The sequence below is a fragment of the Cupressus sempervirens genome, chromosome 7 (assembly GCF_028749045.1).
Source record: "Cupressus sempervirens isolate cs-2001-9-10 chromosome 7, ASM2874904v1, whole genome shotgun sequence".
Lineage (NCBI taxonomy): Eukaryota > Viridiplantae > Streptophyta > Pinopsida > Cupressales > Cupressaceae > Cupressus > Cupressus sempervirens.
The window spans coordinates 575920298-575992386 of record NC_143124.1 but is presented as its reverse complement, the minus strand read 5'-3'; positions in this window follow the sequence as shown (position 1 = coordinate 575992386).

Here is a 72089-nt window from a genome sequence, read left to right as displayed (position 1 = left end):
AATTGCAAAGGATAATCTTGCTAGAAGTTTTGGTAGAAAATCAAGTTTTTAGAACCAAAGTGCTCAGAATTCTAGATAGGATTCACAGTATTCCTAGTCCTTAGGGAAGGGACAAGCTCAATCTGAACCCTCTCAAGGTGGTAGTCATCATTTTTGATCAAGGGGAAAATTCCTTAAAGGTAGACAAGATTTTGGTGCCTCAGGAAAGAGAGGAGATAACCAAAATTGAGGACAAAAAACTAAGCAAGATCGTCCTCTTTAGAGTGCTCGACAAAAATCTAGCAAGGGTAGTACACCTTATCCTAGTGCTACCCAAGGTGGTCATAGAACAAGTTCCAACTTTGTTGGAAACTGTTATTCTTGTAGCTAGCCTAGCCATAAATCTTTTGAGTGCTCCATCAAACCATCTTTAGGACCTAATAAGGGCGCAGTGAGATCTAAGCCTACTGTAGGAGATGTGGGTAGGAATCATAGAGTCTTTGTGGTAGTTGACAACCGTTAAGAAGATCATCAAGATATAGTAGTCAAGGCTACAGGTATGTTGCATGGTATTTCAACTTTAGTTTTCTTTGACTCTAGTGCTTTAGATTCTTTTATATCACCATCTGTTGTTCAAAGATGTGGACTAGTGGTAGTGCATTAGGTCGATAGGTGGCAAGTTGAGTCAGCCATAAGTTTTAAAGTGGTTGTTGACTCACTGGTTAGGAGTTGCATTTTGAATTTGGGAACCTTCACAACCACAGTGAATTTATGCATTCTTCCTCTAGGACCGTATGACATTGTGTTGGGCATGGATTGGTTAGCCACCCATCAGGCGAGTATCGAGTGCCATCGCAAGATGGTACAATGTGTTGATGACACATATGGGTAGGTGGAACTTTTGGGAGTCTCAAGACCAGTCTCACTTTGGATGATCTCAGCTAATTAGTTGAAGCAGAGTGTGCAGAAAGGTTGTCAGTTGTTTCTTGTTTCTATTAGTGATCTTGAGGAAGCTGAGAGCTGTATGGTGACACTTGATGATCACCCACTCCTTTGTGAGTATATATAGATGGGTTTCTTGATGAGATTCTAGGTATGCCACCATAGCATGACATTGATTTTTGAATTGATCTTGTACCAGGAGTAGAGCCAATTACATGAACTCCTTATTGCATGACTACTCAGGATTTGAGTGAGCTCAAATTGTAGTTGGAGGAATTGTTGGCCAAGGGCCATATTTGTACTAGTGTATCCCAATGGGGTGTACCAATTATCTTCATGAAGAAGGATGGTCCATTGCATTTGTGTATTGACTACCGACAATTGAATAAGGTGACAGTGAAGAACCATTATCCTTTGTCAAGGTTAAATGACTTGTTTGATCAGATGAAGGGAGCACGAATGTTCTCAAGGATTGATCTTAAGTTGAGATACCATTAGCTCCATATCTAGGAGGCTGATATTCATCAAAAAACTTTTCGTACATGGTATGGGCATTATGAGTTCACAATTGTACCCTTTGGGTTAACCAATGTGCCATCAATATTTATGAATTTGATGAATGGTGTATTTTACACTTACCTCGATCAATGTGTCATTATATTCCTAGATGACATATTGATCTATTCAAGGACTATGGAGGAGCACAAAGTCCATTTACATCAAATATTTTAGTGCTTGAGAGACCATCAATTGTATGGCAACTTGAGTAAATGTGGGTTCTTCTAGTTAGAGGTGAAGTATTTGGGACACATCATCACTGGTGATGGAATTGCAATAGATCTAAAGAAGATTCGTGCTATCATGGATTGGTCAGTACCCACTAATGTCTCAGAAGTTTGTAGTTTTATAAGATTGGTAGGTTAACATCATCACTTTATGAAGGATTTCTCATGAGTAGCTCATCCCATCACTTCTCTTCAGAAGAAAGGGAAGAGGTATGTTTGGTTAGACTAGTGCAAGGCAACATTTAATGCTCTTAAGGAGTGTTTAACCACTAGAGCTGTCTTTGTAGTGCCTAATCCTATAGGTGATTTCATGGTTTGCACAGATGCTTTAGTAGAAGGTGTAGGTGTGGTGTTAATGCAGGATGGTAGCTTAATTGCATATGAGTCCAAGAAACTCAAGGACCATGAGTTGAACTACCCCACACATGACTTGGAACTCATGGTCATGGTGCATGCCCTTGTCCATTGGAGGTATTTTCTTTTGGGACATAGGTTTGAGTTGCATAGTGGTCATAGGAGCTTGCAGTATATCTTTACTTAGCCAAACTTGAATGCATGACAATGTCATTGAATGGAGTTATTGTACAAGTATGAATTTGATGTCCATTAAATTAAAAGGAAGGAGAATGTCATCATAGATGCTTTGAGTAGAAGGTGACATGAGGTATCAATGATGTTAATGAGAGTAGATTTGTGAGGCCATATCTTGGAGGCTTTTCCTAGTGACACTTGGTATCAGGAGGTGAGGGTGGAGATTGAATCTGGGCATATCCTTGAGGTGAGATTTTTAGGTTATATGCTTGAGTTTGATGGACTACTATGACATGCAGGGCATATCTATATGCCTATATCAGGAGATCTTCATACCTTGGTTTTGTCAGAAGCACATTGTGCACTTTATTTCACAAATCCTAGTGTTAAGAAGATGCATGCTAATCTCAAACATTTGTACTTTTGGGTAGGGATGAGGTGTGATGTCACTGATTTTGTTGCTAGATGTCTTGAGTGCCAGAGAGTGAAGGCAGAGTATTAGCACTCGGTGAGTCTTTTGTAGCCGCATACCAATCCAGAGTGGAAGTGTGATAAAATATCCATTGATTTTATCATAGGATTGCCTATGTCATCATAGAGACATGATTATATCATGGTGATAGTGGACAAGTTGTCCAAGGTAGCAAATTTCTCACCCATGAGAGCATCCTACACAACTTCTTCTATAGTGCATGTTTTCTTGGAGAATATTGTTCATTTGCATGGGATTCCTCATCAGATCATTTTAGATAGAGATGTAGTGTTTACTTCTGCACTGTGGATGTCTCTCCAGCATGATTTGGGTGCACAACTCAATCACCCAGAGACTGATGGTCAAACTAAGAGAGTGAATTAGGTTCTGGATGATATGCTTCACATGTATGTTATGGATAAGCAGCTAAAGTGGGAGGACTATTTTTACCTTGTTGAGTTTGCATGCAACAATGAGTATCATAGTTCTCTTGGTATATCACCTTTGTAGGCCTTGTACAGTAGACTGTGCTGTACTCCTTTGAGTTGGGATTACTTAGAGGACCAAGTTCTTTAAGTCCAGAGATGATTTAGGATATGGAGTAGCAAGTTGTTCACATTAGGGAGCATTTGGTTACTGCTTAGGACATGTAGAAGAAGTATGCAGATGCTCATAGGTTGGATCATCACATTTTTGTTGGTGACAGGGTGTTTTTGAGAGTGTGTCTGAGGAAGGGCACCATCCATTATGGAAAAGGCTCTAAGTTGGTGCCACATTTTGTTGAACCCTTTGATATCCTCGAGAGGATTGGTCCTATTGCTTATGCCAACTAGCCTATCATGCATCCACAATGAATTTCATGTTTCTTTTGAGGCAGTATATTTTGGATGTGACCCATGTTCTGGATTGGGATGCTTTGCAAGTAGCGGATGGGTAGCTTACTTTGGAGCCCATTCATATCCTACAACACTAAAGGCTGACCTTGCAAGGTTGGGACATAGAGTAGGTTAGGGTCCAATGGGACTCGAGCGATGAGACCTCTGTGACTTGGGAGGATGTTACATGATTGAGGGGATTGTACCCCTATCTTTTTGTTGGCTTTTACGAGTAAGCCTATGCTAGTGGGGGAGGATGTAGTGCCTCTTGTGTTTGTAGTCTATACATTGTCTATTTTGATTTAAGATATACTTGATACTCGTATTGTTATTTGTACTTTGAGATGAACTGAGGGTTAGATGATATACTTTGATTTAGTACCATAGATGCTTTACTGCTATACTGTTCAATTTATCATATTTGCATGTTGAAGGTATTTTGAGATGACAATAGATCTATGATGATATCTAGTTATATGGTTTATTGGACATATTTGTCGATTATGTTATGAGTTGGATTTTATGCTATGGTTATTCACTTCATGCTTGTTCTTTGTGCTTTATGCAAACGTGAGTGATGTAAATAGATTAATTAGTTATTTAATGCATTTTTCTTCAGCTATGATATTATTATACAATTGCACTTGATCATGTGTTTTAGTGTGCAAGAATTATATCCCTGGCAGTGGCACATGGAGTTAGTAATTCAACCATTCATATTTTACCAATGTCATCCTTGTGTGGTTGACATATTCTTATTTAATTGTTCACATGGTCACAAAAGTTATTTAGAAATTTTTTGTGATTTTGGGTTTTTGGGCTTTAAATCTTCTCAAATTTAATTTTTGGCAGCTTTGCCTTAGGTGAATTCTCATTACAAGCAATAAACTATTTTTGTTTGGGTTGATTCAAAGTCTAGCTGCTCTAGTTGGTTGTTTTCCCTAATTAACTATTCACTCAAAAAGTGAATAAGTATTGAAAAAGTAATTTTATTATTCACCTCTCACCTTTTGAAAAAAAATTTGGAGAGCTCTTTTGAGAATCCTCTTCTTTAGGATTCAATTTCTGCTCATTCTAGGAGCTGTGAGTGTGCATTTTTCATGAGATCAGTCTTGTTGGATCTGGCTCAAGGATTTTTTGCTTTGCCATTACTTTCAGTAGTTTTTGCAGGTTATTTATTTTATTGCATAGGTTTCAGTTTTTGCCGCTTTTGCTATTAGGTAGGGCCTTCTCATTTTATTGTTTCTACTCCATTTTAGCTTCTATTTTTTGTAGCAGTTTGTTAGGAGGTTGTGAACTAATGTTTGCCTCTATTTTTGTTTACTAGTTTTGCCTGGTTGGTCAGGTACAAATATTTTCCCTATTTTTAGGATGGGAGTTTGAGGTTTTGAGCTGTTATGTTAGCCATTTTTGCATACGGTGTCCAAACTCATTTATTTTTGGTTTTTGTACCCAAAGGTCAAATGGGTTTTAATTTTGGAATTTTTCTAGTTTTTGTGTTTTTACCTCATTTGGCATGCTGCCCTATTTTCTCACGTTTCCTTGGCATGAGTTTGGTTGTGGACCTAGATGATTTGTTTGGATGTCAGTCTGACCATTTTTGTACTTGCATTGGGATGCATGCTACATCTGTCCTACTGAGTCTATTTTTGGTTGAGTGACTTTATGCATTATTTTCTCATTTGGTCCTTATGCTTTGATCTTCCTAATAGTGGTGTGCCACACATGAGTACATGCACATACATTTATTGAGTGACTTTCAAGTCTCGGTATTCTATGCTATTTCTAGAAATAAGATCATTGGGGTTGGGTTGGGAATTTTAATGCCTACGGCCACTTATTGTTGGATGAGCATGGGTAGGGTAGGGTAGCATATGGAGGGGCTTCTATCTTGCATCCTGGTGACCATTTCCTAGTTGGTAGAAGAAGTTTTATATAAGTGATAACTAAATTAAACACTAGGTGGTAATAAAATATAAGATAATTAAAAAGTTGGGTTTGACGCCTTTCGTTGGGAAATTTGTCACCCAGAGTGTGAGTTTCCAATCAGGGAGTTCAACTACCAATACTAGCTTGGGTTTGTTGATGCCAAGCAACTCTTCATGATTTCAGCCCCTACTTAGTAGCCCATTGAGTGTTTGACCAAGACCTATAGTTTATGCATTGTCTATGTCTTGGATTCAGTCACCATACTGCCTGGCGTGTGTGTTAGCCATGGATGTTGCTTGTGTGTGTTTGTGGTTGGATCATTATCTCCATCAACATGGTGGGTGTGGACCTATAGGTGCCACATAGTTGGGAGGCATAGCTACCCATACCATTTCTAGGGAATGGTGTACAAAGATGGTCTATTATTCTAGTGTGACCATTGCTGGATGTTTTTACTTGGTGCTTCAGGTTCTGGAGTATGCTTTCTTGTGATTTATACTTTCATTAGAATGCTTGTACATCATGTTTAGATGATTTTAAATTTGATGCATTTCCTTATTATGATGATTAACATGTGATAGGTGATGTTATCTACTTGTAGGATTATCTTATGCTGTACTTTTATAATGTTAGATTTCCTTATGCTTATGTTGTAGCATGTTATAGTAGTGACATCCCTATTATGATAGTATCAATGATCTGATTGGTGGCTTGGGATGTTATGCATGGGGGATGGCTAGGGCCCATGATGGTCTTATGATGCTATTGACGGTTGGCAGGAACCATTTACTTAGTTTGTTTGTACTGCTCACTATGATGTTGCTTTCTGTACTCTATGATGTTTCCCTTCTGTTCTTTTCCTTTGTTGTATGATTAGATGGTTAGGTGTTATTTCCATCTTCCTATCTTTTAGATATGGTTCAAGTGTTCTTGCCTCAAAATGTGGATTCAGTACTCCCCAATGTGGAGGAACTTCATTACTTAGTTTTTGTAGCTTCCTTCTCTATTTTCTATTTTCATTTTCTAGCATGCTGACCTGATTTCTTTTATGAAATTGAACTTTCTTGTGCAAGAGTGCAAGTCCCCATGTGACATGTTGGGTTTCTTCACACAGTTTTGCACTTCTTTGCACGAAACCCAACACCAATTTTTGCTGTTGGTAAGGTACTTTCTCATGTGGCATGGTGCACATCTTCACATGGAAGGCACTTCCTCATGGGGCATGCTACACATCTTCACATGAAAACTAGTAGTTTGTAGGCCTTGTGCGAAAACATGGGTTATCTAGGCTTGTCAGAGAAAAGTTTGGAAGTTGGTTTTGGACACCCTTTTAGGTTTTACACCTTCCTAGTTCAAAATAAGTTTCCTAAGGGGTTCAAAATATACCATTTAAGTATAAGTTTCTTATACTTAAGATATATTTTAATATATGAGACAAATCTTTTGAGATAGGTTCTAGACCTCTACGAGCTAAGATAAAGATTCTAGGAAATTTTAGGGCTTTAGAAATTCAGACTTAGCCAAATTTTAGGGCTTCAGGATTTTAGACTTAGCCTATTTTCAGGAGTTAGCTTTTGTCTTTTAGCTTGGTTGATCTCTTATGTTTTCTTGTTTATGTTTTTGGTCAGTGGTGATGCTTGGAGATCTTTGGTGGTTGGTTGTTTGTTAGTCTTCCATTGTGATCTTTATGATCCATTTATGATGGTTGTCTTGTGCTTTTATACTTGTAAAAAATAAATTGTTTTGCTTATATTTGATCCATTTATGATTGTTGTCTTGTGCTTTTATACTTGTAAAAATTAAATTGTCTTGCTTATATTTCATCCTTGTTCCAAGGATCTCTGGGCGGGGCATTACATAGATCCTTGTTTGATGTCTTTTTGAAGGGTTAATTCACCTTTCTTTACCATTAAATCCTCTATTCAGATACCTTATGTAATCATGTCTTTAAAGGTATGTGGACCTTGAAGTTGTATTCTATACCCAAAATCAGGTAAAAGATTATCCATGAAGATATCAAGTTTTTTAGTTTCGGGGATTTTACATGAGTATTTTGTATACAATTGTCGCCATCTTTGAAGAAACATTAGGAAATTTTTTACAATTCTTTATTTAAGATTAAAAAGATCTTGTATGTTGATTGGATGTTGGATATTATGTGAGTACTACTAAATGAACATATTAGCAATCTCATCAAATGTTTTAATTCCAGCAGGTAACCTTGAAAACCATGCCATGGCCTGACCACCTAGACTTTGTTGGAACAAACACATAAGATATGTTTGATTGTGCATGAATTCCATAGGAAAAGCACCAAACTCCCTCAAGTGATCTTGGGGATTAGATGTTCCTAAGTACTTTTCGTATTTGGGTAACTCAACTCCTATAGGAAAAGGAGGCATGTACAAATATTTGTCAAAAGGAAATGGACAAATAGTGTTTAACATGTATTGTTTATCCAGTTTATCTTTGTCTCTCAACATTTGGGAAAATTGATCTTGCATGGCCTGGAGTTGTTTTTGTAACTTAGAGGTTTTAGTTTCCTCTTCTTGTGTGACAATTATTTCAACATTAAAGTGTTGGGGTAGTTTTTCTCCTTCTTAGGTGAGTTTGACGAAATATTTTTCTTTCTCATCATGAAGTAAGATTTCCATAATTTTCTAGAAGTTTTAATCTTTACAACATTTCTTTATGTCTTCTAGGGGTATCTCTTTAGCATCCCCATAATCATTTGTATAGGTTTAAGAATCCTTCATCCTTTTGTTTCTTTGTAATTCCTCTTAGTTTGTTCTCCTACTATTTTCACCCATTTCTTGATCTTGATCTGCCATTCTAGGGGTGTAGAGTTTTTCAATATGTTTAGGTTGTATAGATGTTTCAAAGAAAAGTTTATCTATTCTATTTAAAGATGTAGTTTTCTTGTCAATGTTTGGATATTCTTGGAATAATGGATTGCTTACTTGTTGCAAGTTTATATAAAAGACTCTCTGAGTGCTAGGTGGACCAAAGGGTGAAAGAGACCCTGAGGACCCTTCACTATACTCAAACTATATGTAGAACTTGGAAAGACCTCTACTGCAATTTCTACCTCTATCTCTACCTCATCTTGGTCTATGGGGAGGAAATACATTTCCATTCCTAGTTGCAATAGTCATAGACAATGGCTTATGTTAAAGTTTGAACAAGGATCACACTAGAATGTTGTCTCAAAGTAAGTAGGTAATTAATACGTGTGTTTTATACCCAGGTATGAGTAGTTAGGGAATTGGCTAGAAAAATCAAGAGTTTTGACTATCGTGACACAAAATATGACAAACACAAAAAGAGAAAATTGGACAACAAAGTAAGAATACTAGTTTTTGTGTGGATCACAAGTGATCAACTAAGCAAGTTGTCTAAATTTTAAACTGCTGCAGATAGAGGAATGACTTAATGTTTTCAAGAAAAGACTAGATTTGGATCAATTTTTAATGAGGGAACTCAGAATAGCTCACCATTTTTGGACAATTCCTAATAGACTCGTGCGAGCAGATGAATCTAAGGCAAGTAAATGTTGTGAATGAGGTGAGTAAAGACCTTTGACAGACCATATTTGAACAAGTTTTGATAGTTTAATAACCAATTCTCATGCAAGGATTATGTAAGAACCATGTGAGGAAGTATGTAGAGTCGTGTGAGGAAACATAACAACAAATTCTACGATGTTTTCTCATGCTAAGTTTCGTATTGAACTACATGAGGAAATGATAATTTGTTAGTTTGAACAATATTTTGACTATATTCAAACAATTGGATAGTGTTTGAGGATATGCTTAAGCAAGGAAACTTAGCCTTCTATTCTAGGAAGTAAAGAGTATCATAGGAGGAAATGTAGAATGATAGACCTATGGGTCCTGGCTTGTGTGAAATTGTGCAAAAATGTAGGTGAGTAAAGGACAAGCTGACATATTTTGACTCAATTTGAAGAGATTATGATAAGTTCTGACAATTTTTGGATAGAGTATCAAAAATGTTTGTAGTTTTTAGTTAGATGTGGACATCATTTTCAGATTGATACCATTTTGGATTTCATGTAGATAGTTGATTTTAAAACAAGGGAATACAAGCAGTAGTCATAAATAATCCAACTAAGGAAAAAGTAATTTAGAGAGATGGCGGGGGCTTCACCTTTTTGTTTGGACAGTTTGGACAATTTGTAGACTTAAAAAAGACACTCTTTTATCCCTATAACTAGAAATGGTAGAGGCAACAAAACCTTTGTCTCAAAACTTATGTGCATGCATTCACCTCACACAACCTTGTCACCCCACTAGAAGGTGCATGTGTTTTTGGTGCATTCCAAATACTCAATAACATATACACTCAATGAACATCCTTGTGGCAGTGGTCAAGGGTGTATACAACCTTCCAACATCTAGGTACATGCCTATGGTGAGGATATACAAGAGAGATTCTTCCCCCTCCTTGCACAAAGATTATGCCCCCTTTTGGAGGTGAACTAGGCAGCAACTAACTAAAAAGTTTATAATAGCCTTCCATTAACATTATCCCTTATGGGTTTGTGAATGAGGTTAAGGCTAACAAACCATGTTGACACCTAGAAGTGCACACACTTGACTAGCAAGACTAGGTGTGATACCACCAAGTGCAAGAGACAAAGCCTCTTCTTGATATGCGATATTAGAATTAAGAAGAAGAAATTAACATGGCTTTGGAGTTTTTGACACTACAAATCTTCTTTATTATAGTGAGGTGGAATCACCAATGTTAGGTGCATGCTCACTTAGGTCATTCTCAGAGGTTGGATCACTCTGTTAGGCCCTCTAAAGGTTGATTCAGATTTTTTCTCAGATTCAAGGGTCCAAGTTTCTAATTTTCCCAAAGGGAAAAGAACATACTCCTCTACCTCATCACCTTACCCAAAAATACATAACATATTCATCGCCAAGTTAGCTTATCAATCTCAACTTCTCTTTTTCCAAGATTTTGATTTTCCTAAAAGGAAAAGAGCATCATCTCTTCATAAAAATATTTTCTTGGGAGAACCACTACCTTTCTTGCCACCCTCGGGTATCGTCTTCCAAAGATGTCTAGGTTTTTGATTTACTCTTGGGCATCACTTTCAAATAGCAAAGAACATACTCCCCTATTCCTTTGTCTAGAGCCCTACGAAGTTCATGAGCCCTATTAAGCTATGTGTATTGAAAACCATTAAAAAATACACATTGTTTGAGTAGGTTTGAATTTGTTCTTTGACAAAATATCTTGCAATCAAACTATTAGTACAGTTTGTATGTTTATTTTAAGGTATCTTCAAAAATCATCCTACAAACCACTGTCAAGTTGCTTCAAAAATTAGATATAATAAAACAAATACTTTAGAAACAAAGGTTAGACCAAATAATCATGAATAAAAAACTTAAAAATGCAAATTTTCCATATTCTAATGTCAAGTCTCGTGCGAGACTCTACAACTTACTGCGTGAGGATTCACTTTGTGCTACAAGAGAAATTGCTTTCACCATGTGAGCATATGCTTTCCTACATGAGAAAGTATAAATATTGATGCAAACTTCTAGGTTTCTTGCATGCAAAAACTTATTGGCACATGAGTATTCATTGTTTTGTATAGACAAAAATACAAAATATTAAGAATGAATATAAATGAGGTCAGAAAATTAATTTTTCAGCTCCACAGTGGGTGCCAAAAATGTGAGTGTTAAATATGGATCTTTGATTCCACACCCACTTCAACATGATCATTATTTTTCAGTAACATCTTGAAATGAATATGAGATTATTCATTCTATATGTGTGCACAAGGTGATATGTTGTCTTCTAACTAGATGGGGTTTTACTATACGCTCTCAAAATTGAGAGTTCAGTAACCAAACCAAACTAGTATGAAGGATTTGAATGAATGCAAATGAAATCTAATCTATGTTTTTGATATTTTTGAATACAAAGATTATGAATTAATCTAAGATGATTTTCAAATTAATTTAAGAACCACGAAAAGAAAGTTAAGCTAAATGAGTGCATTGTAATTTAAATGATGAGCATGTAAAAGCAAAGGAGATTCGAATGCAAAGTGCTTGACTGATCAACCCAAAAATGATTGAATACTCTTCGTATGCATCCTCTTCAAATGAGAGGTTAGGGTATCTTTTCTAGAATCTTGGATCCGATCAACATTTAAGATTTAACTATGTGTATGGTTTAGATTGAATGTGAGATTGAGTCCTCCATTTTTGATGGCGGGGATGACACTCACAAATCTTCAGTACTGTAGTTGTAAAGTGTGGCTATTTATGGATACAAAGTTTTGATCATAAACTATAATCTACCATGTGAAAGATTTGCCCTATTAAAGGCTTACAAGATTGTTAGGTCTCACCTTGACTAAAGGATTTCAAACTCACTATTAAGTAGGAACTCTATTAGGAGATTTATAAAAGTATGTTAGGACCACTATGTTGAGAGATTTACTCTGTATCACTTGTCAAAATGATTCAACACTTGATCCTTAGGTTAGCTTCTTGCTGCTTGATGTTAGATCTCCTCTTTATAGGTTATCTCTTGATCCTCCCAATCATATCCATCTTATCTATCTTTTCATTGCTTACTCTATTCTTATCAAACTAATTTTGCATTGTAGTTCCATAACTTGCCATCATTTCCACCATGAAATGCTCTCTATACTCTTAGCATTCCTCTCCTTCATGATCCTCCTTACCCCTTAAGGTTTACCTATTTAAATAGGCATTTGTGGAGATGGGCTAGGTCAAAATTAATGACTTTGGTTGATCCTTATTTTTGCCTAATGCTTCCCTTAATTTGATTGGCTACATGAATTGCATAAGGATGCATAATATGATTGAATTCTTATCTCTTAATATCAAAAATTCATGTTTATGTCAGCCAAAAATGGTTTACATAGAAGTTTGTTCCATAGAAAAAAATCCATGTCAAAGATTGGTAACTCAAAATCAATAAGCTCTGATGTTCGACCTTGATTGTGCTCTTTATGCTAATACTCGACTTCTGAATAACTTGGCACTTTTCTTACCACCTGAATCAATCAACATACATTGTTTTCTTAGCACTAGAGTGACTCGACAAGCACTGATTGCTCGACACTAACTAGTGCTTGGCACTAACTACCATATTACTCGACATGTATTTTCTTGAGGCTTATGCTCAATATATACAATTCACTTGGCTTGCACTATTCTTTGCTAGATAAAGACCAAGTGTTTTGTCATTGCCTTGTCAAAACCAAAATGATATCAACAATCTCCCCCTTTGAGATGAGTGGAAAAATCTTTTTGTCATGGCATATGCATACTTATTTCATGCATAAGTTAGACATAATATCATCTCTGCTCAAATTCAATACAAAATTTCAAAATCTTCAAAATTTTCAAAATGCTATCATTACCTTAACATATTACTCCCCTCGAGTAAATACTTCATGTAATTTTTGTAACTCCTTTTGAGTAGATCTGCCTTGACAAAATGTTCTCCAAAATTTTTCAATATCCTCCTTTTTTGATAGTTATGTCATTTTGGTGGTACACTTATAGTGTATTTTTCCAAAAATGTCTTATGTAATTCCATTATGATTCCCAATGAGGAATCCCAATTATTACTAGCTGCATCTAAAGAGTGAATCTATATTTCAAGATTTGTTGCTATGAAAGATGATAATCTTTCTTTAACAATGTCTTGGAAAAGGTTAGTTCCTTCTACAAAAATTCCATGTGAGGGGTTAGCATGGACTATATACTGATCATAGTAGATACAATATTATCATATTTTGCTTGCAACTCAACAAGCCTACTTTGTGTATGCAATAACTTCTGAACATTTGTTTGACTACTATTAGGAGATTTATTCAATTGAGATCCTATAGACATAAGATCTCCTTGCAGAAAATAAATTCCTTGTTGAGTTTCTTGAGTAAATAATTCAACATTACATAATTTACTACACTGAGAGTAAATATTATCCAAAACTTTCTTTACATTCTCCATTTTATTTGATAAATCAACTTGTCTAAGTGCAATGACACTTGATATCTTCTCCATAACCTTAGAGTGAAATTTTCTCTCAGACCATCCCAATAACTTAACATTTGACTCTAGGTCCTCATACTTGATCTTATCAACTATATTGACAAGTTTCTCTATAATAGGTTTATTAGAAAATGAATTTGAAACATCAAAAATATCTACAAAATATCTCTAATGTCATGCCAAACTTGTATTTGCTTGTGCTTCCTCCTTAGAATTTATTGTCTTTTCTTCCTTTGTAGGGCCTCTTAAAGAACACTCATTTCTTCAAGTGTGATTGCTGTTAGATCAAACTTAGGTAAAATACTCACCTTATCTAAACTCACATCCTCAAATGATGTAGTTTCAACACTCAATGGTGTGCTAATGCTTGGCCATGATATCTGCAATGAATTCTCTTGTGTACTCAGCCTCTAAAGAATTTGGCTATTGGGAATAGGTGCAAAGACTGGTAAAGTCACTAGTGTCTGTATGGCTACCTATTCCTCTATCTCAATAGTCTTCTTATGCTCTTCTATCTGATCATCCTTCTTTTGATCTTTAATAGGTTTCAATAAGGTGGATGTAGGACTAGCTTCCTTACTCTTTGCTTCTTCATTTCCATCCTTGTCAATGATGACAAGTTTAGGTAAACCTAAGCTGTATAGACTAGGTAGTGATGTAACTAGTGTTTCTGCCTCTTTATCTTTCATCTCAATGACGATTGTTGGCATTATAGATGGTGCATTTGTAGGCTCATCTTTCTTCTCTAGGTTTACACCTTAATATTTTATTAGCTCTTGTGATTCCTTCTCCTTTATTTTTACAACCATGGATGGCACTATAGATGTATCTTTCTATTATTCCTTAGTGGATGAAATCTCACCTATTTTAGATTCATCAATCCTGACCAATATAGGGTTAGTGCATGGCATAACTGTATTGGTGGATTCTTGTTGTAGTTTCTTTATGTCCTCCTCACTTAGTGGATCAACATTTTGTGTCAAGTTATTAGGAATATCATCAATGGTTACAGTCTCTTGTTGACTCTCTTTCTCTGTATGTGGGGGACTAGTGCTCAACACATTAGCATCATGTGCATCTTCCTCAGCTGTGTCATCCTTTCCTTCTATTGTATCCTCCTTTTCTCCTGTTGTAGTTTCCTTTTCTTGGTCTCATTTCTCTTCCACATCTTTGGTGGATAACCCATAGATAAATTTCCATAGTAACATGCTCTCAGTTACCACCTCTTCTACTTTATTCCTCAAAATATTAAATGCTTAGTACTTGGGAGAAAATATCCTTTTGTGTTTTTTCCATTTCCTTATTTATATTTCTCTTGTCAAGTATAGGCATAACTTGAGCTAGAGCAACCTCCATGATTTGCTTTTTAGTCTCCCAGCTCAACTTCCACTTCTACTTAACTCTCTTATATCTAGGCCCTTGGGTATAGAGTTGGCAATCTATAATGGAGTGGTCTTAAATGTGGCCATCATATCATAAATAGCCTCTTCAAGATTATTTTTAGCTCCACTCCCTAAATTATCAAAATCAACATGTGAAAAGCTAGATAAATTTGCATTGGTCTTTACATTTCCACATAATTCATCAATGTCAGATGAAGAGTTGTGGCTTACAACTTTGAATTGACTTAATTCATCAGATTCTATCTTCTCCTCATCTAAGTTATCTTGTGGTTTGTACTTTCTTCTCAGCTTCTTAGCATGCTGGCTCATCTTTGCTGTGGCACTCTCTCTTTTACCTTTGGCCTTTGTCTTTTTTAGCTTTTGCAATAGTAGCCCTTGTGCTTGACCTTGTCAAAGGTGCAACTGGTTTCTTTTTATTTTTCTTTTCTATTTTTTTTTTTTTTTTTTGCATTGGCTTCTGTTGTGCTTGTAGACGCTTAAAATCATCCCTAAACACTATATTAATTAATTTTAATATTGCCCGTGACATTGTAATTAATTATTGATTAATTAATTACATTGCTCACATCCTTCTACTTATTTAATTATATTAATTAATTGAATAAGTTCATTCTCCTAAGTATTTAAATTTAATTTAAATACTCCTAGCTCTAGTGTGTTAAATTAATTTAACACATGATCCTCCATGTCTCCCCCCTTTTAAATAAATCTTGTTTATTTAATCCTCACATCCCATTAATTCCTCTAAACCTATGATTAAATTAAATTTCACCTAATTTAATCTTAAGCTGACCTAGAGCCTAGTCTACACCCATCATTTTCATCCTCCTAAGCCTACTTCTTCTCTAATCCCACTTAATCATTTCTAATCATATCCCTAATCCCCCTCATTAGCCTAAGAGTGTGCTCACACATGTGTGAGATGGCATGCCTACACACTCTTGTCTCCCACTCTTCTTCTCAAGTTTGCTCACACATGTGTGAGCAAACTTTGAATTCTTGACCATTTGCATGGCTTGCATGTCACCTTATGTGGCACCTACTTGGATGCCACCTCACCAAGCCCTCCCTCAAGCTTATAAATAGAGGGCTTGTCTCAAGCATTTGAAATCTCATTTTTATTGCATTGTTATCATGTTGGTTTGAGATTTGAGTTTGCATTCATAGTTTGAACTTTCATGGTAGTTTGAGCTTGCATTGGTAGAGTTTCATAGTGATTTTGTAGGTTCATACTAACAATTTGGTAGCTGATTTAGATACTTTGTGATCCAATATGCTGCTGTACACTCGAAATGTGTCACACTCTAAATATTTCTATCCAAATGATTCCATGAGTTTGGAATGCTTGGATGCCAGCTTAGAGCTCCCTATCCACGGAGTGCAAGAGAGTATATTTCAAGAATAAGAAGGCTCTCAGATGAGCCTTAGAGATACTCTTCTTGCTAGTAAACCATGCAATGGGAGGTTCCAAAGACAAGATGCAAGAATGCAAATGTCCTAAGGAGTTCCTCAAGAATGCAATGCAACTAAAGATTAAACTAGAATGAATATAAAAAGTTCAGCTATTCTAAGCATGGATGAGAGTGTTACAATCCAAATATTAAGCTATGTGAGATAGATTATTGCAAAATAGAAGCTAAACTAACATGCAACATGAATCTAAGCTAAAATGCTATGGTATGAGAGAATGTAGACAAGAAATAGAAGTTCTCCACAAAGCTCCAAAGAAATCTGTTAGAAAACCTGCAGCATAACAATATTCAAAAGATGGATTGATTGAGGGGGAAATCTCTCTCCCTTTTAAAGATGTATGGATGGTAGAGATCAAGATGAAGATGGTGGATGATCAACAGTGGAATTCAAAAAGAGGAGTGATCCATGTGCATACACAAGTCAACCAATAGAATATAAATTGACTTGTCATATAAGACAAAAGTCACAAAGCCTTTTCTTTTAATTGCAAAATAGAAAAAGGACTTTATGTGTGCACTTTAAGTGGGTTAGAAGAATGGGGTCTTTTATTTAATTAAAAGGGGACATGTTCTTTTAATCAAATAATGAACTTAGGATAGCATAGTCAAACTATAGGTTATAATCAAATAAATTGATTATTAGCAATTTGGCTTAGGTAAGTGATTAAATTAATTTAGCCAAAATATTGAAAAGGGGGCTAATAGTCTAGATGACCATTTTTAGGTGATTACATTTGCACCTCTTTGACTAATGCGTGATCGATCTAGGAACACATTATGTCAAAGAAAATCGAAGCCAAGTAGGCGATGATAGATATAGATGTCAAATTCTGAAGAGTGAAATGCAAAAATAGATAGCAAGTCCTGAATGCACAGCTTGATAGCAGTAGTATTGAACACTAGGAAGATATGATGTCAGAATTCAAGAAGAATACTAACACTTAGAAAAGCAGATAGAGTGAGAGCAAGTGAGAAGATCAAACAAATGCTCCTAAGCAGTGATAGAGTATTTCTGCCCCCTCGGGATCGAAATTGAAATGAGGTAAGGGGATGCAAAAACTGGCTAGAAATGAGAAAATTAGAATATAGCAATGTCCAAGATGACAGATAGATGATTAGAACCCAAGAATGACTATATAAAAAAATAGATAAAATGCCCCAGTTTGATTAGAGTTGACCTTGAAGGATATAGCATAAAAATAAGGTTGAAATGAGTAGAAAGGTGATTTTAGACATGAAATAGTGAATTTAAGTAGATATGAAGTATGGAAATGATGAAGACATGAAGAAATGAATATGCCCCAATGATGATTCAGAGATTAGACCTCAAAAGGTCAGCTAACTGCTCAGAAGAAAGTAGAACTTTAAAAGACAATTTTGACCATCAAGATGAACTCAAATTTGGATTTCGATCCCGAAAATGAATCTAGGAAGTCAAAATTATTTAAGAGGTCAAAACTTTATATAATGTGATGACAAGATAGAAAAGAGATGAAGCGAAAGATTAAGAAGGTGAAAAGACATGAACAAGAAGAAAGTAAAGAAATATATGAAAGGAGTTAGCTGATATGTCCACAAAAAGATGAAGAAAGAGAGCTCTCCCCATATGCAAGAATTCAAGACAAAGCTAGAAAATGAACCTAAAATGCAAGCTAATATACAAAGTGGTTTACCAGCAAGAAGTGCATAACATTTAGACTCTTAATTTCATCATTGAGCATTTATTAGGGACATCATGAGATCATACAACCATCACTAGTATAACTATGAGGATATGAATATGATCGATATCAAATAGGTATGTGGAAATCCAATCTAAGCATCAGAGACATGTAAGTCAAGATAACTACGTGATTAGATTCTCTAAGTTTAATTTAGCAAGATTACACCTGTATCAAGGCATAAGCGCTAGGATAAACCCCAAGTGCAGTCTTGCAAAATAGTCAAGGATGATACATTTATAAGTCAAAGTGTTGAATAGGACAAGCACGAATGCTTACAACACTATAGACAAACAAAGTATACCCACAAGCAGAAATCAAGAAAACATGCCCCATGCCCCCAGTCTTCTAGTCAATGACATCCTCGAAAGACTATTAGGGAGGGAACACATGGCAAAGAAATCATCATAGACAACACACAAAGTAGATAAAGATCAGCATAGCTCAATCGTTTAAGTGTTAAAGTGCGTGTGTGCAAGTCACTTGGCCATTTCTTCCAGACTTGATTCTGATAGTGAGAAATATTGTGACATTGGAGACCATAGGTAAACTATCTGTAAAGTGTTGAAAAAAACTTGATGTCAAAGTGGGTGGGGGTAGTGTTGAGAAACACTGTTTTGTGAGTTGTCAAAGAAACCCTAATGCACAAGAATACCTCAATAGGCTAAGTAGCTATGCCCTCGAGACAAGGACAAGAAACAATTCCAAGCTAGGAAATGTGTAGTGAAATGGATGATTGAGATTGATAGACATAGCTGCAAGGGTTTCAAGTAGTGCCTGTTTCCAGATTTTCACCACTTGACAGATTTTTTCAGGATTTTTTTCAAATTTTTTGTATTTTTTTATTTTTTCTTTTTTTGGTGATACATCAAAGCACCTATTGCTAGGTTTTCACTAAGATGATCATTTTTTTCAGGACATTTTTTGATTTTTAGGATTTTTTTTCAGGATCATATATGATTTTTTTTGGAATTTTTTAGAAGGTTTTAGATATCACTAGTTCTCAAGAGAGATCACATCATTTTCTCCAAATGTCTAGCAAGGTATAGGACATCCTGGAGAAACAAGCTGATGGATAAGCAAAGATGCATAAGAAAGGAATGTGAAGCAAGTGAAAGTGATCCTCAAGGACTGACTCCTCAAGAGTACCCAAGCTAGGGAAAGAGGTGAAATAGTCATATGGAGCATATTTTGGATAAGCAATGGAAGTAATAAGAAAGATAGCAATTTAGGATACTCAATGAAGCCAACAAGTGAAATAGCATGAAGCATGTAGTCCAAAAGAGTAGACATGTCAAGAGACCTATGAGAACCATGTTTCATTTATTATGATCAAGATCAAGGGGTCAACTAGATATTATAGCAATGGGATAGAGAAATAAAAATAAAGCTCAAGATGGAGGCTATGAGTGAATGGGAGAGTACAATAGAAAATCTGGTGGATAAGATAGCCAATATGCAAAGATAGCTCAACATTGTCAAGATCAAAGAGAGAAGAGGGGATAGATGGATGATGGAAGAATTACGCATGATGCCTATTTGCCAGGTTTTCATCATGGTACTTATCCAAGGTGCCACAAGAATTAGTTTTCACCATAGGATGGATTTTATTCTCTTTACTTTTGCTACCAAGGTGCCACAAAAAGTGGTTTTCACCAAGGCACATTTTCAATTTTTTTCATTTTTTTTTTTTCATTTTTTTTTCTTTTTTAGAAAGAGCTCAAGCTTTTTGAATGTAGATAGTGCTCCTATAGGAAAGATAAGCCATGATAAGCCAAGACCATAGAAAGGTATGCTCAAAGATGTTGATAGGGTGATGAAAGAGAAATGGTAGTAGGAAGAATATATTGAGGATAAGAGTTCATGTATAGAAAGTAAGTGTAAACTTTAGAGGATTTCATGAGGGTAGTTGAAATATTGGACAAGATCAACATTGACACACACCTTGAAGGGTATTGGAATGATGGAGGAATCATGGATGAAGTAGCTTGAGGTTTAGATGTATGAGGTGGTAGAAGAGATTTAGAAAAAAGTGGAGTGGAAGGCATTGGAATAATTTTAGGAAGATTTTTGGAAGAAGATGGAATGGAAGCCTTTGGAAGCTTGAATGTCAACTTTGAAGTATTTTTAATATTCAAGTCTTCTAAAAGAGACTTGGGAATCCACATAGCTTTAGATTTTCCTTGTTCTTTGGGTGCTTGAGAGTGCATTTGTATAATGATGGATTTAGGAACCCATATTTTCTTTGGTTTAGCTCTTTGAGTAGTGGACCTTTGCGGTCTCTTTTGTGCATTCTCCTTCTTAGAATTCACATGTCGATTAGATGGGACATAGTGATCTTCATTTTTCAATGGATTCTTATGTTTATTCTCACTTCCAAAGGACTTGGGATTTGTGGATGAATAAGGATGATATGACTGGTTTAGATGTATAGATGGGTGAAAAGTCATCAAGGATGAGTGTCTTTGTTGATCTTGAGGTATTATAGGAGAGATAGGGAATGAGCTATGAGTGAATGTAGGAGATCGAGGAACATAAGGCCCCAATATGGATGGAAGGTTTGAATGCTTTAGCTTAGATGGATAAGGACCAAGGATAGATTTAGAAGATGCAAAGGGATAGTGGGAAGGGATATCAACATCTTTAGAGTGAGCAACGTGGTCAAAGCCATCAATAGAATCATGAGTACCTTTGATAGGAACACCATTTTTAATAGGAGCACTTGAAGCTTGAGCACAATTTTTAAGTGGATATGGAGAAGTAGAACATGAGGGGACACTTTGATCTTGACAAGTAGCTTTGGATAGCATATGAAGAGAAATTTTCTCATAATTTTCAGTAAGCTCAAGGGAGATAATTGAAGTGGTATCTTCATCATACTTGGGGGGTGGACAAGATATAGGATATGGAGGGGGAAAATATTGAAAGAGATGAAAGGGTGCTTGATCTTGATCTTTCTTGACATTTATAGCTTTTTCTTTTTGAGAGTCATCTTAACATGGAGCCACTTCTAAGGACAAGGGAGAATGAAGAGTGAATGGAGTAGTGCTTGGATTAGGCATAGTAGTGCATGAAGGTTGAGGATGTTTAGGATTAGTAGCATGGAAAATGTTTGCAGCCAAGTGAAGGTTAGCTTGAGTTTCTTTTAGAGGTAGCCCTTGAGGATACACGTAGTTAATGTGAAAAGCATTAGGTTCTTTATTTGATGGAGGCATGTTGGAAAGCTTTGACGTGTTGGGAGATGCATGAGTGTTGGAAGAAGTGGAAGATGTAATGGAGCCACTACTAGACATAGGTTCATCAATGTAATATTGCTCAAGAGAAGTATCCTCAGCACATGAGTCATTAGAGGTTCCAAGATCAAAAATCTCATCATCAATGAGATCTTGGATTTTATGTTTCAGCTCTATACAATCAGAAGTAGCATGGTCATTAGATTGATGATAGGCACAATAGGTATCCAAGAATGGATTTCCATAGGAGCTAGACTTAGGCAACATGATGAGCTTGGTGCCAAGAAGTGTTCTCAAAATGTCATCATAAGAATGTTCCAAGGGAGTAAAAGTCCTCTCAAAAATATGTCTAGGATCTTCTTGTTGTTTCTCAAGTGAATAGCATGTATTCATGTCTTGATCATTATCTTCGTTAAAGATAAGTCCATCATGAAATTTTGGCATAGGCTGAAAGAAGGTATGACTTGCTTGTTCTCTAAAGAGGTCTTTAGATCTAGAAGATGAAGAAATTTGATGTCTTGAAGTAGAGCATGTAGACCTAGAAGAAGAGGATGACCTCAAAGAAGGTGACTTACATGCATGTAAAGACCTTAAGGAAGATTCATGGAATGATGCAATCTTCTCCTCTAACCTTTTCTCAAGTTTAGACTTCATTTCTATCATGCGCTTAGAGAGATGAAGGTAATAAAGATCATTTGTCTCTTCTAGTTCTTTGTATTGTGCATATAGATCTTGAAACTCTTTAGTGACATGGAGGATATCATGATCATCTAGACTCGATTGAAGTTTGGTAGCACAAGGTTTAGATCCCATAGTTTTAGATGTAAAGCCAAGCATAAAAGAGCCTAGAAGATAACTTGATGTTGAAACTATAGGAGGTAGAGGGTTCACTTGCCAAGATAGTAGAGAGAGATTAAAGTGAATTGTCAAACAATATGTTCAAGAAACTTACGACATGAATGACTCAAGTCAATAGCTAGGCAAGATGCCCAAACAGCCAAATAGATAGAGCAAGCAAGGTGACAAGTGAACAACTTTCCCAACCCAAGAGTGTTGTCAAGAAATCAAGGTAACCATTTCAGCAAAAAGATAACTAGCAAGCAAAAATAGACCATGAAGATAGGAAGACCATGAGCACTAAGACCAAAGAGTCACTTTAAGCATGTTCAAGCACAAGAGACATAGAAAATAAAAATCAAATGATGAGACTCCCCTTAGCAAGAAACACAAGAAAATGTTTGCATTTGATGTTTTGACTTGGTTGACAAAGTTTGACAATAGTTGATAGCATATCAAGTTTGATGTTCAAAAACAATTTCTTTCCAAGAAATATAGTGACACATGGAGTAGTCTTCAAACAATCAAGCAAGGGACAAAGCAACCTTGCATGATACAAGCATATGTGACGTCTCAAAAGAATTCCCTAGAATTATCGTCATGTGTATGTTCAAAAGATTTTCACAGGTATACCACATTCGAGAACACATCAAGCAATATCTACCTAGAAGTCATGGTTTGTTACTCAACAACTTGGCCCACACTTGATGCTCCTTTGCCTCACACCAAGTGGTTTCCCACAAGAGATATTGGCTTTGTCATGGAAATGCCATAAGCATAACCAAGGGAACACATATGGTGAGTGTAAAATCTTGGGGTGATCCGAGTAGTCCACTAGGATCAATCCTTGCACCAAGAAGTTGAGCGGCTAAAAAAGGTAGTCACTAACTTAGGGTGTTTAGATAGGGCTTCCGTTCATAGTGTTCCTCTTGCTCCCAATTATGAGACACCTCACCTTGCGATGAGTAACCGATCTTGCGACCACAAGAGTACCTTAAGCATTCTTTCCTAGTGATCTCCCTATGGTTGAAATCCCATAAGCGATCGCACTAGGCGAAGACAATCACTATGTCTACCAAAGTTTTGTGTCCTTGGTAGCCTTGAGTTTATAGTGGGTTGGAAGAGCTAGGTAATCGGCTTGTCCCCACTTGGGTCATTCCTCTCAGGTTGTCCGAGAGCAGGCCCTCTAAAGGATATTAACTACACAAAGTGGATCAACTTTTGGAAGTCAAGATTTCTGGTTCACCACAAGGGTGAAGAGCATACTCTCCTATTCTAATCATTTTCTACCAAACACACTAGGAAGATTCAGTTACCCCTTGCTTTTGAAACCAAATGGCAAGTCAAGATTTCTGATTCACCTCAAGGGTGAAGAGCATACTTTCCTATTACCAAAAGACTCCAATCACAAGTTTTATGTGCCTCTGAAAAATGAACAATTAGTCAATGCCGCACATGAAAACAAAAAAGAAAGAAAATTTGAGTTTTCATGCTTTGGGCAGCCCTGCAAACAATGTTAGTAGCCCTTACGCATTTGAAGCTTTGACATGCATTCTTTTTATGCAATGTTTCGATTTTTTTCACAAGGATGGCAACCTGAAATCACAGCTTGTTAGCACCAAAATTTAGTATGAAATAATATAAAAATCTGCAATAAAAAGTGGTTAGTTTCTCCAAAAAGACAATTTATCTTCCAACCAAGTACATGCAAAGAAAGTCCAAACTAATCACAAATGCTCTCATTTTTACTCTTTGATTTTGACCTAGTCAACAAGATTGGACTTTTTTGCTATGATTTAGGATCCAAAAATAGAAATAAAAAGAAGAGACCCCTACTAAAAATTAGAGGGCTTTCCAAAAATGTAAGAAATTCAAAAAAATCTCTTCATTTGCTCCCTAGAGATCGATTTTGTCAAAACAAGACAAATTTATCAAATCAAGTTTTTGATCCTTAATACGACCTCAAAATTCAAAAAAAAAAGAAATAACCCCTATTAGAATTGAAAACCATTTCTAGAAATGTAAGTTTTTATGAAAAATGAGCTGATTTGCGATCATAAACAACTTTTTATGAAAATAAAAATAAAAATTATAACTCCTGAAAATCACGTCAAAATGATTTGAAAATTGGACTACGACATTTTGAGCACATAACCAACCTGAAAACAAAATTTTAGAACCAAACTCTAAGTGGTGTAAAAGATATGATCAAATCTTTAAACCAACTAAGTTTTTGGCCTTCAAACCAATTTACTTATGGGTTGGCCTTAAAACCAAAGTGATAATTCTACAAAAGTATTTGATTAGATCCAATATGCTGCTATAAAAAACTAGAGATAAAAAATAAAAGCAAATGGAGCTAGAAACTTGATTCAAGCCCCACGGTGGGCGCCAAAAATGTACACTCGAAATGTGTCACACTCTAAATCTTTCTATCCAAATGATTCCATGAGTTTGGAATGCTTGGATGCCGGCTTGGAGCTCCCTATCCACGGAGTGCAAGAGAGTATATTTCAAGAATAAGAAGGCTCTCAGATGAGCCTTAGAGATACTCTTCTTTCTAGTAAACCATGCAATGGGAGGTTCCAAAGACAAGATGCAAGAATGCAAATGTCCCAAGGAGTTCCTCAAGAATGCAATGCAACTAAAGATTAAACTAGAATGAATATAAAAAGTGCAGCTATTCTAAGCATGGATGAGAGTGTTACAATCCAAATATTAAGCTATGTGAGATAGATTATTGCAAAATAGAAGCTAAACTAACATGCAACATGAATCTAAGCTAAAATGCTATGGTATGAGAGAATGTAGACAAGAAATAGAAGTTCTCCACAAAGCTCCAAAGAAACCTGTTAGAAAACCTGCAGCATAACAATATTCAAAAGATGGATTGATTGAGGGGGAAAGCTCTCTCCCTTTTAAAGATGTATGGATGGTAGAGATCAAGATGAAGATGGTGGATGATCAACGGTGGAATTCAAAAAGAGGAGTGATCCATGTGCACACACAAGTCAACCAATAGAATATAAGTTGACTTGTCATATAAGACAAAAGTCACAAAGCCTTTTCTTTTAATTGCAAAATAGAAAAAGGATTTTATGTGTGCACTTTAAGTGGGTTAGAAGAATGGGGTCTTTTATTTAATTAAAAGGGGACATGTTCTTTTAATCAAATAATGAACTTAGGATAGCATAGTCAAACTATAGGTTATAATCAAATAAATTGATTATTAGCAATTTGGCTTAGGTAAGTGATTAAATTAATTTAGCCAAAATGTTGAAAAGGGGGCTAATAGTCTAGATGACCATTTTTAGGTGATTACAGTTATCATGTTGGTTTGAGATTTGAGTTGGCATTCATAGTTTGAACTTTCATGGTAGTTTGAGCTTGCATTGGTAGAGTCTCATAGTGATTTTGTAGGTTCATACTAACAATTTGGTAGCTGATTTAGTTTACATCATGCATTGTTAATCTAGTTTCTACATGCATTTTTAGCTTCATTTTAGCTTGCATTTTTATCATAGTTTGCATATCTAGTTAGTTCTTTTATTACATATCATCTTCATCCTTGAATGCCTTCAAGAATGGCTCTCTCCATAGCCATTTCTTGAGGTGTTCTTCATCTCATTTAGTCTAGATTCATATCTTACTTGCATACACACTAATACTCAATCACTCAAGAGATTTCATTATTGTTGTGTTTGGGAGAGCACACCAAACATACCTCCCCATCCTAACACACCAACAAGGCCTCTCATGGGTGCCTTTGTTGAGCTGTAGAGGTGGCTAGAAGGTTGGATTTTTTGGTTTCTTAGGGTTGAAAAACCCAAGCAAGCATTAGTTGATATTTGTTCCTTTTCATTTTGATGAATCTTTGATGAAATTTCAAAGTTTTTAGCTAATGTTTGTTTGTTAACCCATGCTTCTTGCAGGTCTCATTTTCTAGCATACAGTGCTTTCCTCTTCTTACCAGTTTCTTTAGTTTCTTCCTTGGAAACCTCTTCATCATCATCTTTGTCCTCAACTAATCCTTGAGTTAGTTCTAAAGGTGCTTGACCTTGTTCTTCTTGTTCTAGTTCTTCTTCTACTTCTTCTTCTTCTTCACCACCATACTTTTTAAGCTTCTTCACCATCTTGTTCTTCTTTCTTATGACTATGGCAGTTTGTAAATTTATGGTGATCCTTGATTTTGTTTCCTTATAATTTGCAAAGGATTTAGCATCCTTATCAATCACTTTTGCCAATAATGCAGTAATAGCTATTGAGGCTTCATCAACATAAATCTCATATGGTAAAGGTATTAACCATCTTACCCTTGTAATTGTAGCCTATACATATGTGTAGTAGACATGAACTAGAAAAAAAAAAAATCATTATAATTTTGTTCCATTAGTGACACAAGAATTCTTGGCCTCTAGTTCATAGAATTCTTAAAGTCTTCAAAATAAATAGACATTACTAATTCAAAATTATCACCTGATTGCTCAATAAACTCTCCTATCTATTGAGTAAAATATTTGTTTGTCTTCCATACTACTTTGACAAATGTAGGGAATGTATTTTGCACAAAAAATAATATGCAAATGATAAGTGAACCAAACTTACACGAGACACTCTTTGCTTTCCTGATAGCTTCTAGATTTTTTGATAGTTGCTGATGTTGTAGCCCAGCTAAGTCATATGTATGATCTCTCTTCACAATCTTATAACCTAGGTCAATGACAATGCATGACACACTATTGAGTCAACTTGACTGGTAGAATTTGTGTGCGATCACTCTCACTGCAAAAACTATAATAAGATCTATGATGGGGTCAATTGACATTCCATGTTTGTTCCACATGGCTCTAATATTTTTCTCAATAACCTATTTTGCATTGCTCCTCAATGTATTTGATCTGTCTAGGAAAAGATACCCTATGACTCTATGAATGATTCTCTTAGATATTCTGATAGGTCCACTTTCCAACCATAGTTGATTGTCATGAGTTTGGCTCAACACTATCCTTATCCATTCAGTCTTAAAAACTTGGGGAAAATCTAGGGCATACATTAACCCTTTTCTCTCTACAATTTTGTTTTCTTCCCTTCACACACCATTCTCACACAATATTTGATAGGCATCTCTGATTTCTAAATCTCCAACCTTTCCTACCTTGCAAGTATAAGAACAACATACATCTAGGATCATTAATACCTTCACTGGTATCATTAATAGCACACCAAATGAATCTCCTTTATACACAATCTTAGGGATGACAAGAAATGGGGGTTGTCTAACATCATTGCTTATCAATTGAACATTAAAAATTTCTTTGCCTTCCTTCCTTGCTAGAGTTGAAGAACTCACTACTATTTTAATTCACCACGGTTTGGAAAAAATGAAACAATGTAACTTGACACAAGTTAAATAATATTGTCAAGTTGTAGTAGAATCTCACTTGCAAATGCTAGAAACCTTTTTGAAAATCACTTTCATGCTCTTCAAATGTCTAATAAATGCAAATGACTCAAAAATCAAGTATATAGCCTTCAAATCCTTGCAATTAAGTCTTAGTGCATATACAACTATTCACTTGGTCACTATAGGAATTTCCAGTATGCTCGACTAACATAGCAAGCTCAGCTATCACAACCATACCTTCATTACTTGGCAGCAATTGCAATACTTTCAATGCTCTAAAATAAAAAAGAAAGTAATAAAATGATAGATTTTCTCTTTTTTCTAACCACTTCATTGCATCTTAATACGTGTTGATACATCCTTTTCATTACTTAAATACTTGGAACTAATGCAAAAATATCATTTTAGATGTTAGTTCCACACATACCTTTGACTGCCTAGTTGGGGGTGATGTGATCACCTAATCCATTATATAAAGTGATCTCACCTGTACTTGATGTACTACTGCAATCTTCTTTCTTTCTCCAGGTCTTGTTCATTTGGTTCCTTACCTTCTCAGCATCTACCTTTTCTTTGCCTTTGTTGAATTCATTGCTCGATGTAGGTGGTTGAGTTGGGTAGTTTTTACTTACATGATTAGTCTTAAGACAACTAAAGCATACAATCTCATTCAACCATCTATTGTAATTACCTTTGAAGTGTGTCCTAATGTAATTTTTAGGGATATGACCATATTCTTCACAATAATGATAATTGTACCTTGTATTGTAGTCCCAATCATAAGAATTTGCATTATGGTGTACCTTTGTCTGTTTGTTTGATGTCCACTTGGGTTTAGATATGCATTCATATGCCTTGTGTCCATACTTCTAACAATTGTAATTATAACCTCCAAATCTTTGAGCATTGATGGTCTTTGTCCTGCATTCATGTGCCTAATGTCCTTGCTTCTTGCAACTATGACAATGTCCCTTGAATTTTTTCTTAGGATTTTGATTTCTAGTGTTGCTCCCTAGACATTTGTTATGTGACCCAATTTTCCACAATGATGAAAAGTGGGCCTAATGTTCTTTTCCTTATTGTTCCTTTGTTCACCACTTCTAGATGAATCTCCTTTCTTAGTTGTAGAATATCCCAAACTAGCAGTGTCATTGCTTGACCTTGGTGCTTCCATCAATTTTTCAAAATACTTTATGGCTTCACTTGGCTTGTTAGCTTTTCTTTCTTAGTCTTCAATTCATTCTGCAGCAGAATACTCTTTGTTTCCAAAGTTGTAATCTCAATGTCTTTCCTATCTAGTTCTTGATTTGCAATCATTATCTAATTCATCATATCCAATTGAATGTTTTTTAGTCTCTGCACATTTGATGACTTCTCCTCAAGTCTATTAGCCAATAGTCTTTTGTCTTCTTCAATCATGGCTCTATCTTCTTCAACTTTCTTTTTCAGTTCAATTCTTTCACATAACAATATTGATTGAGTTTCTTGTACTATTTTCAAATTCTCAACTTCTTCACTTAGGGCATTGGTCTTTTCCATTAGATATGTAATTGTTGCATCAAACTCGTCTGAGTTCCTATCCTCAAATAATCTAGTAGTATCTTCTTCTTGATATTGAGTGTTATTTTGTTGAATGACCAGTTCATTTCTTCACTTCAATGAATGTTGCACTTCATCTCTTGCCTCCTTGAGTTGATCTAAAGAAAGCTACATTTCAATCTTTTGGTTCTCAATAGTCTTTGCCAATTTATAGAATTCCATATTCAAGATCTTACCTCCAAAGATGTTAAAATTTTCTTTCTAGAGAATAAAGCTTTGATATCAATTGTTAAAAATGTAAATGGGAAAGTAAGTTCTGAGAGGGCTGGGGGTGGGGGGGGTTGAATCAACACTTAAAACTTTTACAATAAAAATAATTTACCATACATCCATCTCATAACTTAACACGTAAATTAAAATAAGTAACCATGCATCACATCTAAAGCATAATGTAAATCAACACATAACACATAAGATTTTGGTTACCCAGAATCCCTCCAAAGAGAAGGTAAAATTGGGGTGGGGATGACACCACAAATCTTCACTACTATAGTTGTAAAGTATGGCCTATTATGGCTACAATGTTTTGATCATAAGCTATGATCTACCTTGTGAAAGATCTACCATGTTAAAGGCTTACAACATTGTTAGGTCTCACCTTGACTAAAGGATTTCAAATTCACAATTAAGTAACCAATCTGTTAGGAGATTTACAAAAATCTGTTAAGACTACTCTATTAATAGATTTACTTTGTATCACCTGTCAAAATTATTGAACACCTGATCCTTTAGTTAACACCTTTCTGCTTGATGTTAGATCCCCTCTTTACTATTTATCTCTCGATCCTCTTGATCAGATCTATCTTCTCTATCCTTTCACAGCTTACTCTATTCTTATAAAATTGATTTTGCATTGTAGTTCCATAACTTAGCCATCATTTCCACCATGAAATGCTCTCTATACTATTAGTATTCCTCTCCTTCATGATCCTCCTTAACCCTTAAGGTTTACCTCTTTAAATAGGCATTTGTGGAGATGTGCTAGGTCAAAATCAATAGTTGTGGTTGATCCTTATTTTTTCCTAATGCTTCCCTTAATCTAATTGGCTGCATGCATTGCATAATGATGTGTAATATGATTGGATCCTTATCTCGTAATATCAAAAATTCATGTTTATGTCAACCAAAAATGGTTTACATAGAAGTTTATGCCATAGAAAATATCCATTTCAAAGACTAGTAACTCAACATCAATAAGCTTTGATGCTCAACCTTCACTATGCTATTTATGCTGATACTTAGCTTCTGAATAACTCAACACTTACTATGCTTGGCACCTGAATCACTTGGCATACATTGTTTTCTCAGCACTAGAGTGAATCAACACACACTTACTACTTGACACTAACTAGTGCTTGGCACTAACTATCTTATTCCTCGGCATGTATTGTCTGGAGGCTTATGCTCGACATATACTTTGCACTTGGCTTGCATTGTTCTTTGCTAGATAATGACTAAGTGTTTTGTCACTACCTTGTCAAAACCAAAATGAGATCAATACAAATATGTGCTCATAATTATTTTTCTAATTAATTAAATAATTAGTTTTAACAATTACGATAAACATATTTGATTAAATCAATATATTTAATTCCTTTTTCATATGAGATGAATTAGGAAATAATATTGATCCATTCAAACATGACATCATAATATAATATTCTAATTAATTAAATAATTAGTTTAAATACTTATAATATGTATATTTAATTAAATCAATGTATTTTAATTCCTTTTTTTATGTGTATTAGCTAAAGAGGGCTGATTTAATTTAATCAAAGCACTTAGGACTTATAATTAGATTAATTCAATTAGGATGTTAATTTAGCTAATTTCAATATATATTTAGAAATTAAATAAAGTACATGATTAATATAGATTAGGGATTTTATGCATTTGACACTTAGGTTGAGTAAAGATGATAAGAATCAGAAATGCCTAGTATAATAGGACTTAGTTGATCAACAAATAAATGTTGTAATATTGATGCACCAAAATTGGTTCAAAATGACAATGTGCCAATTTAGGGGTATTACAATAGTCACAAAAAATGGTTTAATTAATTAGTAAGATAAGTGAATAATCAATAAGAAGCTAATTAAACTAGCACATAGGAAAATAGTGTAGTAACCAATGTAGAAGAATAACTACTACACAAGTTTATTTTGGTGGCAATCATTATGAAATTGGAATTGAATAGAGTGGTCTTAAATGCACCATGCATATGGATTGGAGACACTATGATTTCAACCATAACTCATGAGGATGATAGGTGAAAACTATTATAGGAATGCATAAAATTACAAAATAAACAATTCTTGCTCTTGAGCTACTGGTGGTGAATTTGTGATTGGTGATTTGTATAAATGAGATGGTGAGTGTAGATGTTATTGTGATGTATCTTAATAAATAAGGATATCCTGAGGTGGAAATAATGTGACCAAAGTAAGTATGAAGAGATGATTCTTGAAGAATGTTAGAGTTGGGCAAACACATTTTGGCTGTTCTTGAGAAAATTTAATGTAAATCCTAATATGGATCAATGTGGTGAAGGAAAATGTATTATGACATCGAAATATGCAAATTGGCATACAATAATTGAGTGTGAAGTCTAAAAGTTTAATGAATGACGAGGATTAAGAAAAAACAAATGATGCACCTATATGGAACTACTCTTAATGAGAAACATTGATGCACTTCTTAGGAGATGAATTTTTAAAGTGGAATCTAGTTTGCTAGGGTTGAGATTGAGGATTTTAATAGAGAAAGAGTAGATAGTAGTATTAGAGTGTAGAGAATAGATTGGGTCTAACAAGAAAGGATTGTTGTAATCAAATCATCCAACTTGTTGTTCCCTAATAGTTGTAACAAGGGAAATTCATTAATTAGATGGACTTTAATAGGTATTTTAGCGTAAATTCTTTAATAGGGTAGATTCTTAGAAAGGGTTCTAAAATCCTTTATCAAGGTAGATCTTAATAGATCAAATTGTACTCCTAATAGTGTACTAGTCACTCCTAAGAGGGTGAACCCTTAGAAAGGATATTTGTAGCTCCTAACAATGTAAACCTATTTAGTACAACAAAGGGATTTTAGGTATCATCACCATTATGGTTTTCTCCCTCTAAGTGAGGGTTTCCACAAGAAAAATCATTATGTTATGTGTCATTCAAATGTGGATGTTTGACAGTGTTTACATTATTTAATTTATGAAGTTATATGTTATGTGTTTTGGAAGATTTTATTAAGGTTAATTATATTAATAGTTGAATTGGTAGGCTAGCTATTTGCACTTATTCATCCCCCACTCCCTATGCCTGTGAATAATAATAATCGGTTTGAGATATTTGATCCTATCGAAAACACAATTAATCACTTGAGGAAAAGATCCCTAAAAGGAAACATGGAGATAACAAAGGATGCAAATAGATAATCAAGGAATTGAAGGAAAAACTAAAAAATTCTCTTGCAAAAAGAAGAGAACAAAGTTAGCAATTGAATGAAAGTCAAGACTACATAGAGAAACTATTAGAAACTAGTGCATTTGAAGAATTTGAGGAGGCAATTATATATTTGATGAATGTAAATAAGAAAATAACCAAAGATATTACAACTCTGAGAAGAGAAATTGAAAGGAAGGTAGTTAGTATGCATGAAAGTTCTGAAGGAAAAAGAGTTGTTGAGGATGAAAAGAAGTATGCTAAATATGCCAAAAAAAAGTTGTTGAAAATGCATTAAAATCAAAAGAACTCAACAAAGTAAGACAAGAAATTGTATTACTTCAAAGATAAATGCATCATGTTGATGAAGAGAATATACAAGTTGTGAGTGAGAATGAAAGGATAGTGGAAGAGAATGAGAAATTCAAGATAGAATTGAAAAATAAGAAAGAAGCCAATAAGTAGTTGAAGAAATTTAATGAGAGCTCACAAAAGCTTGCCAAAAATTTGAATAGTCAAAATAAACATAGAGACACAACCAATATTGGATATACTAGTTGGAGCACATTTGAAGTTGAAGAATCATCTATATGTAAGGAAACATGAGAAAATTTGAAGGTACATTCAAGAAATTCTAGTAAGAAACCCAATAAACCTATCTATTCTAACTGTGGAAAGGTTGGTCATACAAAAAATCCATGTAAGATTCAATTGATCATCACTAGGCCTTACACATTTGATAGATAATGCTAAAATTGCCACAAGTATGGTCACTTTGCATATAGATATAGATCTAGTATTATAAGTAGATCCAACGGTGGTAGATTTGATGGATAATATTATGGATGTAGCAATTTTGGTCATAAAGTTGAGGATCACAAATCTAAAGTAAATGTGCTTAGGTCTCCAGTCAAATAGGTAAACCCTTATAGAAGTGAGAGATAATTCAATTTCATGTGTTAAATAGAAACTATGGACATATAGCTGTGAATTATAGAAAGAAAACTCAAATTTTGGACCTTAGAAGTCAACCGATATGGCATGTTTTCACTATCATAAGATTGGTCACCTTTCAAGAGACTATAAGTTTAACCGATAAATGATAGGAATGGTAAGAAGATAGTTGATGTTGAGGAAGTTAGGAATGAGATGAAGAACACATGGATGATGAAAGAGGGTAAAAAGGAAGAAGTAAAATAATCTAAGATTTAAGCTATCATCATTTGGTGTAGATGAATCATCAAACTATGTGTTTATTTGGCTTAGGGGAGCATCTAAAGAAAATCTTTCATTGATCTCCTAAAGATGAGAATGACAATATCTATTCACATATTAAGATGCACATTTTAATGTTGGGTAGTTTTGTTTAGGTTTTTGAGCTTATATATAATTACAAGATGATAGGTAAAATATTTCATATTCTAACTAGTTATACATAAAGTACTATGGTTGAGTAGTGTTAGCCACTAGAAAGTATTATTTACTATAAAAATGTGCAAAAACTATTTTCCAAGGATAAATAAGGGTGTAGTTAGTTTTTTTGTCACTTAACTATATTAAAAGAACTTATGAGTTTCCAAAAGTGACTAAAAGTAATTATTAGTAAGAGAATTGTGTCTTGCAAACTAAAAACTATGAAATACTGGAAACCACAATTCAAAAAATAGTAGTTGTCATTGATGTCAAACCTGACCAATAAGACATTTGCTAATAGTGTAGAGTGCCATAATAGTTGATTGATGAAGACAATTTGAAAAGAGAGATAAGCAAAATGAAACAGTAAAGTTTTTGAGTAAAGAGGAGTAACTATGATAGAACTACAAAGGGTGCTTGGTTAGTTAGTATTTGACAAGATAATGTGTTGTTTGATCATTGTATCAAGTGTGCAAGAAAGGTGAGTTGAAGTGTAGAAGAGATGATTGATAGAAGTCAAGAAGTTGTGTAAAACATTAAGCTTGACTGAGTGATAGGTTACTAGGTCAATGAAGAAGTTGAAGTAGAAGATTGAGGAACTTAAGTAATAATCGAGCAAAACAGTATTAGTCAAGTGATGGTAATGGTCAAGCGAAATGATGAAGAAAACTAAAGTAACAACAAAACACAATGAAGGTCAAGTGAGCCAGTGTAAGTTGAGCAAGACAAATCAGTAGTGATCGAGCTACCTAGTGATGACTGAGTTGAAGAACATAGTGATGACCAAGTGTCAACAAATTGATAGTTTGTAAAGAATCAAGATTTGAGGCCTACACAACTGAATTTATGGATGAGTCAAAATGTGTTAAAGATAAGGATTGATATGTTTAATGCATGAATTGAGTTTGTTAAGTAATCTAAGGCATGGATTCAATGAAAAGTTTTCATAAGTTTCAAGAAGGAAAAAATGATGAACAAATTTAATGAATGTGATCAAACTCTAAGATCTATAGTTATATTTAAGTGGTAAAAGATTAAACTTGTCTATTTAAGGAGGCATAAGAGATGTTTTACACTTACTTGTTGGACTAATGAATTTGTGGAGAACAAGTGAAGAATAGAGTTGCAAGAGGAAAGTGAGAAGTTGGTGAAAGTGAGATTTCTTGAAGTGTTTCCAAGTATATCAGAGATAGAGAATGTGATAAAGTTGAGTCAATGAATCAATAATTAGCTGAATGGAGATCTAAACTTGCAAAGTGAGTTGTATTTTATTAGATCAACCTAGTTGTTACTTGCCAACTATTGTGGTAGTAAAATACTTTAATCAAGGAAGACCTAACAATCATATTGTAAATCCTTTAATCAAGTTGACATTCTAATGGGATGTTTTAAAGACCTCTAACAAGGCCACTCCTAACGGGGTGATTAAATCATTTAATAGGGTCACACATAATAGTTTATTTTGTAACCTTTAATAGGGTTGGTTGTTAACCAAAATCACTCTAGAAGAGTGAAAAAGTGGTATCATGTTACTTGGTGGTTTTTCCCAAATTGGGTTTCCATGTTAAATCTCGGTGTCATACTTGTGTGAATATTTTGATTAAGTAAAAATAGGTTTTGATAGGACCCAAAACCTTTTACAAAGATCAAAGCATATAAGAATTAAAAGTCCAAATGAAACTATGCATCAACACCTAGAGTAGTAGCATATAGAACCAAAGAACCCTCAACAAAAGGGAAAATGACAAAGACAACAAAAAATAAAAGAAAGACAACAAAAAGAATAGCTAGAAAGTCTTCACCAGTTCCACTACTTGATCAGCCAGAATGTCCATTTTAACTGTAGAAGGCCTTAGCTCATCAAGCTCTTTATCTTCCATAGCCTTAGGTTTATTTGAACTTTTCCTAGTATATTTACTAGGTCCTTGATCATCCCTTAGCTCCTTATTTCCATGGTCCTTTGTCCCCTTTTCCAATTTATCCAAAAGAATCTTAATATTTTCAACAATGACCTTTAAAGTCAAGTAGCTTTGCTCAACAATACTTTTCATTATGATCTCAATACCCATGACTCTTCTACCTAACATATCAACCCTATTCTACAAATATTTCACCATTTTGTCCATATTTATGACTATCTCCTCCAGAGGTGGAACTATTTTCATCACATTTGTAACATATTCAGCAAAACCAATAAGATCAGTAAGTATATCCAGGTGCTAGCCCAAAGTTCTCTACCCCTATTGATTTTACAGAGATGCTCAAATTCCCTCCAGATTTCCTTTATTTGATCCTTAATCAAATCAACATCCCTCTTCATTAGACCTAGGTTTTCAAACACACCAATCACATTCCCATGATCTTTAATATCAAAGATCTATCTTAGATTTTCCTCCCTCAGGTTCACATTAACATTCTCAGTGTTATGTTTTTGGTTCAAATTTACATCCCCTTTGGGCATCTTCTTCTTACCATTAATGTCCATAGCCCCCATATAGGAGAGAGGTTCTGCATCCAAATTTTCCTCCTTACACTTCTTACCTTTTTTCTCCACAATTAGTACCCAAATCAGTATCATAAATCACCTCATCATTGTTCCTTTTCATTATCTTAGAAGATGAACCACGGTGGGCATAAATATTCCTCTTATTCTCCATCGACTAAAATTCCTCATTCATCTCATCCTCATAGAAATCTTCAAACTCATTCCCTCCTATATCATAATCCTCAAGAGTCTTCTTGCTAATACGAGGCTTATCCCCTTTCTCCATTTTCAAAAAATTAATGATTAAAGCTATAAGCCCTTCATGATAGGCATGGTCCCCATCTGGGTCATTTTGTAAGCTCAAAATAGTGCTATCGAGAGATTGCATAAGGTAAAAAGGGAAATTAATCCTAGCCCCATGCCTAAAATGGTTTACCAACATGAAATGATGACCATAAATTTTGTAATAGTGCCCATCTAGGGCAATGTATTCAATCAAGAAAAATAAAAAAATCTCCAAGGTATAGAAATAATTTTAGGGATAAAGTAAGAGTTATTAATTTTAACCAACCTTTTCCTTTTTTGGTTTGACTCCATAAAAACATCATAAACTTTGTCTGGAGCTTTTTTGCCCCTAAATAAATTGATACCCTCGATTTCAAAACCCATAGCTTCAATGATAACATCCTCAGTGACTTCCATGCATTGATTCCCTACAAGAACACTTCCATTCTTCTAGGTTTTGAGAAATTGTCTAGTGATGGAGGGATTACTACCCTTAAGCTTTTCTAGGTAGCCCATAATATTGCTCCTTTCTAGAATGCTCCAAACTTTAGGTTTTTGTTTCCACTCCAAGAAATTATTAGGCTCACATCTCTTTTACCTACCACCCATATCTCTATTCTAGTTGAAATTACCCATCCCCTCTAATAAAGAAAGAAAATTTATAGTCTTGGCCTCGGAGAAACATACATCTCTTCTATTCTCCAAAAGCACCCACAACCTATGTGACAAAAAGTAAATGATCACATCATAATTGTAACCTATCCAAAAATGCCTTTTCCAACTCACCTAAAAATTATACCTCATTGTAAAATTAATCATTTTTTAATTTTTTTTGTTTGCTACTTATCTAATCGTACTCCATAAGGGATGAGCCTTCAATAGGGATGTTACTACCATTATACCATGCAATCTTCATGTGACTTTTACAAGCCATGTTAGCATCCCAATCAACCACCATATTAACTTCTCTATAGTTATGGGTAATAAAAAATTCATCAAAGGAATTAATTAGATGTACGACTTTGAAAATAATATTATGAATAGTCCATTAAGGGATAGTTGATGATGTTTAAAGAGTCCCCTTCAAGCCATATTTTCCCAAGAATCTTACTCTTAGCAAACAAGAAACCATGTAATGCAACACTAGCCTCCACTATATGATTAGTTTGATTACCTATAAGGATTTCCATAGCCCCCATTACTATAACCATTTTCATATATGATAATGATCTTGCATCTTACAATCCTTGGGTTGCCCTTCAAAGTGCCATCAAAATTGATTTTATACCACCTCTTAGGAGGACAATCCCATCCAACATTTCTTCTAAGGTTGTTCTCCATGTGAGGATGATCAATTCCATCCACCTTCCAGTTCTTAATGACTGTAGTCTCCCAGTTGTAATCACCACTCTCTTGATCTTGTAAAAATACTTGTGTGAATGCTATTTTCATGTTTCATTCTATTTAATGCTATATGTTTATGTTATTCATCATATACATAAGGAAGAGCTAAGTGATGATATGATAAGTTGGATTAGTAATGAATTACTATATTGGTCGAGTGGATTAATGAGTTTGATTAAGTTGTTAAAAGTAGAATTGGTACATATGGACCTAAGGATAATTGATTCACCCCCCCTCTCCTTAGTTATTCTAATCATTATAATAATTTTTATCAAATCATTAGTGCTTGCAAGGAACATTTGAAGGGATTTAAGCTAAAATATCAAGATGTACAAGAAAGGGCACCCAAGATGAACAAAGAGAACTCCCTAGAATGATAACGTGTGATGAGATTTCTTATATCTAGAGTTGGAGTTTTTGCACTATACTACTTGGACAATGAATACATTGAATTACCTAGACTCGTGAAAATTAAGAAAATCAAAGAGATGTAGGAACACAATTAAATGATGATATATCTAAAATCTTCACTAAGTTATGTTGAGTTTGATGATGTGAAGGATTACACTAATGCAAAGAAAATGTGGGATATGTTGGCACAAATTCATGGAGGAGACAAAAATGTGTTAAGGGCTAAAGTAGAAATTTTGAGAGGCAAGTTTGATGAGATAAGAATGAAAGAAGGAGAAACTATTGCTCAATACTGTGGTTGATTCAAAGAGGTAAGGAATGCAATTAGAGGTGTTGGCATAGACATATCCAAAGAGACTGTGATCAATAAGGTATTGAGAACTTTACTTCTTGTTTATGCCATTAGAATATCTATAATACAAGAACTAAGATGTACACCTAGTAATGATCTAACCCTAGATAGTCTAATAGGTAAAGTCACTACGTTTGAGTTGGTAATTTTTGATAATTATACACCTTCTACTATTGAATGTGCTTTCAAGTCTCAACTCACCCTTAATGGATCTAAAAGAAGGAAAATTTCAAAAAGGAAGCCCATGGACAATGATTGTAAATCCTAGATTGGTTTTGACATATGAGTGACTATGCACTCAGTCATATTCATAAAATGCATGCTGAACAAGTAGTGTATGCCGAGAAAAAGTTGTTAGATAGTGCATGCTGAGAAAAATATATAGTAAGTGCCGAGCACCAATATATGTTGTAATCACCTAAAAATGGTCATCTAGACTATTAGCCCCCTTTTCAACATTTTGGCTAAATTAATTTAATCATTTACCTAGACCATATTGCTAATAATAAATTTATTTGATTATAACCTATAGTTTGACTGTGCTATCCTAAGTTCATTATTTGATTAAAAGAACATGTCCCCTTTTAATTAAATAAAAGACCCCATTCTTCTAACCCACTTAAAGTGCACACATAAAGTGATTTTTCTATTTTGCAATTAAAAGAAAAGGCTTTGTGACTTTTGTCTTATATGACAAGTCGACTTATATTCTATTGGTTGACTTGTGTGTGCACATGGATCACTCCTCTTTTTGAATTCCACCATTGATCATCCACCATCTTCATCTTGATCTCTACCGTCCATACAACTTTAAAAGGGAGAGAGCTTTCCCCCTCAAATCATCCATCCTCATTTTGAATATTTTTATGCTGCAGGTTTTCTAATAGGTTTCTTTGGAGCTTTGTGGAAAACTTCTATTTCTTGTCTACATTCTCTCATCCATGGCATCATGGCATTCTAGCTTAGTTTAGCTTTCATTTTTACATGTAGCTTAATCTCACATAGCTTAATAATGGTATTGTAACACTCTCATACATGTTTTAGCATAGCTCCACTTTGCATCTCATTCTAGCTTAATTTTTATTTGCATTGCATTCTTGAAGAACTCCTTGGGACATTTGCATTCTTGCATCTTGTCTTTGGAACCTCCCATTGCATGGTTTACTAGCAAGAAGAGTATGTCTAAGGCTCATCTGAGAGCCCTTTAACTTGAAATACACTCTCTTGCACTCCGTGGATAGGGAGCTCTAAGTCGGCATCCAAGCATTCCAAACTCATGGAATCGTTTGGATAGAAGGGTTTAGAGTGGGACACTTTGAAGTGTACATTTTTGGCGCCCGCCGTGGGGCTTGAATCAAGTTTCTAGCTCCATTTGCTTTTATATTTCATCTCTAATTTTTTACAGCAGCATATTGGATCTAATCAAGTGCTTTTGTAGAATTATCACTTAGATTTTAAGGCCAACCCATAAGTAGATTGGTTTGAAGGCCAAAAATCTAGTTGGTTTAAAGATTTGATCATATCTTTTAAACCACTTAGAGTTTGGTTCTGAATTTTTTTTTTAGGTTAAGTATGTGTTAGAAATGTCTCAGTTCGATTTTCAAAGAATTTTGACATGATTTTCCAGAGTTATGATTTTTTCTTTATTTTTCATAAAAAGCCATTTTTGATCGCAAATCAGTGCATTTTTCAAAAAAAATTACATTTTCAGAAATTTTTTTGAATTCTAATGGGGGTTCTTTCTTTGTGTTTTGAATTTTGAGGTCGTATTAAGAATCAAAAATTCGATTTGATAAATTTGGTCTATTATGACAAAATCGATATCTAGGGAGCAAATGAAGAGATTTTTTTGAATTTCTTACATTTTTGGAAAGATCTCTAATTTTTAATAGGGGTATCTTCTTTTTATTTCTATTTTTGGATCTAAAATCATATCAAACAAGTCCAATCTTGTTGACTAGGTCAAAATCAAAGAGTAAAAATGAGAGCATTTGTGATTAGTTTGCACTTTCTTTGCATACACTTGATTGGAAGATAACTTGGATATTTGAGGCAACTAACCACTTTTTATTACATTATTTTATCTTATTTCACACTAACTTTAGGTGCTAACAAGTTGTGATTGCAGGTTGCCATCCTTGTGAAAAAAAATTGAAACATTGCATAAAAATAACGCATGTCAAAGCTTCAAATGCACAAGGGCTACTACCATTGTTTGCAAGGCTGCCCAAAGCATAAAAACCCAAAATTTCTTGCTTTTTTTTTTTTCATGTGTGGCATTAACTAATTGTTCATTTTTTATAGGCACATAAAACTTGTGATTGAAGTCTTTTCGTAATAGGAGAGTATGCTCTTCACCCTTGTGGTGAATCAGAAATCTTGACTTACCATTTGGTTTCAAAAGCAAGGGGTAACTGAATCTTCCTGGTGTGTTTGGGAGAAAATGATTGGAATAGGAGAGTATGCTCTTCACCCTTGTGGTGAATCAGAAATCTTGACTTCCAAAAGTTGATCCACTCTTTGTGTAGTTTAGAATCCTTTAGAGGGCCTGCTCTCGGACAACCTGAGAGGAACGACCCAAGTGGGGACAAGTAGATTACCCAGCTCTTCCAACCCACTATAAACTCAAGGCTATCAAGGACACAAAACCTTGGTAGACGTAGTGTTTATCTTTGCCTAGTGTAATCATTTATGAGATTTTGACCATAGGGAGATCACTAGGCAAGAATGCTTAAGGTACTCTTGTGATCGCGAGATTGGTTACTCATCGCAAGGTGAGGTGTCCCGTAATTGGGAGCAAGAGGAACACTATGAACGAAAGCCCTATCTAAACACCCTAAGTTAGTAACTACCTTTTTTAGCCGCTCAACTTCTTGGTTACTACTTGAATCACCCCAAGATTTTACACTCACCATTTGTGTTCCTTTGGTTATGCTTATGGCATTTCCATGACAAAGCCAATATCTCTTGTGGGCAACCACTTGGTGTGAGGCGAAGGAGCATCAAACGCGGGCTAAAACATTCAAACCTTCCATCCATATTGGGGCTTTATGTTCCTCCATCTCCTACATTTACTCATAGCTCATTCCCTAGCTCTCCTATATTACCTCAAGATCAACAAAGACACTCATCCTTGATGACTTTTCACCCATATATACATCTAAACCAGTCATACCATCCTTATTCATCTACAAATCCCAAGTCCTTTGGAAGTGAGAATAAACATAAGAATCCATTGAAAAAGAAAGATCACTATGTCCCATCTAATCGACATGTGAATGCTAAGAAGGAGAATGCACAAAAGAGACCGCAAAGGTCCACTATTAGGAGAGCTAAATCAAAACAAATGTGGGTTCCTAAATCCATCATTGAAGAAATGCAATCTCAAGCATCCAAAGAAAAAGAAAAATCTAAAGCTATATGGATTCCCAAGTCTCTTTTGAAAGGCTTGAATATTGAAAACAAATCAAAGTTGTCATTCAAGCTTTCAAAGGCTTCCACTTCATCTTCTTCCAAACATCTTCCTAAAACTATTTCAAATCCTTCCACTCCACTTTTTTCCAAATCTCTTCTACCACCTCATACATCTAAACCTCAAGCTACTCCATCCATGATTCCTCCATCATTCCAATACCCTTCAAGGTGTGTGTTAATGTTGATCTTGTACAATATTTCAACTACCCTCATGAAATCCTCTAAAGCTTACACTAAATTTCTATACATGAACTATTATCCTCCATATACTCTTCCTACTACCATTTCTCTTTCATCACCCTATCAACATCTTTGAGCATACCTTTCTATGGTCTTGGCTTATCATGACTTATCTTTTCTATAGGAGCATTATCTACATTCAAACAACTTCAGCTCTTTCTAAAAATTCAAAAAAGAAGAAGAAGGAAAAATAGAAAAAATGAAAAAAATGAAAATGTGCCTTAGTGAAAACGACTTCTTGTGGCACTTTGGTAGCAAAAGTAAAGAGAAATAAATTTATCCTATGGTGAAAACTAATTCTTGTGGCACCTTGGAGAAGTACCATGATGAAAACCTGGCAAACAGGCATCATGCGTAATTCTTCCATCATCCATCTATCCCCTCTTCTCTCTTTGATCTTGACAATGTTGAGCTATCTTTGCATATTGGCTATCTTATCCACCAGATTTTCTATTGTACTCTCCCATTCACTCATAGCCTCCATCTTGAGCTTTATTTTTATTGCTCTATCCCATTGCTATAATATCTAGTTGACCCTTTTATCTTGATCATAATAAATGAAACATGGTTCTCATAGGTCTCTTGACATGTCTACTCTTTTGGACTACATGCTTCATGCTATTTCACTTGTTGGCTTCATTGAGTATCCTACAATGCTATCTTTCTTATTACTTCCATTGCTTATCCAAAATATGCTCCATATGACTATTTCACCTCTTTCCCTAGCTTGGGTACTCTTGAGGAGTCAGTTCTTGAGGATCACTTTCACTTGCTTTACATTCCTTTCTTATGCATTATTGCTTATCCACTGGCTTGTTTTTCCATCGTGTCCTATACCTTACTAGACATTGGGAGAAAATGATGTGATCTTGCTTGAGAACTAGTGATATCTAAAGCCTTCTAAAAAATTTCAAAAAAAATCATATATGATCCTGAAAAAAATCCAAAAAATCAGAAAATGTCCTAAAAAAATGATCATCTTAGTGAAAACCTAGTAATAGGTGCTTTGATGTATCACCAAAAAAAATACAAAAATACAAAAAAATTGAAAAAAGCCCTAAAAAAATAAAATAAAATCTGTCAAGTGGTATAAACCTGGAAACAAGCACTACTTGAAACCCTTGCACCTATGTCTATCAGTCTCAACACCTACTTCACTACACATTTTCTGGCTTGGAATTGTTTCTTGTTCTCATCTCGAGGGCATAGCTACTTAGCCTATTGAGGTATTCTTGAGCATTAGGGTTTCTTTGACAACTCACAAAATAGTGTTTCTCAACACTTCCCCCACTTTGACATCAAGTGTTTTTTTTAACACTTTACAGATAGTTTACCTACGGTCTCCGATGTTGCGATATTTCTCAGTATCAGAATCAAGTCTTGAAGAAATGGCCAAGTGACTTGCACAAACACACTTTAACACTTAAACGACTGAGCTATGCTGATCTTTATCTACTTTGTGTGCTATCTATGATGATTTCTTTGCCATGTGTTCCCTCCCTAATAGTCTTTCAAGGATGTCATTGACTAGAAGACTGGGGGCATGGGACATATTTTCTTGATTTCTGCTTGTGGGTATACTTTTGTTTTTCTATAGTGTTGTAAGCATTTATGTTGGTCCTATTCAACACATTGACTTACAAATGTATCATCCTTGACTATTTTGCAAGACCGCACTTAGGGTTTATCCTGGCGCTTATGCCTTGATACAGGTGTAATCTTGCTAAATTAAACTTAGGGAATCTAATCATGTAGTTATCTTGACTTACATGTCTCTGATGCTTAGATTGGATTTCTACATACCTATCTAATATCGATCATATTCATATCCTCATAGTTATATTAGTGATGGTTGTATGATCTCATGATGTCCCTAATAAATGCTCAATGATGAAATTAAGAGTCTAAATGTTATGCGCTTCTTGCTGGTAAACCAATTTGCATATTAGCTTGCATTTTAGGTTCATTTTCTAGCTTAGTCTTGCATTCTTGCATATGGGGAGAGCTCTCTCTTCATCTTTTCATAGACATATCAGCTAACTCCTTTCATATATTTCTTTACTTTCTTCTTGTTCATGTCTTTTCACCTTCTTAATCTTTCACTTCATCTCTTTTCTATCTTATCATCACATTATATAAAGTTTTGACCTCTTAAATAATTTCAACATCCTAGATTCATTTTCGAGATCGAAATCCAAATTTGAGTTCATCTTGATGGTCAAAATTGTCTTTTAAAATTCTACTTTCTTCTGAGTAGTTAGCTGACCTTTTGAGGTCTAATCTCTGAATCATCACTGGGGCATCTTCATTTCTTCATGTCTTCATCATTTTCATACTTCATATCCACTTCAATTCACTGTTTCATGTCTAAAATCACCTTTCTACTCGTTTTGACCTAATTTTTATGATATATCCTTCAAGGTCAACTCTAGTCAAACTAGGGCATTTTATTAGTTTTTTTTATAGTCATTCTTGGGTTCTAATCATCTATTTGTCATCTTGGACATTGCTATATTCTAATTTTCTCATGTCTAGCCAATTTTTGCATCCCCTTACCTCATTTCAATTTTGATCTCGAGGGGGCATAAATACTCTATCACTGATTGCTACAACTATCTATTTCTTAGGAGCATTTGTTTGATCTTTTCACTTGTTCTCGATCTATCTACTTTGCTAAGTGTTAGCATTCTTCTTGAATTTTGACATCATCTTTTCCTAGTGTTCAGTACTATCACTATCAGGCTATACATTTAGGACTTGCTATCTTTTTCTACATTTCGTTCTTCAAAATCAGATATCTATATCTATCACCACCTACTTGGCTTTCTATTTTCTTTGACATAATGTGTTCCCAGATCGATCATGCATTAGTCAAAGAGGGGCAAATGTAATCATCTAAAAATGATCATCTAGACTATTAGCCCCCTTTTCAACATTTTGGCTAAATTAATTTAATCATTTACCTAGACCAAATTGCTAATAATAAATTTATTTGATTATAACCTATAGTTTGACTATGCTATCCTAAGTTCATTATTTGATTAAAAGAACATGTCCCCTTTTAATTAAATAAAAGACCCCATTCTTCTAACCCACTTAAAGTGCACACATAAAGTCCTTTTTCTATTTTGCAATTAAAAGAAAAGGCTTTGTGACTTTTGTCTTATATGACAAGTCAACTTATATTCTATTGGTTGACTTGTGTGTGCACATGGATCACTCCTCTTTTTGAATTCCACCGTTGATCATCCACCATCTTCATCTTGATCTCTACCGTTCATACGACTTTAAAAGGGATAGTTGAGTAGATAGTTAGTGCCAAGTGATTTAGATGTCGAGTGAACAGTGGATGCCGAGTCATTTAGGAGAAGAGTTACAACATTGAAGGTATAGTGGATGCTGAGCATCAGAGGCTTTAAGTGTCAAGTAAATAGTTTTGGTCATAGTTATTTGTAATGACACAAACTCCTATGTAAATAATTTTTGGGCCAACTTAAGGATTGGTTTGTGATTCTAGATGATAAGAACGAATCTATATTGAGAATCCCTATGTAACAAATGCAACCAATAAAATTGAGGGATGTTCTAAGTAGAAAAATGGGTGAATGAAATTTTTTGATTCTTACCTAACCCTAAGTCACCTAGGTCTTCTTAAGGAAGACAAACCCTAAAGGTGAAAAGGAGTGAAGAGGGAAGTTTCCATGCACATAAAGAGTATTCATGGTGACTAAGGAGTTGTAAATTGAGATATGAATTGTAGAATCAATTAGTGAGAAGACAAGAAAGTAGAGAGGAAAAAAGTGATACATATAATTAGAGAGGATCAACTATACACTAGTAAAGAGAAGATCTAATATCTAGCAGAGAGGTGCTAATCGAAGGATCAAGGCTTAGACATTCTAATAGGTGAATCAGTAAAATCTCTTAATCAAGTCATCCTATTAGAATTTTTTAAATCCTTTAATAGGGTGCTTACTTCATTGTAAGTTGAAGTCCTTTTACTAGGCACACTTTTAATAGGGTGTTGAAATTCTTTTATAGGGTAAGACCTAAATTTTTTTATAAGCCTTTAACATGGTAGACCTTTTACAAGGTAGATCATAGTTTATGATCAAACATTGTAACCTTCATTGGATACACTTTACAACTATAGTAGTGAAGATTTATGGGTGTCAACCGCACCCTAGTTTTATCTTCTCATTGGAGGGTTTCTGGATAACCAAATATCTTGTGTCATATATGCATTGAATATTTATTATTTTCATGCTATAGATGAACATGCTTAGTTTGATATTTCAGTTTACATGCAAATTGTGAGATGGATGTGTGGCGAATATTTTAATGGTAGAAGTTTTGAAAGAATGATTAACCCCCCTCTCAGAGTTTACTTTCCCTATTGTATTTCTGACAATTGGTAGTAGAGCCTCATTCTCTAAAAAGGAAAGCTTTGTAGCTTTGAGGAAAGGTCTTGAAAATGGAAGTCTACAAGTTCAAAAAAGTTATTGAGAACCACAAGATTGAAATCGATCTTTCCCTACATCAGCTAAATGAAGCAAGAGATGAACTGAAGTGATCATTAAAAAGAACGAAAGAATTAACTATTGAGGAAAATGAAACACATTACCAAGAGGAAGACACTACTAAATTATTTGCAGATGGAAACTCAAGTGAATTTGATGTAGCAGTTGAAGATCTAATGGAAAAGAATGGTGCTCTAAATGAAGAGGTTAGAAATCTTAAGATAGAACAAGAAGTCCAATTACTATTTCTATGTGAAGTGATGGAATAGAAAAAGAAAGTCAAGGAAGAAAAATTCATGATTGAAGATGAAAAAAGGATACTAACCAACATACTAGAAGAGAAGACACTAGAGGTACATAGGATTACTAGCATGCAATTGGAAACAATGAATCAAGTGATGATTTCCAATCATGAATTGAATGGTAAGGACATTGAGATCACAACCTTGAAGTTACAATGATCTAAAAAGAGAAAAAGAATTTGCTGAAAGTTTCAATAGATCTAATGAAGCATCAAGTACTTTGAGAACCAATGAGATCTCCTAGATCTAAGAATGATACTGCTAGATTAGGATACACCAGTATTGAGGAAAGAGAATCATCTAAAAGTGGTGAAAAAATAAGCAACAAAGGTAAGAACTACAAAACCACTTGCCATAATTGTGAAAAGATAGATCATGCAATAAATGTTTGCAAGAGCAAAAATGCAAATCAAAACCCTAAGAATAAATTTAGGGGTAACTTTCACAAGTGCAAAAAGAAAGGACATCAGGCACATGAATGCAAAACCAAGATTGCAAGTACACAAAGATTTGAAAGAAATTTCTATAACTGTCAGAAGTATGGACATAGAGCATATGAATGCAGATCTAATGCCAAGTGGACATCAAACAAGAAAACAAAGGGACAACACAGTGGAAAACCCTACAATTGGGATTATAATACAAGGTATAGTTGTCACTATTGTCAAGATTATGGACATGTTGCTAAGAATTGCATTAGAACACATTTTAGAATTGACTACAATAGATGGTTGAGTCAAACTACATGTTTTAGCTATTTGAAGACTAGTCACACCAATAGGAATTGTCTAACAAGGTCAAAATAACCTAGCAGTGAATTCAACAAAGGAAAAGGAAAGATTAGTGTTGAGAATGTCGAAGTGTATATGAATAAGACATGGAAGAAAAAGGAGGATTGCAACACATCAAGTTTAGATGAGGTCACTTCATCCAATGGATCAGCTGATCACTTCACCCCCAACTAGGCAATCAAAATGTATGTGGGACTGATATTGCATTGATATATTTTTCACTAGTTCCAAGAATCTAAGTTCTAAAAAGAGTATATATGCATGAATTAAGATGCAATGTATTGGATAGAACTTGGAAGAAATCTATATGTTTTATTGTTTTCATGTTGTTGGCAAGCATGAAAATTTTTAGTTGGTGCCAAGCTATTAAAGGTAATAGTATTGGCCAAGCTCATTGTGGTTTCTGAGTGTAAAAGAAATCATGTGTAAGCCAAGTGAGTTGAAATTTCTATGATAGTTGAGCTTACAGTTGTGTAAGTACTAAGCATTTATTGCCAAGTTTTAAGGGCTATATGGTCAATTTTGGACTATTTGCATTCTTTCGAGAACAAAGAGAGCACAAAAAACATAAGGTGAATTGAGGTGAAGGATTCAAGCATTTTTAAATTGGATTTAGCTACTACTCATCACCAATCATTAGATTCATAAGTTATTTATTGTGTGCCAAGTTACCCTATCTAAATTATCACAAACCCTAGTTATTTGATATGGCATATAGTTCTTCTACTATGGTTAGGAAGGAAGGAAAATAAATTTTAAATATTCAATTGATAAGAAATGAGATTAAATAACTACCTTTCTAAGCTATTCCAAAGATTGCATACAAGGGAGATCCAATTGGTGCATTATCGATGATACCACCATAGGTTTTGATGAGACAAGATGTAATATGTTGTTACACTTGTAAGGTTGAAAGTATTGGAGACATGGAAATCAAATATTTATTTGGAAAACTATGTGTTGATGGAGTGTTGAAGGAGGAAAATAAGATTGTTAGGAGAAAAGGGTTAACCCATGCCCTAGATTTTCCAAATGCATTTAGAATAGAATGGATTAAGATAGTGTTGAGTAGAATATGTGATCACTCTGTATGGTTGGAAAATGGCCCTACCAAGATCATGAAAAGGATCATTCAATGTGTAATAGGGTACCCTACCCTAGATAGACCCAAGACCATGTGAAGTAATGGAAAGGAAGTAATTGAGAAGAATACATGGACTATATGGATTAAAAGAGGTATGATAGTTGACACAATTTTAGATCCCCTAGTTGCATTTGTAGTGAGAATTATTGCTCACAAGTTCTTTCAATCTAGTAGATTGAATAGTGTGTCATGTATGGCTATGGATTTGGGCTACAAGATAGTGAAGAAGGATCACTCTTATGATATTGCAAGTTACAACTACAATAGTTATTAGAAAAATTGGGAGCCATAAGAAAGACTAAGAGTGCACAATGTAAATTTGGTTCATTATTGGTTTGTATATTTTTCTATGTGCAGAACACATTTCCTTTATTTGGTAAAGTTACTTGGAAGACCAATAGGTCAATTGCAGTTCAAATTGGAGAGTTCATATAGCAACTTGGAGACAATTTTGAGTTAGTCATGACAAGCCATTTTGAAGACTTTAAGAATTCTATGAGATAGAGACTAAGGATACCAGTGTCACTAGTAGAAAAATATTATGATGATGTTTTTTTTCCTAGTGGATGCTGGTCATACTTATGTACAAGAAGCTATTCCTAGGGTTAGATGCCTTTGGCCATTGCTTTATGAAATCAATGTGGATAAGGCATCAAAAACCATCATATAATTACTAGAAGATGAGATAGACAAAGGTGTAACTTCATTTGGAAACTATGAGGAAGCCAAATCACAAATTACAACAAATTTGAAGATAAATTTTGTGGTGAGAAAGAAGAAAAAAATTGTGAAGAAGCTTAAAGAAAGATTTGGTGAAGAGGAAGAAGAAGAAGAATATGAAGAAGAGGATTTGGATGAAGAAGATGAGAAAATTTCTCAAGCCCCTCTTGCACTAACACAAGGTCAAGGAGAGGACCAAGAAATAGAGGAAGGGGAACATGATGAAGTTGCCAAGGGAGAAGAAGCTAGTGAAGCACCTAATCTTGTAGAAAAGAAGAAAAGAAAAGCCAAGGATCCAACAACAAAGAAAACTAAGAAGGTTGTGAAACCTACTCAAAAAAACTAGCAGTACTTATCACCAGGGCTAGCACAAGGGCTACTACAAAGAAAACATAGGAAACTAATAAACCTAAAGGAAAAAGAACAACTGCTACTATAGAGCATAGCTAGCAAGAAAAACCAAAGAGGAGAAAGTATATAGCTCGAGATGAATTAGATGAGGAGATGACCGAGTAAGATGACAACAATAAATTCCAAGTGGTAAGCCACAATCCCTCTTCTAATTTAGACAACTTGTGTGATAACATTAAGAACAATGTAGATTTATCTAGGTTCACACATGTTGAGTTTGAAAAACTTGGTAAAGTAGAAATGAATAAGGTTGAGAAATATGTATACAAGATGATAGCCACATTTAAGACCACTCTTATTGATATTTCCAACTCTCTACCCAAAATTCTATATGATAGAGTTGAGCAAAGGTGGAAATACAATTTAAGTACTAAAAGGAATATTATGGAGACTACTCTAGCTAGAGTAATGAAAGAATTGGATAAGTCATCTATGACTAAGGCCATTAACAAATACAAGGGGAAATTTTCTCCCAAATATAGAGCCTTCAATATTTTTTAGAATAGCATTGAGGAAGTTGTCAAACATAGAACCCAAATATGGAAAGTTATCTATGGGTTGTAGACTGAAAAAACCTATTGAGCAAGCACCTGAGGAGGTAGGTAGGTGGGGAAAAAGATGATCAAGAGGTAGTTGAGATTACCAAGGATGGATCTATCAAGGATGAGTATGAGGGAGTCATATAAAAGGAAGAAGATGTAGAGGCAACAATTGAAGAAGAGCAACAACTAGATTAGAATATACTTGAGGTACATATGCCGACTGCCAGTCTGACTCATGTGGAGCAAGCTAGTCAACAAGAAACAATAAAGATCAAGGATATTTCTGATAACACTATGCGAAACATCAATCCTTTGACAAAGGATGATTTGAAGAGGATTCCATAGGATTCAAATTTAGCTGCCAAGCTTTTCACTAATCCTATATTAATCAGTATAGATGAAATTGACAAGGCATCAATAGGGGAGAAACATGACACTAACACATCTAGTGTACCCCTTACACTTACAGCAACAAGAGGTCTAGAAGTACAATTGGTTGTCACCACTGACACTCATGTCCTAATGCCCATTGTTGTATACTAAAGAAATGACCCAGTGATATTAAATGTTAACAAACTAGTGTCAAATGCTTTAGTAAAAGTAGATTTAATAGTTGAAAAGGATGGGACACAAGTCCAAATAGGTTAGGAAGGTAGTCCTACACCTAAATCATAGATTCAAGGTGAGGAAACCACATAGAAGGAAAATGATAGGAATGAAGAGTCAATTTTGACTATGAAATTAGGGGAACAAATTGCAATTCAGACATTGGTAATCCTACCAAGCTTCGCATCTCCTATTCCTAGTCAAACTCTTCAAAAGCCAAGTGTAGATGCTACACCATTATAGTCATCAAGGCCCAGTCCGAATACATCTAAGGTTGAGAAGGTACATCTTATGGACATGTCAACTTAAATGAGGTGATTGAACTTCCAAAGTTTGATATAGCATCAATCACCATCGAAAAAATGAGCATATTGCAAGAAGCTTTAACAAGGAAGAAGAATCAAGAGTTACTTAGAAGGGAGCACAAGCAAAGACAAGTTCTATATGACATCAAAGACATATTTCTTGATGCATTCAACCTCCTAGAACCTAATGAAGAAAAACCTATATTTGAGTAACTGGTGAACTTAGTGAATAAGATCAGTGATGAATACGTGGATACAAACACAAAACTTTTAGAATGGTCCGAGAAGAGATTTTTAACAAAGGTCAATGAAAATATTATGTAATTAGACATGTTGATTTAGAAACCAAGATGGAAAATGTGAAAAAGGTGTTAGAGAACATATTTTCTCTATACACAAAGCTTTGTGATATAAACTCATTCACACAGTAAGGATAGAGGACTATTGATCCGCCGTAGGGAGACTTAAAGACAATAGGTAATATTCTTAAGTTGTCTCCTAGTCATAGTCAGACTCACTTTCAAAGACTATTATCTACTCAAGATCATCTAGTTGCACTACATGCACAAGATGCAAATACCAAGGCTACCTTGATAAATATTCAATCCATTTGACCCCACACATGTTGCACAAGGAACTAGCCTTTGCAAAAATAGTGATGAAGAGAGATGACCATATTTCTACTCATGAAGGCTTAGTGGACCTTACTACCAAGCTAGATGCACAAATTCAATCTCTAGAGGTGGCATGCAACAATTGAGATGCAACACTAAATATTATAATGGAGGTCCATCAAACATTTTTTGACAAACCCACTATTCGTGTACCACCCATGACATAAGTGTCAAAAAAGGGATATAATGACAAAAAGGGGAATTAAGACATAAACAAAGAAATTACCCAAAGGGGGAGTACAAGTAGAAATAGAGTAAGCCAACAGTTGAAGACAATTTACTTAGTAGGAGTATCAGATGAAGAAATTGACTATAGAGAGACATCTTCCCCAATTGCGAGGTTGGAAGGAGTGAGAACATTACTTGCATATGCTACTTACAAAGGATTCAAGGTCTACCAAATGGATGTGAAATCTACATTTTTTAATGGAATCTTGGAAGAAGTCTAGATTGAACAACATCAAGGATTTGTTGATGCTAGCAAGAAGAACATGGTATGTAAGTTGCACAAAGAATTGTATGTTTTGAAACAAGCTCCTAGAGCATGGTATGAAAGGTTACATAAATATTTGGTGAAAATTCATTCTACAAGAACTAATGATAATAGAAATATGTACTTGAAGAGTGAATATGAGGATAAGATTTTTTTAGCTGAAATATTTTTCGATGATATCATATTTGGAGGACATTATTTATTGTGAAAATTGTTTGCTAATGATATGAAGAAATAATTTGAGATGGAAATGTTTGGAGAGATTAAATTCTTTGTTGGTTTGCAAGTCTATCAAATGAAAGGAGATATATGCATTATACAATCAAAGTATATCAAGGAGATACTCAAACCTTTGGAATGGAAGGTTCAATACTAGTTGGAACAATTATGGCTATTGGACATAAACTTTCAAAGCATGATGATTTTGTGAAAGTGAATTAGACATTATAAAGGTCGATGATTGGAAAGTTGCAATATGTTGCTTATAAAAATCCTGATATTGCATTAGCTATTGGTATTGTTGCAAGATTTATTGCTAATCCTAAGGAGAATCACATATTGGCTGTAAAAAAGATATTGATATATTTGAAAGGAACAAAAGACTATGGTTTATGTTATAGAAAGAATGACAAGTTTGAGCTGAAAGTTTACAAAAATATTGATTGGGCTACAAACATTACTGGTAGATATAGTACAAGTGGCAGAGCTTTCTTCCTAGGAAATAAATTGATTTCATGGACAAGCAAGAAGAAAAATTATATTTCTCAATCCACAATAGAAGCTAAATATTTTGTAGCAGTGATTAATTGAACAAACATAATATGTATCAAGAAATTGTTGTAAGGAATCAAGGAAGTGATTACTGAACCTATGTGATATATTGTGATAACACAAGTGCTATAAACATATCCAAGGAATTTGTGATGCACATAAAGACCAAGCATATTTCAATCAAGTATAATTACATAAGGGAATTAGTGCAAGACAAAGAAGTAAGATTGGAATATGTGAACACAAAAGAACATATATCTGATATATTCACTTAGGAATTACCCAAGGATTTATTTATGTATCTTAGAGGTAAGTTAGGCATCATTCCACTATCTAAATAAAACTAAGAAGGGATGCAACATTGCATAATTTTTTATGATAAGAATATCTTATAGATTGATGCAGGAGATCACACTGTATGAGCTTCCTAAAGGTGTGAAAATAAGGACAATAGTATGAACATGAAGTTGCAAGTAGGCACATGGTGATACAATTAAGAACAAATATGAAAGGGGAAGATATAATTCACATATAAAACAATACAAAAAGTGATAAAGAGGGAGATTTGTGTAGTGGATGATGTCTTTTTTAGTGTTGTCAAAGAGGGAGAAGATGAATGTCAAGTTACCATCCAATATCTAAAGAAGTCGAGAGATATATCAAAGAGGGAGTCACTACAATTGGTATTAAATTGAAGAATCTCAATTGGTATCATAGAGGGAGAAGTGTTAATAAGCATAGAGAGGGACCATGTTAGAGATTGCATGAGGATCAGAATGAAGCTAAGGATATTAATAAAGATTTGATCTAGAAAGGAAAAGGAGTTGATAGTAAAAATCAAGAAGAGAACACCTTTGCCATTGCATAGTAACTAAGGTGTTGTCATAAATGCCAAAGAGGGAGATTGTTGGAAACAACAATTGGAATAATTTTTATATTTTCATTGATGTCAAACCTTATGGGTAAGTCATTTTCTAATAGTGTAGAGTGCCATATTAGTTTATTAATGAAGAGGTTTTTAAAAGATTGATAAACAAGATGAACTAGTAAAGTTGTTGAGTAAAGAGGAGTAAGAATGATAAAACTACAAGGGATGCTTGATCAATTAGTATTTGACAAGATAAGGTGTTGTTTGATCATTGTATTAAGTGTAGAAGAAATATGAGTTGAAGAATAGAAGAGATGATTAATAGAAGTCAAGAAGTTAAGTTAAACAATAAGCTTGACCAAGTGATAGGTTACTAGGTCAATGAAGAAGTCAAAGCAAAAGATTAAGGAAATTAAGTAATAGCTGAGAAAAACAATAATAGTCAAGTGATGGTAATGGCTGAGAGAAATGATGAAGAAAACTAAAGTAATGACCAAGCATTCAAAAGGCTGAGCGAGCTAGTGTAAGTGGAGAAAGACATATGAATAGTGATTGAGCTACCTAGTGATGACTAGGATAAAGAACATAATGATGACTAAGTGTCAATAAATTAATAGTTTGTAAAACAATTGAGATTTGAGGTTGACATAGTTGAATTTATGGATGAGTCAAAATGCATTAAAATAAGGATTGATGAGATGGTGTATTTAATGCATGAATTAAGTTTGTTAAGTGATATAAGATGTGGATTCAATGAGAAGTTTCTAGATGTTTCAATAAAGAAGAAGAAGGACAAAATGATGAACAAATTCAATGAATCTAATCAAACCCTAAGATCTATGGTTATGTTTTACAATTGGTTATTGGATTGGGGAATTTGCAGAGAACAAGTAAAGAACAAAGTTGCAAGAGGAAAGTGAGAAGTTGGTGAGAGAAAGATTATTTAAAGTGTTGCCAAGTAGATTAGAGATGGAGAATGTGATAAAGTCAAGTCAATGAACCAGGAATGAGTGAAATGGAGATTTGAACTTGCAAAGTGAGTTTTATTTTATCAAATCAACCTAGCAATTACTTTCTAACCATTGTGATAGTGAAATCCTTTAATAAAGGTTGACCTAATAATCATATTATAAATGCTTTAATCAAGGTGACATTCTAATCAGATTTTTTAAAGACCTCTAACAAGGCCACTCCTAACAGGGTGATTAAATTCTTTAATAGGGTCACACCTAACAATGTATTTTGTAATCATTAATAGGGTTGGATCTTAATTGAGATCACTTCAAAAGAGTAAAAAAGTGGTAGTATGTTACTTGGTAGCTTTTTCCAAATTGGGTTTCCACATTAAACCTTGTTGTCATACTTGTGTTAATGTTATTTTCATATTTCATGCTATTTACTATTGTATGCTTTTGTTATTTGACATATACTAAACAGAGAGCTAAGTGATGATATGATAAATTGGATTAAAAATGAATTTCTATATTGGATGAGTGGATTTATGAATTTAATTAAGTTTTTTGAAGTTGTTAAAAGTTGAATTGGTACATCTGGACCTGAGGATAATTGATTCACTCCCCCCCAAGTTATGCTAATCATTCTAAAATGAAAGTTCTCATAGTAAGAAATGAAGCACAAGGTATTTATTTGGATTCTAATAGAAATTTGATGTTATTTCTAAATTGAATCATTTTCAATATATAGTGATGCATAGGTTTGGGGTAGAAAAAAAAGTTCACAATTCAGCTTCTTAAATGGATCAAAATACTATAGGTTTGTAGTGTTCCCAATACACCAATATGTTGTCAAAGGCTTGAAACTAAACTCCACACCAACCTAATGATCTCAAAGCTTCAAAACACTTAATCTCACCCAATCTAAGATGAATTAGTGGCTTTTAAACCCTCAAGTGGTTATCTATCATGCATCCCCTTCATAAGCCCTTGATTATGCCTAAAACCCCAATTAGGTCTCCTCGTATTATTTTCTTCATTTTTATCCCAAATACTTAAAAATAATAAACAAATAAATTTAACTTTTTGATATCCTTTTTCAAGGAAACAACATATAATGTCAAACTCACCTATTCTAATTTTGGACAATCTATATGAAATAGTCTTGTCAGCACTAAATTTAAGCCTAAGTAGGCCACTTTTACAAAGAAACCACTACCAATTCTTACTCCCTAACCTTAAAAATCTTAAAAATATCCTATAATGATGTCAGTCACAATATTTTGAAACCAATTCAACCTAATGACTACATTTAATAGATTAAACACATACCCCTCACTAAAATGTGTTAAAATCTAAGGTTTCTTGGTAAATACACTTCTCTTCATTTTTGAGTCTTAATCAAAGTTCCAAAACCATATCATAAACCTATCTCAATGTTGCCAACCATAAAATACCCCTTGTTCAAGCTACTACTATACCCTCGACACTAAATTCATGCACTTTTCCCTATCATAGTCACAATGTACACCAATGTATTCATTCTTCTTGAAAATTATAATGTTAGGAACATAATATACACATTATTTAGAGTCAATTATATGAGAATAATGTATTGGAATTTAAATAATGGCTCTATATTCCATATAACTTTTTAGGACAATAAAAAATAATGTAATTCCCTATATTTTTCAGCAAAATAATAAAAGATATGATTGACTAGAACTTACAAGATCATTTAATGTGACATCCAACAATTTCTCTGGTAGCCTACTTCATTCCCAAAATTAAATCAACTAGGATCAATCAATAGAAAATTCAAACTTACAAGGAAATCACAAGAAACTTAGTTTTTTTATTAATATCTTTGTCAGAGTCTATAGACTTTGTATCTTTTCTAAATCACACCTTCATGAAATACCTCTTAAAGGCTTTATACATTCATTCCTCAAATTACCAATCTAACTCTAGTCTATTTGAATAGGATTTAGCTCCTAAATAGAACCCCAAAAAAGTTGGGTTTTGTAAATGAGCTTGCAAGTAGAGTGAGTTTAACGATGGAGGAAATGTCATAGTTAAGTGCGCTTGAGCTGGAGTAGTACTAGGATGGGTGACCTCCCAGACAGTCCCAATGCTTCACCTTTGCGATCATCACCTAGATCTAATGAGTGTTAAGTCTTCCATTTATTCTAATGAGAGATGGGTTCATGTGAGTCCCTATTGATGAAATATGGGTCAATGAGTTTGACTTAAGAAATGTACAGTTAAATCCTGATAGTGATATCATAATTTGACTTGTTGTGGAATACATATCTTACTTATTAATTGATGAGTGTAAGGGTATTTATAATGAATGGTTCATAAGGCATAACACTTGGTAAAGATCTTGTGAATGAGATTGCAAGTAGAGTGGGTTTAACCATGGAGGAGACTCTGTAGTTAAGCACACTTGAGATAGAGTAGTACTAGGATGGGTGAACTCCCAAGAAGTTTGAGTGCTTCACTTGTGTAAGAATCACTAGATCTAATGAGTGCTAAGTAATCCATTCATTCTCATGAGATATGAGTTCATATGAACCACTATTCATGAAATACGAGTCAATGAGTTTGATTCAAGAAATACACTGTTAAACCCTAATAGTGATATCACAAATTGACTTGTTGTGGAATATATATCCTACTTATCAATGTATAAGATTAAGGGGCTTTATAATTAATGGTTCATAAGGCACAACACTTGGTGAAGGTTTTGTAAATGAGGTTGCAAGTAGAATTTGTTTAACCTAGAGGAAACTCCATAGTTAAGTCCACTCAAGTTGGAGTAGTACTAGGATGGGTGACCTCCTAGGAAGTTCCAGGGCTTCCCCTCTATTAGAATCACTTAGATCATCTTTAAGTGTTCTATATATTCTCATGAGATATGGGTTCATGTGAGCCACTACTCATGAAATATATATCAATGAGTTAACTCAAGAAACACATAATTAAATCTTAATAGTGATATGAAGAATTAGCTTGTTATGGAATATATATCCTGATTATCAATTGATGAGCTTAAGGGGATTTCTAATGAATGATTCACAAATTACAACAATTGGTAAAGATTTTATAAATGAGGTTGCAAGCATAGTGGGTTTAACTGTGGAGGAAACTATATAATTAAGTGCACTTAAGCAAGAGTAGTGCTAGGTTGGGTAACCTCTTAGGAAGTCCTAGTGCTTCACCTTTGTGGGTATCACCTAGATACAATGAGTGTTAAGTGTTCCATTTATTCTTGTAAGATATGGGTTCATGTGACTCACTACTCACAAGATATGGGTCAATGAGTTCAACTTAAGAAATACATAGTTATATCCTAACAATGATATCACAGTTTGACCTATTATGTAATATATCTCCTACTTATCAATTGATGAGATTAAGGGGATCTCTAATGAATGGTTCATAAGGAAAAACACTTTTTAAAGGTTTGAAAATGAGGTGTCAAAAATATTGGTTTTAACCATGGAGGAAACTCTATAAATAAGCATGCTCAAGTTGGAGTAGTACTAGGATGGGTGACCTTTTGGGTGTACACAAAAAAGAGTGCACTTCCCCAAACCCTTATATCCAAGGTTTTCCATGGATTGGAAAGCTTGAATGCAGGCTTAGGGCTCCCTAGTCATGGAGTTAAAAAGCATACAAATAAGCACAAAATGGCTCTTAGTTGAGCTTTAGAGATGCAACCCTTGCTAGTAAACCATGAAATGGGAGATTCTTTTAGCAAGAGCAAGAATGCAAGTGTCAAAGAACTCTTGATGCATGTAATGCAAGAATGAAACTATGCTAAAATGGAATGCACAATGTAACTAAGCTACAAAAATGAAAGTATCACAACCATCCTAGTTAAGCTATGTGATCTAAGATACTTGCAAAAAGGAACTACACTATATGTAAACTAAGCTAAGATTCCATGCAAACAAAATGCCATGAATGTAAAGGATGAAGACAAGAAGATGGTGCTCTCCACAAGAAGCTCTCAAGCACTCCAATGAAAATCTTGCAGAATAACAATACTCAAGAGTGTGGATCCTTTGAGGGGAGAAACCCTCGTCCTTTTAAAGTCATATGAATAGTAGAGATCAAGCTTGAGAGGATGGGTGATCAATGGTTGAAATTGAAAAGGAAATGGATCCGTGTGCACACACAAGTTAGCCAGTAGAAAATGAGTTGACTTATCATATAAGACAAAAGTCTCATACACTTTTCTTTTAATTTCAAAAATAGAAAATAACTTTATGCGTGCATTTTAAGTGGGTTAGGAGAATAGAGTCTTCATATTTAATTAAAAGGGGACATTTTATTTTAATCAAATAATGAACTTAGGATAGCATAGTCAAACTATAGGTTATAATCAAATTAATTGATTATTAACAATTTGGTCTAGGTAAATGATCAATTAAATTAGCCAAAATGCTGAGAAGGGGGCTAATAGTCTAGATGACCATTTGTAGGTGATTGAATTTTCCCCTCTTTGACTAATGTGTGATCAATTTGGGAACACATTATGTCAAATAAAATAGAAGCCAAGTAGGCAACAATAGACATAGATATATGATTCTGAAGAACAAAATATAGAAAGAGATAGCAGATCCTAAATGTGCAGCCTGATAGTGGTAGTATTGAACATTAGAAAAAGAAAGATGATGTCAGAATCCAAGAAGAATCATAACACCTAACAAAGTAGATAGATCAAGAGAAAGTGAAAAGATCAATCATATGCTCTCTAAGAAATAGATAGCTTTAGCAAGCAGTGATAAAGTATATCTGCCCCCTTGGAATCAAAATTGAAATGAGATAAGGGGGATGTAGAAATCAGTAGAAATGAATAAATTGAGATATATCAATGTCCAAGATGATAGATGAATGATTAGAACCAAAGATTGACTATAAGAAACTAATAGGATGCCCCAATTGGACCAAAGTTGACTACGAAGGATAAAGTAGAAAAATTGGGTCAAATCGAGTAGAAAAGTGATTTTAATCATGGAAAGGTGAATAGAAGGAATTATGAACCATAGAAATGGTGAAGACACAAAGAAATGAAGATGCCCCAATGATGATTCAGAGAGTAAACCTCAAAAGGTTAGCTAACTGCATAGAAGAAGGTAGAATTTTAAAATGTGATTTTGACCATTAAGATGAACTTGGATTTTGATTTTGATCCCAAAAATGGATCCAGGACATTGAAATTAGCTAGGGGTGCAATTTTTGCTCAATTCCAAGAGGTTTGAAAATTAGGTCAAGATGAGGTTGGAAGCTATAAAAGGGGCCCAAGTGTCATTTTCAAATTCATTTTGTCTTTTGTGAGTTTTTTAGAGATTGTGAGTGATTAAGAGATGATGATGGCTTTGGTGAACATTCTGCTTCATTGACACTATTTTGAGAGCAATCGATTGCACAACTGTCCATAGCAGTACAGGGCATTGGTAAGTAACAACTTTTTGTCATTTTTTGAGCTTTTTGTGGTGTTTTTCATATGGTTTTAGGGTTTTTTGAAAAATATTGCATGATATTTAAAAAGTATCACACATGTACTTTGATAAATATCGTGTGATAGATTTTTACACAAAATGTATCACACTCATGCTATGTAATCTATCATATGGGACATACCCATATGTCGCATGGTTCGGTGTGAAATGTCGTATGATAGAATTATATTGCACAACTTTAGGAAAAGTATTGCACAATACTCTGTCAAGAAATTATGTTGCTTACAATAGGAAAAAGTATCACACAACATGTTTGTGTTGATTTTTTTGCATTATGAGTACATTTTTGATGTGTTATTGACGTGTACATGCTGTGTGCTAATAAGAGGTATTCCCAACGCTATTGATCAGAGCCCCCAAAGTGGTGGGGTTGCATGTTGTGCAATATCTAAGTGATGACGAGCATCCAGCCATATTTGCAATGGGTTTGCGATGGGTTATACAGATGCTCCATATATGAGCAAACCATGGATTGCTGACTGTGCTGGCTAAGTGGTGGCACAATGAGCATAACACCTTTCATCTGCTGACTAGTGAAGCCTTTATTACATTGGAGGATGTGTATCACATTCTTTGAGTGCCATGCCATGGAAAGCCAATAAGTTTTTTGATTTATTTCTATTTGTCATATTTTGAAAATATTGATGTGAGAGAGACTGATGTAAATCTTGGTTATGTTGCAAGTGTACTATGACTAGACCCTAATAGAGGGGCATACCATGATGTAGCAGCTATTTCATGATGTCACTATCTTAGATCAACATATACGTTAGGAGCGGTTGATTGCAGAGTATGGATCAAATTTTCCACTTCCCAGCTTGCTATGTTCATTGGTTGCTCAGGCTTTAGTGATAGATAGGGGCCAGAAGAGCTTTCCACAGGGATGGGGTTGATTGGTATTTGACCTAATTACATGACCACATAGGATGGCATGGGGGCCTATGATTTTGGTAGAGATGTACCATGAGCTACATGAGATAGTTGATCACAAGGATCACTCATGGGCATGCAGTGCAATGGTGGCATAGATCTGGGCTTAGGAGCACATTGCAGTGATCTAGCCAGGAGAGTGGAGTCATTTGTACATCTTTGGTTATAGAGGATTTATCCCCAAGACACATAGTGGGGATGTCACCTACTATCAGTAGATCTTTGATGAGTTGACAACGTCTACATGGTGGCTATACCGAGAGTGCCATAGATGGTCTAATGCATGGGAGTTGGACTATATGAGATACATTAGGCCACTGGTGGGGAGGACAGTAGACATGGTGGAGCAATTTGTGATTACCTGAGTATGGTGGTAGTTTGTGGAGCATCAAGGGATATCGGTGAAGACTACCACCTATGCTCAGATGTAGTTAGATGAGGCATGGGGGTGGTTGCTAATGTTGGATTACCATACAACAGTACATGATACAATGGCTCTATTGCTGATTCAGTGGGATTGTCACTCAAATGTGGCTAATACAAGGGCAGATCCAACATACTTATATGAGAGGTAGAGGCACCCATTCATATGATTCATAGAGCCTAATGCACTACCCATAGGAGGGGGACATAGAGGTGGTGTAGGCAGAGGTAGGGGTGTGAGACAGATGGAGGTTGGAGAGGGATCTTGATGAGGGAGGAGGAGGACATGGGCATAGGATGCTAGGGAGATGGAGGAGGAGGAGAAGGAGGAGGAGGAGTTGCCACTAAGGAGATGATGATCAAGGAGAGTGGTGGCAAAGCTAGAGTAGCCAGCTACGGTGGAATGAGGAGAAAGATGCTAGGATCTACACATTGGAGGCAGAGTTACAAGTAGGATGGGTTACCATTGCAGTGCAGGATTAGCAGCTCATGGATGAGTGAGCATGAGGAGATGAGCTCCGCAGGGAGAGGGATGTTGCATAGCAAGAGGTGGCTCATCATGGTGCCCAAGCCACATACTATTATGCCACATATAGAGATGTGGTGCCACCAGGGAAGGGACTACCTGATTAATCAGAGTAGGCAGGTAGATTAAAGGGTGTAGCACAACCATCAGATAGGAGATAGGCTCCACCACCAGGGCCACCACCTCCACCTACTATAGAGGGTAGAAGTTAGTCATAGGTTGAGGCCAATATTTTGATTTTACATCATGTATTTTTGAAACAAATATCTAGATTTTAGATCTCATTTTTTTGTATATGTATTGTGACACACACACACACACACTTGGGTAGATTGAATGTGATGTTTAGATTAACCCCTTGTGATGATAGGATAGCAAGATAAATATGAAATGAAAGGGCAAGAAGGTGAAAGACATGAAAAAGAAAGCAAAGAAGAGCATGAAAGCAATTAGCTGATAGGTCTAAAAAAAGGATAAAGAGAGAGTTCTCCCCATATGTAGGAATGCAAAACTGGACTAGAAAAATGAACCTAAAAAATGCAAAGCTAATATGCAAAGTGGTTTACCGACAAGGGACACATAAAATTTAGACTCTTATTTCATCATTGAGCTTTTATTAGGGACATCATGAGATCATATAACCATCACTAGTATAACTATACTTATGAATATGATTGATATCATACAGGTATGTGGGAATCTAATCTAAGTATCAAAGACATAGAATCAAGATGACTACATGATCCGATTCCCTAAGTTTGATATAGAAAGATTACACCTATATCAAGGCATAAATGCTAGGATAACCCTTGAGTGTGGTGTTGTGAAAAATAGTCAAAGATGATCCATTTATAAGTCTAAGTGTTAAATAGGATCAACATGAAATGCTTTAAAACACTATAGATAAATAAAGTATACCCACAAGCAGAAATCAAGAAAACATGCCCCATGCCCCCAGTCTTCTAGTTAATAACATCTTTGAGAGACTATTAGGGAGGGAACACATAGTAAAGAAATCATCATAGATAACACACAAAGTAAATAAAGATCAACATAGCTTAATCATTTAAGTGTTTAAGTGCATGTGTGTAAGTCATTTGGCTATTTCTTCAAAGCTTGATCCTGATAGTGAAAAATATCACGACATCAGAGACTATAGGTAAACTATTTGAAAGTGTTAAGAAACACTTATGTCCAGTTAGGAGTTAGTGTTGAGAAACACTATTTTGTGAGTTGCTAAAGAAACCCTAGTGCACAAGGAAAACCTCAAGTAGGCTAAATAACAGTGCCTCCGAGATGAAGACACAAGAAAATTCCAAGCTAGGAAATGTGTAGCAAGATGGGTGATTGAGACTGATAGACATAAGTGCAAGGGTCTCAAGCAGTGCTTGCTTCTAGGTTTTCACCACTTGGCATCTTTTTTTAAATTTTTTTTACAAAATTGATTTATTTTTTTCAGCACTTTTTATAGTTTTTATTGTATTTTTAAAATTTTAAAATTTTTTTGGTGATATATCAAAGTGCCTATTGGTAGGTTTTTACTAAGATGATCATTTTTTTAGGACATTTTTTGATTTTTAGGACTTTTTTTAGGATCATAAATATGTACAAGATAGTTGAGCAGTAGGTCTTTAAGCATAGAACTTCTTTAAGTGTAGGACATTGATGGGCTCTACAAGCTCTTCACCTTCAAGAGTAGACAACTGATAAGCACCAGACCCAAACATTGTTGTGATAATGTATGGGCCTAACCAATTAGGCTCAAAATTTCCCTTCTACTCTCTATGCTATTGATTCTTTGGATTTTCTCTAAGCATGAGGTCACCAACTTGAAACTCATGTGGATGAACCATATTGTTATACTGAGTAGACATGTGCTTCTGATAAGCCTGCATATGAACAGAAGCTGCTTTATGGTGGTCATCAAGGGTCTCTAATTCTTGTATTCACATAGCTTTATGGTCTTCATCAGTTATCAACCCATGCAAAGAGACTCACAAGGAAGGCATCTCTACTTCTAATGGGAGGACAACCTCATAACCATAGACTAAAGAAAAGGGCATGGCCCCTTTAGGAGTACGAATAGTAGTTCTATAGGCCCAAAGTGCTAGATTTATCTATAGGTGCCAATCTCTTGTAGACTTATGAATTGTACGATGCAGGATTTTTAGAAATTTTTTGTTGGAGGCCTTTGCTTGACCATTCCCTTGAGGGTAGTAAATAGAAGACCAGTGTTGCTTGATCTTAAAATTCTTGCATAGCTATCTTAAATACTTATATTTGAACTTTCCTCCATTATTAGTGACAATAGAAGAAGGGATACCATATCAACAAATGATGTGATTTAATATGAATAGGGAAATGTGTTTGCCTATAGTAGTAGATAATGGCACAACTTTGACCCATTTAGTGAAATACTTAGTTGCGGTAATAATAAACTTGTGGCCACTAGAGAAACTTGGGTGAATTTTTCAAACCAAGTCAAAGGCCCATTGTTGAAATGGACAATATGTCACAGAAGGGATCAAATCATGTTTAGGAGCATGAATTAAGTTACCATAGAGTTGACATTTTTGACAAGACTTGGCATAACAAACAACATTGGCTTGCATAGTTGGCTAGTAATAACCTGCCCTCAGCAGCTTCCTAGCAAGTGCAAGGCCATTAGTATGTGCCCAAAAAATGCTATCATGGACTTCAGCAAGTGCCTTTTTAGACTCTTTTCCCTCTAAACACCTAAGAAAAGTTCCATCTAAACTCCTTCTATACAAATCACTAGAGAGCATAATGTAATGTGAGGTATTATGAAGGAATTGGCATTTTTGGTTGCGTGTGAGGTTTTTAGGAAGAATTTGATTACATAGTTAAGAGAAGATGTCAACATAGCAAGAAGAATCATGACCTACAATAGTGCAGATCACTTGGTTATTAGGGGAATCATAGGTAGGATGATGCAGTTCTTCCACCAGGAACTCAAATCGAGATTCATGTTCTTGTGGTTGGAGAATAGATGCTAGAGTGGCTATAGCATAGAAAACTTTGTTTTTTGCCCTAGGAATTTTTTGAAATGTCACAAAAGTGAAGTAATTCATTAGAGCATCTATCAACCTTTTATAAGGTATCAACTTGTCATCCTTCATTTGATAGTCATTATTCACCTAGTTAATAACAAGTTGGGAATCCTCGTAGATATGCAATTCAGCTATTCTCCATTCAAGAGTCATCTTGTTCCCATTTGTCAAAGCCTCATATTCAACCATGTTGTTTGTACAAGGGAACAAGAGTTTGTAAGATTTGGGAATCATATACCCATGAGGAGAAACAAACAATATACCATCTCTAGCTCCATTTTGTGTGTGAGAACCATCGAAGAACATTTTCCAAGTTCTCTCAGTGATATACATGATTGAGGCATCTGGAAATTCAGCTTGTATGAGTGTTGTACCCTCTAAAGGAAAATTAGCTAGTTGATCAACTATAACTTCTCCTTTGATGGCTCTATGTTCAACATACTGAATATCAAATTCTAAAAGAATCATCATCAATTTAGCTAGGCAACCAGTAAGTGCAACTTTACTCAACAAATATTTCAAAGGATCAATTTTAGCAACTAGGTGGATTGTATGTGCCAAAATGTAATGTCGAAGCTTTTGAGAAGCAAAGGCCATCGCAAGACAAGCTTTCTCAATGCTGGTATAATTCATCTCATAGGAAACCAAAGTTTGACTAATATAATATATGGCTCATTCTTTATGAGTTTCATCACTTTGGGCTAATAGCACTCCTAAAGAAGAAGCTATACCTAAGATATATAAGATCAAAGGTTTTCCTAGAATAGGTGGCATCAATAATGGAGGTATTTCCAAGTACCTTTTGATTTTATCTAGACTTTGTTGACATTCATCATTCCAAATATGAGTAAAACCTTTTTGCAAATTCTTATTGAAAGGTTGACCTTTATCAACCAATTGAGAAATAAACCTCCTTATGGATTTTAGACATCCCTTTAGACTTCTAAGTTGACTGATATTTTTTGGAGGAGGCATATCCATGATAGCCTAGACTTTCTCAAGATTAAAGTCAATTCCTTTTTTTGAGATAATGTAACCTAACAACTTTCTTGAAGTGACACCAAAGGTAAACTTTTTTGGATTTAGCCTAAGTTGAAATTGTTCCATATGGTGCAATATAAAACCAAGGTCCTGAAGGTGTATGTCTTTTGTTCTAGATTTTGCTAATGTGTCATCAACATAGTCTTCCATATTTTTATGCATCATATCATGGAAAATGGTGGTCTTTTCTCTTTGGTAGGTAGCCCTGACATTCTTGAGCCCAAAAGGCATGACATTCCAATAGAAAGTACCCCATGCACATGTGAAGGTTATCTTCTCTTGATTAGCTGGAGCTATCTTAATTTGGTTATACCCATAAAACCCATCCATAAGGGAGTACATTTTTCATATCTCATAGTCATGTCTATGATCATATCAATATTTGGTAGTAAGAAATCATCCTTGGGGCATGTTTTTCTAAGATCTTTGGAGCCAACACAAACTTAGATGGTTTTATCATGTTTTGATATAGGTACAATGTTGGAGATCTATTCCGCATAGTCAATTGCTCTAATAAAGTTTTCACTCAAAAGTTTCTCCAACTCTGCTTTTACCAACAAGGTCACATGTGGATGCATCTTCCTCAATTTTTGTTTAATAGGTTTGACATCAAGAGAAATAGATAAATGATGCATGATAAGATCTGTCTAGGCATGTTTGAGTATGTCCATGCAAAATTGATCTTTTTGTCCTAGAAAAATTGGGTAATTTGCTCCTTTTCTTCAACTGACAATGATTGAGCTACATGAATAATTTTAGGAGATTCCTTTGTCCCCAAGTTGATTGGCCTTGTAGGCTCAATAACAACTGATGACCTATCTTGAAAATAGCTTGGAAAACTACCAAGCAATTCATCCGTGGGTGCCTCAAAGAGGTTTTCACCCTTAGATATGTCTTTATTTTTACTATTTTTAGGTTTAGATACTGCCACAACGTGGTTTTTTCCATCTGATTATTTATTCTTTATTTTGATTTAATGACTAAGGTACTTGATATCTGATTCTCTCATGTGAATCGTGGGTTCACTGGTGGAAGAAATAATAGGTTGAATGGCATTTAGATAACAGGCGATCTCATAGTCATTGCGAAAAAACAATATTTCTGGTGTTTGATATTGAATGGACCAATCTATGAGATCCACATGGATCAATGAAAGTGAGGTAGAAGCCTCAAGGTGATTGATGTGGAAAGAGTCATCTTAGGTGACATGCGAAGGTGAGCCTATATTGAATGTTGCAAAGGTATATAGACTAGGAATAGTCTTAGAGGAACTAGTGTGATCCACTAAAGCATATTGTAAGCCAAACTCATCTAACCCCACACTAGACTCATTGACTACATTTGGTTGAGTTACATAGGCATGAATAACATCCACTCCTAGTTCACAAGAGGCATCTGATAAAATTTCCCATTCATACTCTTGCGAGTCTATAATCTAATCTCTAGTAATTAGATGAGCGATATTTTGTCAAATCTGTCCTCTATTCATGTCCTCATGGTCAGATTCATCTTGTTCCTATTGTCAAGAAGTAGAAGCTTCAACATTATTAGTGGTATTTGGAGTGTTTTCCCCCCAAAGAAGAGAAGTTGTAGGCACAAAGTCTTCATCTTGCAAAGTGGTAGCAACAAAGGGAGGATCATCATCTTCTGAGTCACTAGATATGGGTACATTTTGAGTAGACATTGGCATATTATCCTCTTGGCCAAATCATAAGCCAATAGTGTCTCGAGCATTACAACCTTGGGTATGAATTAAAGGTTCAGCTAGAGCTTTTTTGTTACCAATTAAAGAGCCATGACCTTGATAGCCCATATTTGCAAGCATCTTATATCCTTTTCCATATCATGTGGGAGAAATGGGAGTGGTAACTATAATATCCTCTTCATTATCCTCTCCCCTATATATCTAGTCTTTAATAGTTTGTTTTTCTTTTTTTGCTTCCAAAGGGACTATGAACTAGACAAAAGTGCCAAAAAGAGTCATGGTAGATGCAAAAGGTTTCTTTTTGGTGGATGGTTTCCCATAAGAATGAGGGGAAAGTGGTAGAGCAAAAATAGAGTCTAAAGTATATTCTCCCATACGAAGACTCATCATTTTCATTTTTCATTCACATTCTGTAAGCAATGGTGCTAGCTCATGAGAAGAGTGATTGTTGGGAACTAGTGTTTCAATAGTAGACAATGTGTTGATGGACATTGAGTTGTCACTAGGGACAACTACTTCAGTGCCATTGAAAGGGAACTTGATGCACTGATGATAGGTAGAAGGCACCGCTTGCATGTCATGAATCCATGGTCATCCCAACAACAAATTATATGTAAGGGGGATATCTAGAATTTGGAAAAAAAATCCTTTTCCATTGGAACCACTTGAATTGGTAGTACAATTAGACCCTTGGAAGGTCTTTCAACTTCATCTTAAGCTTTTATGGTGATCTTGCACCTAGGATAATAGAACATTCTAACGTGCCCCACTATTGGATGACATTAAAGGAGATAATGTTTAACCCTGCACTATTGTCTACCAAGACTTGGCAAACACAAGTTTGAAAGATTTGGACTTTGACATGGAGAGCAAGGTTTTGGGGATGACTAGGAGCTCAATCATCTTCTTTATAAAATGTGAGGTGATAAGGTGAAGAGATATGATTAACCATAGCTTGGAATCATTTCGCATCAATATATGTGGGAACATTGACAGAGCTTAAAGTTTTATCAAGGATATCATTGTGTAAGGGAGATAACTCTAACAACTCAAAAATGGAAATTTGTGCTGGGGTACACTATAACTGACTGACATGGTCATAGTACAAGATCCTAGAAGTGGTTGGTTGTTTAGAAGATGAAGCATTCTTGGAATCTTGGGAAACTTTTAGGACAACCTTAGGTTGCCCCTAGTAATAGCATTAAGTGGTTCACTTTATGATGAAAAAGAATTGGTCACCTAGTGTGCCACCTTAGGTTGAGAGTCATTATGGTTTTGAGGATCATCACACATTTTCAAGACAACTTTAGGTCATTCATCTACATATCAGTTGTCATCATTATAATTTTCCATGCATAAATACTCAACAAGCTCAAGCATACCCATGATATTGTCTATGTTAGCATAAGCATAGCTGATTTTAGCATCATGATTCTTTTTAGTAGCTTTGGAGGTTTCACCATTCCCATATTCTGGTAAGGGTTGTTTAGAAGCTTTGTGACCAACATTTTTGGCAAGACCATCTTTAATGACTTTGCCTTCCTCAATAAGATCTTGAATCACATCTTTGAGCTTGAAACAATTTTTAGTATTGTGACCCTTGCTTGTGTGATAACTACAAACATGATCGTCCCTCCACCACAGGGGTTTGATGGGTGGATCATAGGGTCAAGAATTATTTGGACAAGTAATCAAGTTGTTTTCAATTAAAGTTTTCAAGACCATTTCATAGGGCTCAACCATTGATGTATAGACACGTTGTTTCTTGGTAAACTTAGAGCTTTTGTCAAACATTTGTGGTCTCGCATTTTCTTGTTGCTTTGTAGAATAGATGGAAATGGAAAGGTTAAATGCAAATTCCTTGGTCTTAGGAGTGTCCACCATTCCATCATTGACAACATATTTGTTTTTATTCCAAGGTTTACCTTTGTCTTTACCATCTCCATTGCTGTTCTTATCCTTGTTTATAACAATATCACCCTTTTTGATAGCAACATCTTCAATATGATATGCATTCTCAACCATGGCATTAAAAGATGTGAAAAAATACTTCCTTAGATCAAAGTATAATTTTGGTATGAGAGTATTGACAAAGATGTCAATTTTTCAGCCTCAGGAACTTTTCGGGGATATCGAGAGTATAATGCCCTCCACCGTTGAAGATATGTTGTAAAAGGCTCTTTAAATTTTTGTTTGATGCTACAAAAATCCAACATAGTTATAGGATGTTGAATATTATAAGAGTATTTCTAGATAAAACATTGTGCAAGCTTGTCAAATGTCTTAATGGGAGGAATCAATCTAGTGAACCATTCCATAGCTTGCCCTCTTATACTCCTAGGAAATAACCTCATAAATAAGGTGTCTTCATGCATAAAATCCATGCTAAGAGCATAAAAATGTCTCATATGATCATGAGATCACCATTTCCATCATATTTGTCATACTTAGGAACCTCTATATCCTTAGGAAATGGTAACATGTAAAGACTCCTATCAAATGGAAGGGCACATATTGAGTCAAAAAATGAAGTTTTAGGTGGCTCTTTTGAAGCTTGCAATTGTGTAAATTGTTTTCTTAGCTCTTGTATTTCTTCCCTTAATATTTTAGCTTCAGTGGGTTCTTGTTTTGGAATGATGTGCTCTACATCAAAATCTTGGGGAAGTTTCCACCCTCTTGCTGCCATGTATCAGAAGTATTGGTTTCCATTTTTCTCTAGAGCTCTAAGCATCAGTTTTTGAGTGAAATTGTCTTGTTGGAACTTCATGACATCTTCACTAGTTACTTCTTCATCACTATCATGATGAGAAGGGCATGTGCTCAGGGTGACTCTAGGAGTTTTTAGAGGTGTGTTGTTTTCGTTATTTCCATCAAATGGATTTCAAGAGTAAGTCCCTTTGTTCCCTTCATGGTGAGTATAGTTATTGTTTTCAGCTTGTTGATGTTCTTTCTCTCTAGCATACATGGCTTCAAAGATCCTTCGGTTTTCATGTAC